Source organism: Podarcis liolepis (assembly GCF_965112155.1).
Source record: "Podarcis liolepis genome assembly, chromosome: 14".
Lineage (NCBI taxonomy): Eukaryota > Metazoa > Chordata > Lepidosauria > Squamata > Lacertidae > Podarcis > Podarcis liolepis.
The window spans coordinates 47,141,236-47,213,122 of record NC_139569.1 but is presented as its reverse complement, the minus strand read 5'-3'; the positions used below and the strand labels follow the sequence as shown (position 1 = coordinate 47,213,122).

Genomic DNA, 71,887 nt, shown 5'->3' with positions numbered 1-71,887 from the left:
CAGGACTCAAAGGGATACTATTGTCTTGCTTGTTTTTCTTGACAGTAGTGGTAATGGTTTTATGTATGATGCCATGTATCATTTCATGTTTTAGAAGTACAATTAGCAAGATGGTTTCAAATGAAACTCTACCTCATATCATGGCCCTATACAGAGCTTTACCTCAGGAATATGATGAAGGTCAAGCTATCAAGGACACTTGGGACGAAGGTCCTTGAGCTTGAAAGGGGGGAATGAGGCATCAGGCATAAGCCTGCATTTTATTAATGTTTGATCAGGACTTGTATATTAGAGAGAGCCTAAAAGATTTTCAAATGTTTCAATGCCAGGCAGAGAAAACCTTGGCCATTCTCCTAAGACAAGGGGCCCCTTTTTTTGATTGATAGCAGAAAACAATTCTCAAAGTCATAAAAGCTGAAATTACAGACTAAAAGCAGGACATTGACCCTACATGTTACAGAAGATAACAAAGGCAGAGATAAATAATTAGGAATGGGCAAATAGTAAAATGATACCATGGGCCTCTCTTAAAACCTTGAGCTGTATTTTCTAAGGCCAGAGGTAAATGGGAGAAAAAACATCTAGCTGGGAAGTCTTTTTAAAGCATCTAGCTGGGAAGTCTTTTTAAAGCATCTAGCTGGGAAGTCTTTTTAAAGCTGTTTCTTCCTTAAACAGATAATGGGAAAAGCAGCTTGCTGAAGGGGAGGAGGCTTCTTCTGAAACTGTTTTAAACTGAGTCCTTTTCTTTCTTTCTCTCTCTACTTTAAAAAGGCCTTATTCCTTTTAAGAGGCTATCTGTGTTGTGTATTAAATATGTTGGCTTAAATGTAATTATGCAAAGGATTTAACAAATGCTAGAAGAGTTGTATTTATCTTGAAATTAAGTCAGCCACCAGTCCAGCCTCTTGCCAGACAAGAAGACGCCATCAAATGCTGTCCTGATATATTAGCTGCCAGACATTTGTTTAGAAACCTTCAAATGAAGGATATCTTTCAATGTTGATGTGAAACTCAAGATCCTTGACATATGTTTAAGATAAAAATTTAAGATTAACCATTTGTTTTAGAAGGCAATAGGGCAGGGAGGGCAAGAGGTGAGCTGGTAATTAAGATTCCTTGTTGAGACACATGTAAGATATATTACTACTTATTTGTCATTTATAGATGTAACAATATATAGCTGTTTGTGTTCCTTATAAGGACAGGAGGATGTGGGTGTATCTTTTAGGATTGGATATAGCAATCAGCCAATAGGAAATCCAACCAGGCTGATTGGACAGAGGCAGCCCAAGGAGGAGCAAAGGGGGCTGGATTAAGGGAATATAAGTGCTGGCCATAATGGCAGGAGGGCAGGCCAGAGCTTGGTAACCATATACCACTGTGCCTCTCATTTATTTGTCTGACAAATAAATAATTATTTTAAATTCTCTATTGCTGCGTTGAATATTTCATTCCAGCTAAGCGTTAACCACAAGCAGGGTGCTACAGGACCACACTGACATTTGAAGCACATGGCTTCCTTCCCACCCAAAGAATTCTGGGAACTGTAGCAGGACCACAATTCCCAGCATCCTTAACTAACTACAGTTCCCAGCCTTCTTTGGGGGAAGTTGTATGCTTTAAATGTAGGGTATGGGTGTGCCTGGTGGGGAGTGTGTGATGCAGGGCCGATTCCAGAGTAACTCTGGTAATATTATGCCCTCCCCCCTGTTGCACATCCTCCTTTTGGGTGGGTCTCCCTTCCCTCCTTGCATGCCACCACATTTGCCATCAGTTACCAGGTACATGAGCAGGCAAGCAGGTGTTGGTGAGAAGGTGATTCGGTAGTGTCTCTGTCCTCTTTTACCTGCCCTGGGTCCAATCCTCATTTCTCCCTGGAGCAAGGAAACAGGTGTGGAAGCAAATGGATGGGCAAGAGAACAAGTGGCTACATCTGTGAGGAGCTGTACCAGGGGGTTCTGGTGGTTACTGGGCCTTCTCAAGGACACTGGGGCCTTGGCAGCTACCTGAGGATGCCAGCCCATTTCCCGTGCCCAAAGCAGGATGAACCAGCCTGTGATTGGGAATAGCTGTCCTTGTTTATTAGAATCATACCCTATCTCACTGCCCATCTCAACACTTCTGGGCCCCCATGAGCACAAGGGGTAGGCTAGGGTTGCAGCAGTGCCACCAGCAGAGGGTCCCAAGTGGCAGTGGGCATGGCAGGTTGAGGGTGGACAAGGCATGAGTCCTAGAATTCTGCCAGGTTCCTTCCAGCAGAGGAAGGGAAGCTTTGGATCCAACCCAATGCTAACAATTCCTATGTAGCTATCATTGATGGATCTGTTTATTGGTTGGTTTACTTTATGGCACAATGGTTCCTTCCAGCACCACCAGCTTCAAGCAGTTTTGCAGCACTGTAAGTAATACAATGTTTTCAGGTAATTGCAGGTGTTCCTTTTGATGATCTTAAGGATGCAGTGTGGGAACTAAGCCGGAAGCCAGGTGGGATTAAGATAAGTGTTATTTTTGTGGTATCATTCCAAATTTTGCCCTGGCTGTTTCAGGCAGTTGCGACAAGTAATAATTCTTAGCTATGTACTGGAGTGCCTCAAGAATCCTGTTCTGCTCCAGCCACATACTAATGTTCCGTGATATTGGGATGGAAGGAATGGAAACCGGGGGGGGGGGTGGAGTGAGTGAGAACGGAATCGAATATCCCAAAAGAAGACATGAGTGGTTGACAAGAGCATTGTGCAGACACATCCTGTGGGAATGTTGTGGATACTAGGAGAGGATATATTGATTTCATATTATGCTTCCTAACTTTATGCTTGCGAGTCAGCAGCAGAATGCATTCCCCAATATATAGCAGGAAGCTAGTTGAATCTCATTTGAATCTCTTTCCTTGGTCTGCCCCGCAGAGGACCTTAAGGTCCATGAATCATAGTTTAGAGGTCCCGGGCCCTAAGGAAGTTAGATTATCCTCCACCAGGGCCAGGGCCTTCTCAGTGATGGCTCCGACCTGGTAGAACACTCTGTCCCATGAGACCAGGGCCCTACAGGATTTAACTTCCTTCCGCAGGGCCTGTAAGACAGAACTATTCCGCCTGGCTTTCAATTTGAACTTAGCCTGATCTTTTATTCCCCTTCCTTCCCTCCCCCTCCCCTTTTTATGAAGATTACCTGCTCTGGGATCCCACAGCTAATTCTCCCCTGGTCTCCTCGCTGGCCCAAATAGGACTAATTTAGCCAGCTAGCCATGGTGATCATCTAATGTTTATTGAATGGATTTTTCCCCTAAATTGATTTTTGATTTTTGATTTTATTGTTATTCACATTTTATACAGTATTTTATGCTGGGGTTTTTTGTAGCATCAATTAAGTGTTTTAAATTTGTTGTTAGCTGGGAAAGGCGGGTTTTCTGAACTGGGAAGGGTGGGGTATAAATAAAAATGTATTATTATTATTATTTATTTACTTAAGCTATCTAATCTGGCTTTGTTCAGATTAGAGTTATTCCTGGTAAGACCCCTTTTATCCCTCCTAAAAAGAATAAAGACACAAGAAGCTTCTTTTAAAAGTAATAGAAGTTTACTCACATTCAGTTCACAGCTGGATCCCTGAAGGCAGGCTTTAGCTTTGAGTTACAGAAGAGGGTTTGAGTTTATCCCATATGCGAATGAGCCCATGTCCTGGTAGCTGAGAGCCAGCAGACAGCAAAATACATCAGTATCAGGAGAGCATGGCATCAAGAGGAAGAAGAGGTGAAAGAAGGAAGATGGCTGCATGACCAGCCCCTCTTACGGGGTCTCCCAGGGTCATGCCCACCTACCTGGTCACACGCAGGGGGAGGAAGCTCCAGACCAGGTGTGACAGGAAGTCCTCTTGGCTGTGTCCACTCTGGGCAAACAGGAAGTGTTGTACTTGACTGCTTATGTTACATCCCATACATCCCATTTAACATAATTGACAACAAAACATCATCTTATGATGTGCATTTGTATTAAAATTGCTGGTTTCATGTACACTTTTCAATCAACCTGCCTGGTCGCTCTTTCTTTCTTTCTTTCTTTCTTTCTTTCTTTCTTTCTTTCTTTCTTTCTAAAATAATCTTTATTAATTTAAATTGCACACTTATACAAAGAATTTGCAAAGAATTTACCATCTCATACTACAAAAAGAAAATGAAAGAAAAAACAATTAAGAAAGAAAAGAAGAAAATACAGAAAGAAGAAAGAAGAAAAAGCAAATTTACATACATAAAAAGCAAATTTATGAATTTATGAAGAAAGAAGAAAGAAGAAAAAGCAAATTTACATACATAAAAAACCCTTAATCTTCCTAATTAATAATTAACCACTTAAATAAAAGAGACTTCTGACAACCTGCACACTTTCTAGCTCACTGGCCCCCCTCCTCAGGTTCTCACATTTCACCTCCCCGCAATCCACTGGAACCATAGGAGCCAACTCAAGCCATATCTCAAGTAATAGCCAGGCAAGACAATGTACAGTGGTGCCTCGCAAGACGAAATTAATTCGTTCCGCAAGTCTCTTCGTCTTGCGAGTTTTTCGTCTTGCGATGCACGGTTTCCCATAGGAATGCATTGAAAATCAATTAATGCGTTCCTAGGGAAACCGCCTTCAGACCAGGTCCGGGGACAGTCTGTCCCCGGACCTCTTCTGAAGGCTGGGGGGGGACAAGGGCTTTTCTTCCCACCCCCAGCATTTTAAAAAAACCCCGGGACAGCGGAGGACTTCTCCGCTGTCCGGGCGATCTTAAAATGCTGGTGGGCGGCATTTTAAAATCGCCCCGGGACAGCGGAGGACTTCTCCGCTGTCCGGGGCGATTTAAAAGCCCCTGGGAAGGCAGGCAGGGGAGACAAAGACTTTTGCCCCCCGCCAGCCTTCAGAAGGTGTTCCCGCCCCCCGCCCCGCTTCGGAGCACCGTTCCGAAGCGGGGCGGTGGGGGAAGGTGTTCCCACCCACCCCCGCCCCGCTTCGGAGCACCGTTCCGAAGCGGGGCGGCGGGGGCAGGTGTTCCCGCCCCCCCTCCCCACTTCGGAGCAGCGTTCCGAAGCGGGGCGGCGGGGGCAGGTGTTCCCTCCCCCCGCCCGGCTTCGGAGCACCGGGAGAAGCGATCTCCCCGCAGCCCCTTGCTTCAAAAGAGGTCCGGGGGCCCTCTTTTGAAGCAAGGGGCGGTGGGGAGAAGCGATCTCCCCGCAGCCCCTTGCTTCAAAAGAGGTCCGGGGGCAGCGGGAAGCGCTTCCCGCTGTCCCCGGACCTCTTTTGAAGCAAGGGGCGGTGGGGAGAGGTCCGGGGGCAGCGGGAAGCGGTTCCCGCTGTCCCCCGACCTGGGGCTGCGGGGAGAAGATCGCTTCTCCCCGCCGCCCCTTGCTTCAAAAGAGAAGACCCGCTGTCCCCGGGGCAAGCTTCGTTTTGCGAAGCAAGCCCATAGGGAACTTCGTCTTGCGAGGCAACTCGAAAACGAAAAAACCTTTCGTTTTGCGAGTTTTTCGTCTTGCGAGGCATTCGTCTTGCGGGGTACCACTGTATTTGGGTCAAATAAGGCCACAACTTTCTTGATTCAAGATGTAAGAGGTTCGGCGTAGGCATTGGGTACAACCAGTGACTTCCAGCCGGCCTGCCTGCCAGAAGTATCACCTGCAGGGTCAATTCAGAGGTGGGAGAGTCCTATGACCCATATCAAATAGGAACCCCACCTGAGGGAATGCTGTCTGGAGGAGTGCTATGGCCCTAGTCCTAGCCTGGGTGTCTGGACAGAAGCAGCTCCCCTGGATTCCTTTAACAGAGGGGCAGGCAGAGGTGACAACCTCCCCTGAAAACCAATACTAAGGCTTGCCCAATCCTAAACCGCCAAAAGTTTGTGACAATTGCTATGAGGTAGGCAAAACCGCAAGGCCTATTGACCATCCGTAGATGGGGGTGGGGTGTGTCAGCAAGCTTAGAGGAACTCCCAAGTTTCACAGAATACAAAAAAAGTTAGAAGAAACAGTTCTGTGATGACCTGGCAGGCTTAATGGGCCAAGGATGCTGACTGAATGTTGGAGGGGATGGAATATCCTGAAAAAGAACATAGTAGGATGACAAAACTGAACAGTAGCGGGTTTTTGTGGCAGATCCCACTCATTTATATGGCTTGTGCTATGGATAAAAGACGAGGAATGTGACATGGGGAAGAAGCAGGTAGCAGAATCATATCCAAATATTGATTATGAATAAGTAAAAGGAAGAGAAATATTTGCTATATATATCATTTTTATTACGAAAAACCCTCTTTCCTTTCAGGAAATGTGAGGATAACATACCTGAAATGTGTTTTGCATGCAACATTTCTTGCAACCAACGTAACACCACAATGAGCAACTTACATAGCATAAATGTGTCATCATGGGCTGTATCCAACTAGGTTCTGCTCGGAATTAGACTCATTGAAATTAATGTACATTAGTTATGTCAATTTATTTCAATGAGTCTACTCTGAATGGGGAGCCTCTGAAACGCAACCTAATATTTATTTTGCTATTAACTAAATAAGACTGATGAATAGAGGGAAAATGTGTTCCTTCCTTATCACACTTTGCTTTTGACGTTTATGGTAAACTACCTGGGTTAGACACCAGTGATTCACCCTATGCAAACAATAAAAATCTTCCTTACTGTTATTCATGCAAATTATGAATGTAATGAGGAAGAGACCTCCGTTTTATCAGCATTTGCTGGTAATATATTTTCTATACTGTACTTTCAAAGGCAAAATCGGGAGGGGATCGAATCTTCTACCCAAGAAGATATTCTAGGCATCTTTTAACTAATGAACAGTGTGTGATATCCAGTGATTCCCCTCTATAACAGCTTTAAATCACAGAGTTCACTGATTGAGGAAGAAGTATGTTTTTGTGACCAACGTAACACACTCAAGCAACGTATGTTTTATTGTCCTGAGCTCATCTGAGTTTGTTACTGAGATTCATTCTCAGTTCACCACATGAGAAAGCAAAAGTATTAATACAAGAAAGGGTCATTAACCTATTGCCTATTTTCTTGGAGAGGCCTTTAACTGAAATTTGGGGGAAACAGAGAAATCCTAGATCATCTTGCATGTCACGCTTCTGCCATTTTGAAAAACTGTTGCCAGATAATGAAACTTTGGGAAATTATCTTCAAAATGATACCGAACAATGTATACGAAAATGAAAACTGGGTTTGCAGGTTGAAGTTTTCATAGAATTCCCTGGGGACAAGTTAATCGCATGGTCCCAGACTGAGCTCTGCAGGTGAAAACAAGAGCAGGGGCTAAGTTCTGGCTGAGCAGGAGTTAAACGCCAGCCTCTTTCGCTGAAAGTGCTTTGCTGCCTCCCTTCCAAGGGCATTTCTCCTTCAAAATCTAGCCCCGCAGGAACCTTTCCTCTTGCCCCGGGCACCGCAGCACAGCGTTCACCCTGGGAAGGGACACACCCAATGTATTCAAGACTCAGGGCTGCTTCAGTCTTAGACACAGATGATTTCTTGTAAAGCAATGACCTCTGTGTTTCCTTTCCGTCCACAATCAAGCGGGAAGAGGGCTATAAAATGTGCCTGGGGAATTCCACCCCTTGTGGAATTGAGTAAGATGGGGTAAAATCACAACTGTGATCTTGGTGGGGCTCATTAATTCTCCCCAGCCATGATTCCCAGGCTATATTTAGCACTGATTTGCTATATACTCTATTTACTCGAATCTAATGGTCACCTCTTTTTTGGCCAAATTACTTTGCGAAAATTAAGGTGCGCTTAGATTCAATGACACATTTACCATATTTTTCACTCTATAAGACGCACCAGACCACAAGACACACCTAGTTTTGGGAGGAGGAAAACAAGAAGAAAAAAATTCTGAATCTCAGAAGCCAGAACAGCAAGAGGGATTGCTGTGCAGTGAAAGCAGCAATCCCTCTTGCTGTTCTGGCTTCTGGGATAGCTGTGCAGCCTGCATTCGCTCCATAAGACGCACACACATTTCCCCTTACTTTTTAGGAGGGGACAAGTGAGTCTTATAGAGCAAAAAATACGGTACATTTGCTAGCAAACCCTAAAAGTCAGGGGTCGGCAAACTAAGGCCCGGGGGCCGAATGCGGCCCCCCAGGCTCATAAATCCGGCCAATGTTACAAAGCCAGAACTTGCCGCGAAACTGAGACTCCTGGCGATGGCGGTAGGAAGAGGCTCAGCGGTGGTGGCTCTACCACTCAAACGCCTGGTTTACTTCAGTGGCGTTTGATTGACAGAGATGCCCCCGCGTAGCACTGAGGTAAACAAGGCACAGCTTTTGATTGGCAGAGCCGCCGCTGCTCGGCCTCTTCCTCCCATTGCCATCGCTGGGAATCTTGGCTTTGCGGTGGGTTCCAGCTTCGCGGTGCAACCTCTTTCTCCCATTGCTGTCACCGCCCTGGTGCTCTTGTGGGCCAGAGAGCAGAGAGGATGACCTCACTCTGGCTACCCATGAGAAGCAGTAGCAGCAATGGTGATGGTAGCAGCGGCAGCCCCTGGGAAGGTAAGTGCAGCGGCTGGGGCTGGAGAGGAGGACTACTTGCCCCCCTCACCTCTTCTTCCAGCTCCCCCCTCCCTCGGCGCCGCTTCTCTGACCTGCCACAAGGTCTGAGGGACAGTGGACAGGCCCGCTGCTAAAAAAATTTGTTGACCCCTGCTATAAGTGGTACAGGGTCATCAGAGCTAGGTGTTGGCAAGACAGTTAGAGGAAATGGAGTGTGTCAGGAACACAAGCCCAACTATACTCATATGGTAGCTTCTACGCCAACCCTCAGCAATAATAATAATAATAATAATAATAATAATAATAATAATAATAATTTATTATTTATACCCCCTCCCACCTGGCTGGGTTTCCATACACACCATACAGTTAGAGCATACAGTGGTACCTCGGGTTAAGAACTTAATTCATTCTGGAGATCCATTCTTAACCTGAAACTGTTCTTAACCTGAAGCACCACTTTAGCTAATGGGTCCTCCCGCTGCTGCCGCCGCACCACCAGAGCACGATTACTGTTCTCATCCTGAAGCAAAGTTCTTAACCCAATGTACTATTTCTGGGTTAGTGGAGTCTGTAACCTGAAGCATCTGTAACCTGAAGCGTCTGTAACCTGAGGTACCACTGTATTTCCCCACCCACCCAAAAAGTCATGGGAACTACAGTTTGCCCTTCATAGAGCCACAATTCTCGGCACCCTTAATAAACTACTGTCCCCAGGATTCTTCAGGAGTCATACTTTGAATGTATGGGGTTGTATTCAGCTAACTGTTACTGAGAGTAGACTCATCAAAATGAATGGATCTTAATCTTGGAATAATAAATTGGCTACATTTCTTTTTCTATCTTATGAGAATATATTATTATGGTCTTCATCACGTTTATTTATTACATTTGTATCCCAGCCTTTCTCCCAAAGCAGCCTAGTGAACTCAAGTACAGTCGTACCTTGGAAGTTAAATGGAATCTGTTCCAGAAGTCCATTCGACTTCCAAAACATTTGAAAACCAAAGCGTGGCTTCTGCAGGAAATTCCTGAAGCCAATCAAAAACTGTGGAAGCCCCGTCAGAAGTTCGGCTTCCAAAAATAGACCGCAAACTGGAACAGTCACTTCTGGGTTTGCGACATTCGGGAGCCAAAACGTTTGGGAACTAAGCTGTTTGACTTCCAAGGTATGACTGTACTCTGAGTTTTGCATGATTTCTGAACCTTTTTGTATTTTTCATTTTCCTAGTTTAATTGTTTTCTTCTACCCTTTTCTGCTTTGATCTTTGATAGCTTTAATACTCAATGGATTACTGTTCTAAATTCACTCGTACTTGTTTTCTTGTTTAACTTTCTTGGCAACTTAAAGGTGTGTGACGCTTTTGTAGCTTGCTTGTGATTGTGTGCGTGTGTGAGAGTGAATAATCTTCACCATGACATTTTTTATAGTTTTTTTATTCAAAATTAAAACAAGACATATTATCCAAAAACATATCATCCTTGTCCCTCCCCCCCATTTCCTCCCCCCAAAACCCCATCCCTGCCCCCACCCCCCGACTTCCCTCAGTTCCAGTCTTTGGTTTCTCTGAGACTGTTGTTTTCTGCATGTTACAAAGTTATATAGATCCTCAAACGATTTAGCTGATTATTATCAATAAAAAATTTGTGAATGTTTATTCAAAAATCTTCATCATGACATTTAGGGCTGTTTCATAAAATATTTTCCGTACGCAGTTATGATCTCCAAATAGAAAATTCACGTACTGTGTATATGATTCAGTGTTGACACACGTACACACACACACACACACAACCTTGACTCCCAGTGTTGATTTTGAACCCTCAGCTGTATTTCTGAGAAGGAAGAAGCTAAAATGTTTAACTAAGCAGCCCTAATCTTTGTTTGATCATGCACACACACAGAAGCCAATACAGTGGTGCCCCGCAAGACGAATGCCTCGCAAGATGGAAAACCCGCTAGACGAAAGAGTTTTCCGTTTTGGAGGTGCTTCGCAAAACAAATTTCCTATGGGCTTGCTTCGCAAGACAACAATGCCTTGCGAGTTCCTGCGGGGGTTTTTTCCTTCCCGCCCCTTTTCCTAAGCCGCTAAGCGGCTTATCAGCTGATCCGATCAGCAGATAAGCCGCTAAAAGCCGGTAATAATGCTAATAGTGCTAATCCGCTAATCTGTCAATGGGCTTGCTTCGCAAGACGAAAAAACCGCTAGACGAAGAGAATCACAGAACGGATTCTTTTCGTCTTGCGAGGCACCACTGTAATCAGTGGTGATGGGTGCTGTAATTGGATTGGGTACCCTAGAATCCCATTCTGGGCCTGATCCAGCACTTACTTCAGAGTGGCTCTGAACTAATGCAGGATGATGTGGGACCAACCTGACCCTGATCTGGGCCCAAAAGCAATGCAGGAAAGGCATGATCACGTGGTCGGGGTGGGGAAGAGATGCACACAGGCTGCTGCCCATCTCCTTTCACCCAGTGCCTCACTTGCCCAGCTTTGGGAAGACAGCGTGAGGGTTTCAAATTTGGGCCTTGTGTGGCTCGCAGGTTCTGTGTTGAAGAACTCTTGTGGCCCACTTGGTATGAAAAGTTGGGCCACCTTGGTCTAGACCACTGGTGGTCGAATCTGAGCTGGGTTGCACCAGGAGCATTTAACATCATTTCAATATATGGTAAAAGATTAAGAAACAACAACAACAACAACAACAACAAAATTTATTTATACCCCACCCTCCCCAGCCAAGACCGGGCTCAGGGCGGCTAACAACCAATAATAAAAACAAGTTGATTAAAATACAACTTAAAAAACAAGATTAAAATACAACATTAAAACATTAAGATGCAGCCTCTTCACAGGAGGAGAAAGGAAAAAAGAAAGAGGGGGAGGGAATCAAATTGATTCCAAGCCAAAGGCCAGGTGGAACAACTCTATTTTACAGGCCTTGTGGAAAGAAATCAGATCCTGCAGGGAGGCAGAGTGTTCCACCAGGCCGGGGCCAGTGTTGAAAAGGCCCTGGCTCTGGTTGAAGCTAATCTAACTTCCTTAGGGCCTGGGACCTCTAGGGTGTTGCTATTTATGGACCTTGAGGCTCTCCGTGGGGCATACCAGGAGAGGCGGTCCCATAGGTACGAGGGCTCCCATATGCCTGTTTGTGTTGAAGGTGGGTCCTGGGTCTGAGAAAGTCAAAGGCTACTGGTCTGGACTGACTGGAAGAAGCTCTCCAGCGTTTCAGGGAAATGCCAGGGATCGAAACTGGGACCATTTGTATGCAAAGCAGATGCCTTATCTCATGTTTTGTGTTAAAGAGTGTCAGGGTGAGCCGATTAGTGCCAACTATAATTATATTTATAATGGTGACAAAGCCTTGGTCATTCATAAAAGTAGTTATATGGCATCCGCTCACAACGCCTCACAGCAACGTCATAAACCTTTTAAAAACAGGACAAAACAATCACTAAAATGAATAGCTACTGGGTAGGCCTGAGGGCACAAAAGGATCTTCAAAAGACACCTGAAAATCCAAAGTGAGGGTATTTCTGAAGGTGCCTAAGGCAGAAACTGAGGCTCACTGACACAGGTTTTCAAATTTTGTTAGGCTACAAACCAGAAATGTGGAGCATGGGTAGCCCAGCATAGCCTTTTTAACAGACAAGTCAATAAGTGAGTCGTCTGTTCTTTTCTCATTAAGGGAGCTGCCATAAAGTGTACAGTGACACCGATAAATGTGTTTTTCGTGTTAATCAGACAAACTGAGATTACCTCACAATAATAGGCCAAAGGGTTATTCTTATGTTACACTGAGTACAGTTACAAGCTGTCTCTGCACCTCTACCAACCTTTTCATCCAGGTGTGGTGCAGGTTAAAAAAAATCTGGCTCTGCTGAAAGGGTGTTTGCAGGCACTGCCAACCTTGGCCTGCAAAGCTGCTTTCAGGTGCCATATGAAACAGCTCTTTGAAAGGAGCTTCCAAAGCTTTTGCTCGGCAGCCAAAAACGTTTTCTTTCAAAAGGTGCCCTGATGTCACTGTGATGTCCAGTGAGGGGCCCATTCCCTTGCCCAGTGCCTGGCAAGAAAAACTTGGACAAGTGTCAGATGTTATATAACCCACCTCTTCAAAACACTTTGCAAACCAGAACAAATTGAGCAACTGGACTCATTTTCCAGTTGAAGAATGTGCATATGCCTCTTCCAGAAATCCTAACGCAAATCCTAACACAAATTGCTCAGATTTTGGTCACCATCCACACCATACATTTAATCCAGGTAACCAGAGCTTTGTTAAGTGTGCTGGGAACTGGAGCTCTGTGAGGGGCAAATGACAGTTCCCAGGATTCTTGGGGGGAAGACATGTGCTTTTAAAGTATGGTATGGATGCGACCTGAGGCAGTGGCTTCACTCTGCCTTATTGGCAGGGCCGGCCCTGTAAACTCATATTGCAGACCCCCGAAGCTACAGGCCAAGAGAGTGGAAGAGAGTCATTTGCCATGCAGAGGAAGCATCTGACAACATGGGCTTTTTGCTTGCATGGCCAACCAGTTGGAGCAGAACAAAACAATTAGGGCAAAATGTTTTAAGCCACATTGGTAAAGGCACCCAGCACCCTCACCTCAACCATCTAAGCCCCATGGATTTGAGGGGATTAGGATGCTCAGCTCTGTGGAAATAGTCACTAAACCCTGAGCTGCTCTGAACTAAGCGGTCAGTGAATCCTGACTAAACTTGCCCAGCTGCCCTTTGGTCTAGAAAATTATAACCCTTCCTTACAGCAGAGAGCCCCAGGGCTTACGAATGTGGCTGCAGCCCAAGAGGAAGCATACACCACTCAACAGCTGTCCCGTGAGCTGGCAAGGATAGCAGCTGCTCCCAGCAAGAATCCATCAATGGAAACAGCTCTGCAGATGGCCTTACCAAGGAAGAGGCCAGCTAACGGCAAGTTGGAGAAGAGCAGCATTTTGGAGCGAGTCTTGCTTGGCATTGCTCTTGCTCGGGCTTCCTCAAACTCGGCCCTCCAGATGTTTTTGGCTTACAACTCCCACGATCCCTAGCTAGCAGGACCAGTGGTCAGGGATGCTGGGAATTGTAGTCTCAAAACATCTGGAGGGCTGAGGTTGAGGAAGCCTGCTCTTGCTCATTGAAATAAAGGATGGGCCACAGAGGTTCCTCAATGGAAGAATCATTGCCAAAGGCTGGGTCTGGGCTCCCAAAGCTGTGTCCACAAGCTCTCACGCAAACTGGAGTTTCAAGAGGATGCAAACTTGAGTTTTAAGGAGGAATTGTAGGTCAGGTACAGAACGAGCTGTTGGTTGTCCTCTTTGGGGGATGGTGTGTTCTCAGGACCATATTCTGCCCATCACACTTGTCTGAATGGCAAGGAGTTCTAGGCCTGCAGGTTGTGTTTATTTTATCCAGGTTGGGTTTATTTTGTAAAGTCACTGGAAGCTTATTGGAGCTGCACCCGGTCATTCCCATGTGTGCCACCCTGAGTTCAATGGAGGAAGGATGGAAATAGAACTACAAACATAAGGTACTATGTAGAGGACACAGCCTGGCATTTCATATGATGTTGCGGCTCCTCATGAATTGTTCATATAGCAGAAAGTAGGACAACCGTGTTTCCCCCCCAGTATTTGTTTAATGTGAAGAACATTAGTGTATTTTAATAGGAAAGGCTAATGTCAGGTTGATTAATGAATACGGCATGCTCTATATTCTAACTAGGGATGGGGTAGAAACTCAGTTCCATTTGACTTTTAATGTGGACCTATGGAATTAGCGCTTACCTAAGCAATATGTGAACCTAAATACAGCTATCCTTCGAAATTTGCACTTCCTTGAATTTTGTGATGCAGTTTTCCAAACAAAAAATGGGTATGAAAAGCTGTATCAGGGGGAAGTGTGCATAGAGATGCACATATTAGTGAAAATAAGTTATGAAAATGCAGTACATTAGGGGAAATTGCTTGCAGAAATATGTATAATCAGGCAAAATTGCAGACAAAAGTGTGTGCGTTGGGAGAAATTTTCATGAGGACTTTAAAAAGAAATTGCAAACCGGTGCAGAAATGTGAACTGAATTTAAGACTGGGGGGGGGGGGAATTGAGAAAAACCAAAACTGGCAGATTCATGCACCTCTAATTATAACCCTTCCACTTTACAACACTGGCAGACACTACAGTGGTACCTTGGTTTGCAACCATTTTGGATTACAACCGTTTTGGATTATAACCATGTCAAACCTGGAAGTGTGTGTTCCTTTTTTTTGGATTACAACTCATTTTGGGGGGATTACAAGCCCCCCCTTTTTGGGAGGCCCCATTGGTGAAAGCGCGCCTTGGGTTACAACCTGTTTTGGTTTACAACCGGATCTCCAGAATGGATTATGGTTGTAAACCAAGGTACCACTGTATTCCTGATCATAACGTTGAACTTTCTGCAGAAAGAAAAAAGAAAAAAGAACTGTAGCAAAGTTGTGCTCCCCCAAGTTCACTCCACTACACCACTGGCTGTTTGACTCCAGCATCTGGTCCTCAGAGCTAAACTGTTTCTGTAGTAGTTATTGACTAAGTTATCCACCATAAGTCTCCTTCTAAAGGTGAAAGCTATCAGCTAAACACAACAAAGGGAAACAAACACAAGCCATAACAAAGAAGTTAGGTGATGTTCAGACACCTAAGCTGGTCAAAGCTATGTAACCATTTCAGTTCTCACCTTAGGAACTGTAGTTGTACGAAGGGAATGGAAAATCCTGGTTGTTGGGGCTGATAGGAGTTGGAGTCCAACAACAACACAGATTCCCCATCCCTGTGAAGAGTTTTCCTAAATAAGTCATCTAACATCCTGACAAAGTTACAATATCTAGGGTTCTTTGCAGAAAGCCTAGTGTGTGTGATTTTATTAATATATATATATGATTTTCTGTTTTACAATTTTGAATACTCATTTAAACATTCTTAAAATATCAATGACTTCCCTTCTTCTCTTTCCATGGTTCATTCTGCATATCATAAATCCCTGCATATTTTAAATTATTATTATTATTATTATTATTATTATTATTATTATTATTTATTATTATTTATACCCCGCCCATCTGGCTGGGCCTCCCCAGCCACTCTGGGCGGCTTCCATAGAAACCAAAAATACAGTAAAATATCACACGTTAAAAACTTCCCTGAACAGGGCTGCCTTAAGATGTCTTCTGAATGTCAGGTAGTTGTTTATCACTTTGACATCTGCTGGAAGGGCGTTCCACAGGGCAGGCACCACTACCGAGAAGGCCCTCTGCCTGGTTCCCTGTAGCTTTGCTTCTCGCAATGAGGGAACCGCCAGAAGGCCCTCGGCGCTGGACCTCAGTGTCCGGGCAGAATGATGGGGGTGGAGACGCTCCTTCAGGTATACTGGACCGAGGCCGTTTAGGGCTTTAAAGGTCAGCACCAACACTTTGAATTGTGCTCGGAAACGTACTGGGAGCCAATGTAGGTCTTTCAAGACCAGTGTTATGTGGTCTCGGCGGCCGCTCCCAGTCACCAGTCTAGCTGCCGCATTCTGGATTAGTTGTAGTTTCCGAGTCACCTTCAAAGGTAGCCCCACGTAGAGTGCATTGCAGTAGTCCAAGCGGGAGATAACCAGAGCATGCACCACTCTGGCGAGACAGTCCGCAGGCAGATAGGGTCTCAGCCTACGTACCAGATGGAGCTGGTAAACAGCTGCCCTGGACACAGATTTGACTTGTGCCTCCATGGACAGCTGTGAGTCCAAAATGACTCCCAGGCTGCGTACCTGGTCCTTCAGGGGCACAGTTACCCCATTCAGGACCAGGGAATCCTCCACACCTGCCCGCCTCCTGTCCCCCAAAAACAGTACTTCTGTCTTGTCAGAATTCAACCTCAATCTGTTAGCCGCTATCCATCCTCCAACCGCCTCCAGGTACTCACACAGGACCTTCACCGCCTTCACTGGTTCTGATTTAAAAGAGAGGTAGAGCTGGGTATCATCCGCATACTGATGAACGAAACCATTCAGTATTCCATTATTACATCCACCATAAAAGGTTATTTATGGATGCCACTGCTGTGGCCCATGTTTTGTTAGCCCCCAAAATGGAAAACGAACGAGGTCCCAACTAAAGAAGAATGGCAACTGAAGCTGATGGAATTATATGCAGCTTGCAGACTTAACATATAGAATAACAGAACAAGAAGAACATACGTTTAGAGAAGATTAGAAAATGTTTATTGAATATACGGGGGAAAATTATGTACACTTAAAAACGTTGGGAGCATTAAGATAAATTCGACCCTTAAACCAATTTCACACTGGTTTACCATTGCACTAATGCTCCATGAATAGGATGTCACATCACTTTCCATCTACACACAAACAAGTGAGTGCTAGAGCTATGTTTCCAGTCCATGAAGCAGTAACTTCTCAGGCATCTACGCAGGGATAAAAAGTACAGCTGTCCTTATGGTGCTAAAAGTAAGAATCCAATGTAAACCACTGTCCAACAATGCACACTGGAAAGAAGATAGCTGGTTGGGGAGATGGGCATTCACCCCCCAGAAGCCCAGCAGTCTGCTAAAGGGCTAAAAGTTCTCATAGTGATGGACAAAATAGGTTTGATCGCGCTTGTTGATCTTCTGACATGCTTTCTCCACATTCTTGGTCATGCCTGGAGGGCCACAGCTGAACACACCAATCTTCCTCACCTGGAAACAACAAACCAAAAGAACTTGGTCACCAGGCATTACCCAACACATTGGGCAGGAGCAGAAGAGAGGAGAGAAAGGAAACAGAAACAGCCGAGGGACCAGCAGCTTCGGGCTCCTTCTTAAACCTTTCCACTCTAGCGGGTCATTAGAAAAGCATTTTATGTATTTATTTCATGAAATTTATACACCACTTGATTGTAATAAGAATAAGAATATTCAAAAGACTTAAAGCTAAAACAAGAAAATCTGACAGCAATAGTTAAAAACATACAAAAAGTTGAAATAGTAAAACAGGTTAAAATTCACATCAACTTTCTAAGCATCTTGGTAGGTTTGTCAAGGCGAGAATGCTTTCAGCAGGTGCCGAAAAGAATATAGGGAAGGCACATGCTTGATCTCAATAGGCATTCTTTAAATAAATGGATGTCTCAAAATAAGTGAACAGCAAAAAAGAGAGCGCCAAGTCCTGCTTTCTTGGGTCAGGCTCTAAGCTCCAGGTGATGCCTAAATACATCCATGGCAGAGGCCTGCTCTAGAAGGAGAAAGAGAAGGAGAAGCAGAAGAAATTGCAGACATGAGCTGGATCATTTGAGGTCACACGTGGGGCACGCCAGTTTGAAATGCTCCCCCATGTTTTAAAACAAAAGAAATCATAGGAAGCCGCCTTATAAGAAGTCGGATTATTTCAATACGTAGCCTGGCATTCTCTGCACATACTGCAGGCCGGCCAGCCGCCAATGTGAATGTCTTTCCTTGTCATCTGTTGCCTGATCCTTTCAAGTTTTAACTGCAGATACCGGAGGATTGAACCTTGCTCCTTTTGCATATAAAACATGGGCTCTACCACTGAGCTACAGCTCTCCCAACATTTGAACAGCAGAGAGGACATTTTTAAACCCAGGGGCCCCTCTTCAGACGAGTGTTTTATTGCGGATGTATCCCGCAGCACGTTCTTGATACAACAACAGTGCATCAGTGGGTGATTTATTCTGCTTTAGTTTCTCCTGCGATCCTTCCCCAACCGTATCCCATTACTGCTGTCCAGAAAGGCCATAACAAAGGACATGCTCCGGAACATTTGTGGTATAAAAAGTTACCAAATCTTTGCAGGAAGTTACAGGATATGCACTGATTGGAAGTGAAGCAGTGTGACGGCCCCAAAACTTCTGCAGGCACAAAAAGTGGAAATGGGATTGTGTGTGGTGGTCCCAATAGCATTGTGAGCACAAATAATCACAAATGTGGAATGAAATGAAAGTCCAGAGGGATCCCTCCTTTTCTACTTCCATGACTTTTTTTTTTAGTTATTCTACCACCTCAAGTTTCTACCATGTCATTCTGAAGCATGTGTAGAGGAAGGCTTTCCTAAATGCAGATTTCTATAAATACCCAACCACCCGCTTGATGTGCATCCGCTACAATTGCAGAGTAAGGGCTGCAACTCCACACACACACACTGCCTGGTTGTCCTGGCCCTGCTTCTGTGCCTTAAGAGCAAATCCCTTCCTCAATCAGGGATACACACACATAAGGGAGGACCCACAATGTTTGCCATCTAGGCAGGCAGCTGATTTATAGATTTCACATGACCGACTTTTCAACCGACGATTGCTACTGTGTGACATACATCGTGCTATAAAACCTCCATTGCATCAGCTGATCTTTCTTTCTTTACAGGACATACAAATGGAGCACTGCAATGAGGAAAGGAACTAACTCATGGCATACTTTTTATGTGATAAAGGTCAATCCGACCTGAGAGTGCTGTTAAAAAAAATAAAAATCCTGGCACAAGTTCAATGGTCTCTCACCCGTCTAGTTATCTTTTCATTTATTTATTTATAAATTACGTAATTCCCTGCTTTAGTTTCAGGCATAGCAGATAGCGAGAAGAATAGCAGGTTTTAGCAGAAGCGGGAGTGTAGTGGAAGGGGGAAATGCTGATTGTGACAAATGTAGGAAAGGATGGAAATTGCTGCCTGCTTACATCCATGTACATGAGGTCAGGTTAGGGGCAAAGAAAGTCGTGGCTGGATCAACAGCACAACTGAATTCCCTACGGGGGCCTTGAAAGAATAAAACAAAGTTAACTTCAGGCAAACTTCAGAGCACAAGCTCACAGGCACCCACTTTGGAGTCATGAGGCTAAAGGAAAGGGGTCCTAACACTAGGACAAAGAAGGAAGACTGGCTGAAGAAGGAGGAAGACGTCAAAGCATGGAAGGAAGTGATCTATATGCCAACAAGAAGGAACCAACAGGAGTAAAAATAGGTTCCCTTTCTGTCTATCGTCAGCCGTCCCTGGTACAGGTAACTGTCTAAAATGCATTGTTGCTTTTTGTCCCAACAGCAGGAGAGATAGGAATCTGACCCAGTGGCTGGATCAAATTCTCTCCCCTGAACCAGAGGGATGCTAAGTGATGAAACATCACAGGCAGCACTGCTAATTCCTCTTTAGGAAGCTTGTTGTGGTAGCTCTCCTCATCCTTTCAGGAAGGGGCCATAGCTCTGTGGCTGCTGGCCTGCTTTGCTTGCAGAAAAGTCCCCAGTTCATTCCCTAGGATCCCAATTTAGAATAATCTCAGGGAGCAGATGATGGGGAAAACATCTCAGTGAGCAAACATCTGAGCTCGGACGCGGCAGCTTCCTGTGTTCCATTTAGCAAGCACGCTTGGCTAGCATAAGATCCCCTCTGTCGCGTGAAGCCTGTTCATATGCAATGCACAAAACTGAATACCACAACTGCCCACAGGAGCCCTCTGCCCATTGCCAGCACTGACCTCAGGGTGGACCTCTTGCAGTGAGCAGAAGAAAGGGACAAATGGTGGTCGACCAAAGTGGGTGACAGAGCGCAGGCCGGTGAACAAGCTCTGGTTGAGGACCTTCTGGAAGTGGCGCTCGCAGATGTACTAGAAAGACAGACGGTGATGGTCAGAGTATGGCTTGTGTCGGGGGAAGGAACCCACTGCTCACAGCCACCATTATCACCACCTTGTCATTCTAGATCCCCCAACGTAGAAGCAGGTCTTGTTAGAACAAGCAATGTTCTGGTCCAGGCATGTAGCCAGAAACATGATGTGGAGATCTACGGGTATACTAGTTTAATTTAATATACAATACGATAATCTTTATTGTCATTGTCCCATACAGAATGAAATTGGGGGGGGGGTCTACATAAGACAATCCAAACCAACAAGCCTGCTATCCCAGCCTGGTTAGCACCCTAAAAACTGTGATACCCCATTTTTAAAATACAATACACTCCCATAGCGACTCCTTACACTGCATTAAAAACCAAAATCGCATTTGGATAGAAACTGTTTCTCAGGAGGCTAGTCCTAGTCTTTATAACCCTGTACCTTCTTCCAGAAGGCAGAACCTGAAAGAGATCATTTCCGGGATGTGCACTATCCTGCACTATCTCTGCAGCTTTCTTATAGCACCTGGAAACATAGATTTGATCCAAGGTGGGAAGATTTGTGTCTAGAATATCTGAAGGACCACCAGCTTCGGCACAACTCTGCCTGCCTGTTAAGAGCTTTGGGGAGGCTCTGCTGCACAATCCCACCAATGTCTCACGTGGGCTTGGTGGAAATGCAGGACAGGGCCTTCTTGGTGGTTGCACCTAGGTTTGGAAACTCCCTTTTCCGGAAGGCTTCTTTAATCCCCTCCTTTCCCATTTTCAGAAAGATCATTAAAACCGTTTTGTTTAGACACACTTTCCATACTTCTTCATGCTCAGAGGCTGATGACACTGCTATTTTTAGTGTTAATTATGGGTTTTAAATTTATTTTCTTCTCACTATTTTATTATCCTTGTGAACTGCTTCAGGGAGGGAAACTATGTGGAAGTGAAAAGTGGTATATAAATTCATGCATAAACTAATGATTTTTTTTAAAAAAAAATGCATGTGGTTGGTGGGACCAACCAATCAGAACAGCTCAGGTAATATGTCTAAAGTTATTAAATATAAATAAAGTAATATTGAATTTTATACATAAAAGAAGGTCCTACTAATTAATAATACTTAACACTGTAGAGTATATCACTTCCACATGTTCAAAGCACTTTGCACACAACTGCAAGCCTTACAACTGAAGAAGTGTGCATGCACACGAAAGCTCATACCAAGAACTAACTTAGTTGGTCTTTAAGGTGCTACTGGAAGGAATTTCTTTATTTTGACTATGGCAGACCAACACGGCTACCTATCTGTAACTGCCTTTTAAGTTAGGCATTATTATTATTCTGCTCCCTTTCTTGCAAATGCGGGGACTGAGGCTGAGATAGCATTCATGCCAAAGGAGAAATTCAAACCAGGGATTTCCTGAATTGTAGCCAGTCTCGTATACACTATGCTACACCAGCTCTAATATTTGTCAATCGTGCACAGCACCTTTTTTCTCGTCTGGCAGAAGAAACAGCAGGAGCAACTGGGAAGGTCACTGGTGTGCTTTTGCTTTTATCTTCATATGTAAAAAACTTAGGGCTTATCCAGACTTAACCTTTTGCCTTGCTCCTTCCAGGCAGATGTCCCCACTTTAACACTTGGTGTCCAAGCATTTTTTTCTATTTTGCCCCGAGCTTTCTCTGAGAAAACCTGCTCTTTAAAGCGGAATCAGAACCAATGTCAATTCAGGTTTTCTGCACATATGGCCTGGCTGCTCTGCAGTTTTTGCATGTAGGGGCTCACCAGCATGGTGGTGCGCAGGTCAAACTTCTCCGCCAGCTGTGTGATGTAGATGTGCACAGAGACCAGATCGCACTGATCATTCTCCTCTACCTCTCGGATGATGTCAGCCATCCACTCAAACTGCCGCTGGGTCCGCGTCACCCAAATGAAATAGATCTGGGAACAAGAGGAAACGACAAGGCCGTTATCAGAAATCCCCTAAAATTACACCTGCGCCTGCTATATGGGCTCCTCCTTCCAAGCTCTTGCATCAAAACCTCTCCGCTCACCTGGACCCCTCTCATCCTTTCAACTCCATGGCTGAATCTAGAGGCCTGTCATTGACCTCCTTTGGTCTTCTAAATTGCACCAGGAAACCACACTGGCCCATGTCAGAACTTCATGCTTTGACCTCCATGTCCATTATCATTTCACCATCACTTGCTGTGATCCTTTTGGATCTTCTCATCCAAGCCCAGTGATTGCTTGTGCATACCAAGCTAAGCTTAGTAGAGTTGCAACTCCTGCAATTTTCAAGGTCTAATTCCAAGTGATTATATACCACAAGTTCTTCATCATGGGAATATTAAACATCCCCGTGTTAGGGGAAAGCATGCTGAAGCTTCTATGGCTGGGGTAGCAAATGTGGTGTCCTCCAAATGTTGCTGGACTACAACTCCCATCATCTCTGACCATTGGTCATGCTGGTTGGAGCTACTGGGAAATGGGGTCCTACAATATCTGGTCGGCACCAGCTTGGGGGAGGTTGGTTTAAGACTTCCAAAGGAGAGACTGTAAAGTCAGGGAAAACTATGAAAGAAATATGATTGCTCATTTTCTGTTACTTATATAGTTCACAAAATCTCCATGGGAACAGGATGGTGGCATATGTTCTTAACACTGACTCAGTGGCTAGCAAGGACAAGAACCCAGCCATTTCTCCATTCCTTCAACCTCACCTTCTTGCACAAGATCCTGGACCCAACTGATGACTTGAAAACGAGATCTTTGAGGATGGAAGCAAAGGGCGTCACGCCGATGCCTCCTCCCACCAGCACAGATACTTCAAACTTGTTCCATTCCTGGTGCCCCTCTCCAAAAGGTCCATCCAGGTAGAGCTGGAGAGGGAGAGAGAGAGAGATGAAAACAAAACTTCACTTGCTCCCAGGCTGGCACCAGAGCTTGGCACTATTGAGACCCTGCTGACGCCACACCCCCAGAAGGGTGCCCGCTGGATCATTTCCTTTTTCTCCCTGGTGTCTCTGCCTGCTGCCCTGCCCTGCCTTAGCATTCAAAGAGTGGCATGGTCAAGAGAGAAAAAACAGCATAGCTGCAGACTGGTCTCTTAAGGCAGCAGTTGCAGAAAGAGAGGGGAACAGAATAAGCATTTCATGAGACATGAGGAAGAGGGAGCCTGAGGGCCAGCACGGCTTGCTCCTTTGCTCAGATGACAAAGTAGGATGACTCCCACTAAGTCTAGTTAGCAAGAGCTGACTTCTGCCTACAACTAATAGTTTGGGGTAGGTATTGGAGGGATGGCTTTTTGCCAGGAATGGGGAACCTGTGGCTCTCCAGGTGTCGCTGAACTCCAACTCCCATCAGCTCCAGTCATGGTGGCCAATGGTCAGGGATGATGGGAGTTGTAGTCTAGCAACGTCTGGTGGGCCACAGATTCCTCTTCCCTGTTTAGTTTTCTGAATTGGTAGCAGAGGAAGCAATTCTGTGGTTGGAACCAGAAAGCACAAGTGCTTTAAAGTATCTATTGAAGACATTTCTGTACCGCGGTTCTTTAAATCTATGCTAGGGTGGGTGAGGTCGAGCGAACGAGACGTTATAGCCTTACCTTGGGATATTTGCCAATTTCTGCTATGCTTTCCGGGGAGTAAAGCTCCCGCAGCCGAGTTGTCCAAGGCCCAGCTGCTCGAATGTGCAGGCTCAATGTGTCCTCATGGGGGGCAGAGGTCAACGTGAAGGGGTGGTACTCAGTGGTCCCCAGAGATAAGCAGGCAATCCGCACCCATTGCCCAGACCTGTAGTCAAAGTCCTGGGGCCTCTGGAACTGGAGGCGAGTGACTCCTGAGCCAAGAAAAAGGAGAGGCCTGAGCATGTTTGCCATTAAGGCACGAATCATAGCATTGGAAGTGACTCCAAGGGTCATCTAGTCATCAGGAATCTCAGCTAAAGATATCCAGTCCCAATACCTTCCACTCAAATCCCAGCTAAGCAGGCTGAGCTGCCCCTGTCTGGGCCCAGTAAGAGCCCTAAGCTGCTCCCGTTGTCAAAGTTGTTCCTGCCCAGAAGGAGCATTTCCTTCCTCCCTGTCCCTCCCCTGAGAAAGCTCTCTTCAAGACAGCTCTGCTGCCTTAAAGAACAGCTCCTGTCACTGACAGATATGGCAGCCTAGCACCAGAGATGGAGGGTTGGGTCATCTTAGATCAGGGGTGAAGAACCTCAGGTCCCATGACCAAATGCAGCTCTCTAGCCCTCCGAAGTTCCGCCAGGCCACGCCCCTCTCCAGGCCACACCCCCTCATTGGCCCTGCTTCAAATCAGGAGTGTTTCTGGCTGGAATGTGTCTGTAAACTCTGACAGGGCTTCTTGCTTGTCCCAATGAAGGACTGTGAGGGGTCTGTGGAAAAACACACCCTACTTTGCATTCCTTGCTCCACCCACTTCTGCATCTGGCCCCACCCACCACTGGCCTGTGACTCTTGGAAGGTTGCCCAGAATGTGGTCCCCGGGCTGGAAATTGTTCCTCGCTTGTCTTAGATGTTACTAGTGATAGATCAAGGGCAGGAAGTTCCTTCCACCGTATTTTAAACATAGAGAGGACCAGCACCAGAAGACTTCTAAGTTGTACCTGATGGAAGAAGTTCAGCCTTCACAACAGCCATTTCCACCTTCTTCCTGCTCAGGCTGATGAGTTTGTCTGCCCCATAGATAAGGGCTGGGACAATGAAATAAATGTGGAAGCGGGGCTGCTGGATCAGAGCATAGCTGCCGTGGATGATAACCTGGAGGACACATCACAACCCAACACTTCAGTTATATTGCATTGAGAAGAAAAGAAAAACCTCTTCTTCCATGACTGTGCTCAAGTGGCCAGGCAGAGCACCAAAGGATCTTGCACAAGCAAAGAGCTATATATTCCTACCCAGAAGCCTCCATGAACATCCAAACCTGCTTCATGCAGAGCCAGAACATTGATCTATCCAGCACAGCAGGATGGAGAATGTGGGCTTCCTCATTGCAGAAACTGCAAATGCCAATCTCCCCCAAATCCTGACACATTGTGTCTTGTTTACATTTGGTCACATCCACACGATGCATTTAAAGCACACAGTTCCCTCCAAAGAATCCTGGGAACTGTGCCAAAGGAGGACAGAACTTTTTTTATGTATGCAACAACAGCAGCAAGAATTTTGATTGCAAAGTATTGGAAGACACAAGATCTACCCACACTGGAAGAATGGCAGATGAAGGTGATGGATTACATGGAATTGGCAGAAATGACTGGCAGAATCCGAGATCAGGGAGAAGAGGTGGTGGAAGAAGACTGGAAGAAATTTAAAGACTACCTGCAGAAATACTGTAAAATTAATGAATGTTGAAGGGATGTTGGACTGAAAATAAGCGGTATTGGTTAAAAGATGAATAAGAATATGTAAATGCGGACTGACAATGGTTGGAAATATATAGTTATAATAGGTTAAGATAATAAGTAAAGATAAATGATAGAGGGTAAGGATTTGCTGAACTAACTATGTGAACTGGAATACAGAAAAGGGGGGTGTGAGGAGGTCAGGAAATAAGTAAATGAAAGATATGACATGAAAATATTGATTGTTTTTCTCCTTTTTTTAAACTTTCTTCTTTATTGTCTATGTACTTGGTTTTCATATCTTTGTATCTTTTTTCTATTTTTTATTATTGTTATGTTTTTGTATTTTTTTATTCACAATTTTGTAATTTTTTATTGTCTGGAAAAGTTTAATAAATATCTTTTTAAAAAAACAACAAAGAATCCTGGGAACTGTAGTTTATTAAGGGTGCTGGGAACTGCAGCTTTGTGCGTGCTTTAAATGGATGGTGTGTGGGTGGGTGTGCCTTTTGTTACAATGGCACTAGGGTAGAGGCAGGGCTCCAGAGTGAATTACCAGGATATAGAGAAGCACATAGAGATGGTGAGTGATCCAGAATCCCTGGAAGCTGATTCGCCGGAAATAGTGAGTTGCAAAGACATACATAATGGCGAGGACAACTAGAAGAAGCACCCCAGTCATGCCTGAGAGAGAAAGGAAAAAAAGAAGAACACGTGTTAAAATAGACAGCCGCCATGTGTGGTCCTGCTTATAGCTGTCAACTTACAGATTTGAAAATAAGGGACTAGCAGCCTCAAAAATAAGGGATCAGCAGCCAAAATAAGGGATTTTCAAGGCACAAGTATGTTCAACTTCTGAGGCCCTCTGAGCCAAAGGCAGAAAGCCCAGCCAGCAGCCAAATGAAGCCTCAAGTGGTGGTTCCCACAGCGCAGCAACCCGGCAAAGGGGATGCAGCAAGGAAAACCACTGTGGCCGATTTGATTGGCACAAGGCATGCAAGCTCCACCCCCCAGTCGTTCTTAGACTCCTTATTGGGTGAGCAATGCAGCCAAGCAACACAGTTGGAGCCTCCCTCCTCCCTGGCCAGCAGGGAGGGAGGGAGAGGAGCTGCTTCCTTTGAAACCCGGGAAATTTAAGGGACAGCAGCAGGACACGGCACTGGGATAAGGGAGTTTCCCGCCAAATAAGGGACGGTTGACAGCTATGGTCCTGCTGCTGCAACCCACCCACCCTCCAAGCGCCCACACCTCCACCTGCCCTTACCTGGGACAGTCTCAAAAAACCACCAGTAATATTTGCGAGGAAACTGTGACCTGGAAAGAAAAGAAATGATGGCACAATGTAAAGCTTTGATAAGCACAAGCAACACAGACTGGAACGAAAGTGGTATTGACAATTAGGATTGCAGCCTAAGTGTTATTTATTTGTCTTAACTGCTGTGTTTGGAAATAAGCAGCTCCACGTGATGGCATTGAAAAGAGGGGAACTGCAGGAGAGAAGGCGAACCCTTGCCTTTGCACTGTGCGGTTTCCCCCCAAAGTCATTGCTTACTATACAGAGGGAAAGTTTTGAAGGTGCAGTGATACAGACTGGGGATACAGAGGAAAGGATGAATACCACTGTCACTCTCTGATCTTGAAAGAAGTCATGTATGAGTCATCATTACAGTGGTACCTCTGGTTAAGTACTTAATTCGTTCCGGAGGTCTGTACTTAACCTGAAGCACCACTTTAGCTAATCGGGCCTCCTGCTTCCGCCGCGCCACAAGGCTGCGCGATTTCTGTTCTCATCCTGAAGCAAAGTTCTTAACCCGAGGTACTATTTCTGGGTTAGCGGAGTCTGTAACCTGAAGCGTATGCAACCCAAGGTACCACTGTACTATTATTTTAAAGCAAGGAATCTTGACCTCTCCTTTGGGCCCAAGTTGAAGAAATCTTGTGAAAATAGGGTATGTGCAGACTGCGATTCAATGCAGCTGGTTTCAATGCCTCTGTTATAGGGGTCAGCAAACTTTTTTCAGCAGGGGGCCGGTCCACTGTCCCTCAGACCTTGTGGGGGGCCAGACTATATTTTTTGGGGGGGAGGGGAATGAATGAATTCCTATGCCCCACAAATAACCCAGAGGTGCATTTTAAATAAAAGCACACATTCTACTCATGTAAAAACATGCTGATTCCCAGACTGTCCAAGGGCCAGATTTAGAATGTGATTGGGCTGGATCCGGCCCCCGGGCCATAGTTTGCCTACCCATGGTTTAGAATGTTGCCTAGACAGGACTTTTGGAGTATTCACAAGACTGGTTCAATATTTCAAAATCCACCAAAGAAGTATTGGGCTTCCCATGCTAAAACAGTGGTAAGAAAAAGCTCTAACTGCACAAAATGCTTAAAGATCATGGCTTCTGTTCTTTCTCCAGCCATCTTGGTTGCCCAGCTCTCCTTTGTGTTCTTCAGTTATTACTGTATTTTTCGCTCTATAAGACACACTTTTCCCCTCCTAAAAAGGGGGAATGTCTGTGCGTCTTATGGAGCAAATGCAGGCTGCGCAGCTATCACTGAAGCCAGAAGAGCAAGAGGGATCGGTGCGCAGTGATCCCTCTTGCTCTCCTGGCTTCAGGGACAGCCACGCAAAGCCTCTTGTGTGCAGCGGGAGCGCTCCTGCCTCTTCGCTCAAGAGGCTTTGCACTGCTTTCTTGTTTCTTGTTTTCCTCCTCTAAAACCTAGGTGTGTCTTATGGTTGGGTGCATCTTATAGAGCGAAAAATACGGTATGTATGAAGGGGGAGAAGGCACTCCCAACTTACCCATCGTTTGTAAAGGTGTTGGAGAAGAGGCAGGACAGGACGCTGAGAGGGGTGACTGAGAAGATGTAGACATTCACAATATGGCCCAGAGTATGCAGAACTGCAGGGGGCAAAAGTAGTGAGAGAATGCATCCACAGCAACAACTATAAAAGCAATTTCAAATCTGTTCCGGGCTGTTTGCATTCTCTCCCCCCCCCCCCTTTTAAAGCAAATTCACAGTCCTTGAACTGAAACACAGCTAACTCTTGGAAAGTTGCACTTCTCTGACTTTCATTGTGCAGTTTTCCCTCCAAACAATGTCTATGAATTAAATGAATATATTAGGGGGAAACATGCATAAAAAATAACCGTGAAAATAACATAAAATGCATTCTATTAATGCAAGTTCCTTCCAAAAATGTGTGCATTGATCAAAACTGCAGGCAAGGTGTGTTCATTAGGAGAAATAAATGAAGAGCTAAATGAAGAATTTTCAGGATATATTTTTTTTTTTAAAAAAAATGAGATTACAGATGGCCGTGGAAATGTGAAAAACTGAATTTTAGACGGGAAAAATGAGAAACTTAAGAAACGGAAATTAACAAATTCACCCATCCCTACATAAACTGCATGCCGTTTGGAACCCGCAACCCTCAGAAGTGGCTTTTCTGGCAGGTGGAAGGGGCTGTAGTAGAAATGAAATGTGGGGAAAGTCCCACTTTGCAAGCATTTGTTTTGTTGCTACAAAACAGCATTGATCATGAGAAAGCTGCTGCCAGCCAGAGTAGACAACACTGACTTACTATAAAGCAGCTTCCCAGGTTCCTCACTTGGCACCTACATCGCTCTCCTATTGGTACCCAGCAAATACATTTCTGTTGCGTGCCAAGGCCCCATGACCCACAGTGATCCGGCGAGGGGCAAGAGAGGGTGATTCCCTGCTGCGCTGTGATTTAAATTCCCCGCAGAGCCGCCCAGCTGAACCTGCTCCCCGAGCGCAGCCCAACGCAGCTCCATCGGTGTGGCCAAGCACCAGCAAGCAGGATCCCAGTCTCTGCCCCCTGGCCAGATCACCGGGGAGGCCTGAGGCCTGACCGCAAAGCCACCCACCAAAGGAGGTAAGTGGACTTCTCTTAGGTCTTTTAAGGTGTCGTTTGTCAGTCTATGTGTTTCGGCTGCTGGTCTTCAGCTCCTGTATTTGATGGTGATCTTAACTCTTGTACTTTTAATTGTATTTTATCATGGCAACAATTTGCCCTTAGGTGGCTAATAATAATAACAAATTTTTATTTATACCCCGCCCTCTCCAGCCACAACTGGGCTCAGGGCTGCTAACACCAGGTATAAAAAAATTGAGTAGAATACAACTTAAAAACAAGATTAAAATACAACATGAAAATGCAGCCTCATTTCAGTAGAAACTCAAATCAAAAACTTTTTGGGGATGAAAAGTCAAGTCTTCACCAAGGCCAACTATCCAGACAGGTCCTACATGGGCCAGAAAAAAGCCAGGGAAGTCCCCAAATAGGAGTTCCATCACAGAAGGAGAAAGAAAAAGGGAAGAGGGGGAGGGAATCAAATTGATTCCAAGCCAAAGGCCAGGCGGAACAGCTCTGTCTTACAGGCCCTGCGGAAAGAAATCAGATCCTGCAGGGCCCTGGTCTCATGAGACAGAGCATTCCACCAGGCCGGAGCCAGTGTTGAAAAGGCCCTGGCCCTGGTTGAGGCTAATCTAACTTCCTTAGGGCCCGGGACCTCTAGGGTGTTGCTATTTATGGACCTTAGGGTCCTCCGCAGGGCATACTGGGAGAGGCGGTCCCATAGATACGCACTTTCCTCATATCATTATTTAATCGTTATAATTTATTTTTCCTGGGAATTTTATTTTACAAGGTGCCTTGCCGACCCAAGCAAGACGTGCATAGGCATTTGAAGACATGTGCAGGACCTCTCAGAATCTACCTGAAAAGATCAGGGCTCCGGTTGCAATCCAACGGTGGAAGTCCACGGCAGAATCAAAAGGGATGTAGCAATTGAAAAAGGTCTCCCGCAGAAAAGTGATGAGGTTTCGACACATGGTGAGCAGGATAAATGAGTACATGAAGGAGATGCTGGCTCCTGCACCCCGAGAGATGAGGATGCCCACAAAGGTGGTATCTGCAATTCCTGTGGGTGGCGATGCAAATCCATAATCTAGAGACAGAGGAGAAATGGTTTGCTGCAGGAACAAGGACCTCACATGCTCCCATTCTCCCCTCTCAGCAGGCTGGGGTTATAAACATGCTGGCATGCTTTACAAGCCCTTTACTACTTCCTGGGGAAAAGCAAGGCAATGCAAAGCCATTCTAAATAATATGTTTTGTTACTATATATGCTCACACCCTGAAAGAACTTCCCTCCTGCTTCTTACTGCGTGCTTAGTGGGGTGGGGTCTGGGTTATAGTGGAGCTATTCAGCTTCATTTTACAGCAACAGCACTGCAACTAAAGTTGTGACCCTATAGGTCTGGATCTCTAAAGCAGCCACTAAAAAGCAGGACTGGGAAGTTTAGCAACAAACTTCTCTTGTTAGCAATTAATGAGCTCTACTTGCAGCAGTCTTAGGTTTCGCTTTTTTTGAGTCTGGCGTTAGTTTGTGCTGCAAGCAGATACGTACGTGGTGGCATCCTTAGCTGGGGCTGCCACTCACTGCCTCCTCTGGAGACAGACATTTCTCCTTCCTCAATGAATGAGGATGTGGAGTTCCGGCCCTGGCTGGCCACGCTAGGTCCTGGGTGCAGCAGTTGGCTTGGTGGAGCTAAATAGGCTGGTAACTCACAGTATGCCCTCTCCACAAAGACCCCAACCGTGATGGCTGAGAATATCACCACGCAGATGATGTGGCGACGGTAATTCTCAATGAAGCGCTTGAACTGCTGGACTTTCTGGTGAATTTTGCTCCTCTGGTACTTCTCCCTCCGTGCCTCCGTGTAGAGATATGGCTGGGGAAAGGACAGCCTGCAACAAGGGAGTGAAAGTCCATATGAGGGTTGGCGAGGCTGCCAAGATATGAATTGACTAGGAGAGCCCCATCCATCCTGGGGCCAGTGCCCTCCAGATGTTGGGGCACAACACCCATCACCTTTGACCACCAACACCACAAAACCCATCTCATTTGGCTCACCATCACACCTGAGATGGCAGGAGGACACAAAGTCGGTCCTCAGAGAAAGAACCAGGCAAGCTGATATATTCATGGGCAATAAGTTTGTTCTTAAAGTACCTTGGAGCTTGTCAAAGATTATGAAGTTTATGTATATAACCAAAAGCTGAAAGAAGATCTACAGAGCAGATGATGGTTTTAGGTATAGCAGACATTATTTACATACATGGACCACTGACCTCAGTAAAAATGAATTGCCTAACTTTAATACACCTTCAGAATGTCTCATAAGAAAATGTAAACCTCCTTCTGAGGAACTGAAAACATATTGACTAATGTGTTGTTTAGAAGGCACTGATTTAAGATATCAGGACAACCTAACCTAACTAGGAATCCCAGAACAGCTAGTCATGCACACAGCATTCCTCAGCAATAAAATCTACGCTAATTATTTGCCAGTGCATTTGACTGTAGTGCCAGAATAATATACTGTACAGAAATCTCAGTGTAAGATGTTTGCAAGAAGGAGCAAATCCAGAAACTGATTATGCCCCATTATTAAATGTTTATTTGCCAACTCAATTACATTGCAGAAATAGTACTTGAGCACAGCTGAAATATATAAACTAATTTTGGTCACAGTAGGGTGAGTCACAGGACTTTGTTGTTGTGTTAGGAACACAGCAAAATGTCAAAGCACCACCGAAAAGGCCCATTCTCATGTTGCCACCTCAGATGGCAAACACCAGGTACAGGTTGGCTCATGTGGGGAGTTGCAGTCCTTTAATTAAGTACACAAAGCCAACCTGAGCACTGATGCAACACGTACATTGGCCCTCAGACCACAACGATATAAAGTCCATTAACTACTTTCCTCTGAGGTTAGTGCCAAGGCTTTGTCACAGACGAGACAATGATATATTTGGATACCTTCCAGGGATTGATTTTGCTCTGTGGCCTAAAAGCTGACCACAAGGCAAACAAGTCATTGATATCAACAAAACTCAACAGTGTATAAAATGAGCATTGTGTGTTTGCCTAAGGGAGAGTCCGTCAGAAATGGACAACAATTCTCATCAAAGCACTGCATCACAGGAGAGGTGATAAGGTGGAAGACTTTTCCAGGAATATGGAAATATTATGACGCTATAGGCACACAAAGGCTGGGCATTTCAGAGAACAATCATAAAATGCAAATCAGCTGTGATGCCATCTGAATGTTTACATCTGCCACCCCCCACCCCTGCCCCAGGGACTGTTTTATTTCCCTTATGTACTATAGCAGAATGAAGTAGCAACTTCAGAAGAAATGATGCCATCTGCATGTATGTTTTATAAGTTTCCTCTCCCACATATAAAAACATAAAAGTGTGTCATAAGGTCCCATAGAAGAAGCCTACGTCTACTCAGAAGTAAGCCCAATGGAGTACAATGGGGTTCACTTCCAGGTAAATGTGTACAGGGCTGCAGTCCTAATCTTAACTTTGGGGCGTCTGGGATAGCATGCAAAATGGATACGTGCCAATGGCAACAGCCATTATTTGACGTTTGGCACTTCTAGGAGCATCCCTTGCCAAACCTCAGACAAAGCAGAGAATTGGCATGGAAGGATGTCCACCCCCTTTAAGAATGGTGCTTCTGCGTTGCCTTCTAATTTAACAATTCCCCCCAAGGAGCTGAGAGCAGTAAACATGGTTCTCTCTCTCTTTAACAATTCCATTTCACCCCAACTTGTTATGAGGAAAGGACAGCAACCAGCTGTTTGTGAAGCATTCACCCCAAACTGTCTGCAAAAGGGTTGAGGGAAAGGTTAGGCAATGCTGGCTATTTGTTGAGCCTTCGTTCCAATTTGATTGCAAGGGGTGGGGTGATGGGATGCTGCGCCAAACAAGTGTTATTCCACCTCTTCCAGTGAATTTTCCACCTGCTTTTCTCGCTGCCTGACTTGAATTTGCCGGTATGCAATTGATTCCATTCAAAAGCAGCAACAGTCTGGAAGTGCCATCACTCAAGGTTATAAAACATGCTTGGTGGAGATTTACCGGTAAATCTGGCTCTTCCTGCCCAACAGTAACCATTACTTTATACTGGCTCTCAGGGTAGCACTGTTTTAAATTAATTAACTACAAGCCTTTATAAACTGCTTAATGATTAAAAATATATGTAAGTGGTGTACAGCAACAACAAAAATAAACAATGGGCTGAAGCTGTAAGATCACCTGACCCAATAGGTGCCCATTTGACCCAAGAGATTCCCATTTGATCAGGCATGCACCTTCAGCGTACCCTTTTCAGTGCCTGTAAAAAACATTTTTATTCAGGGAAGCCTATCCAGATACGGAGAATGATCACATGCGCTTTAATCTGGTTTTTAGCTTAATCATGGACTTTAAAAAAAAAATGTTTTAAATTGTTGTTTTCAACTGTTTTCACTGATAATTTTATTCTTTTTGTAAACTGCTTTGATTTTATTTTATTTTTACACGCAGGTGGTATAGAAATGTTGATAAAATAAGTAAATAAACCCAACTAAGTTCTAAGGATGCGGGTGGCACTGTGGTCTAAACCACTGAGCCTAGGGCTTGCCGATCGGAAGGTCGGCGGTTCGAATACCCACGACGGGGTGAGCTCCCGTTGCTCGGTCCCTGCTCCTGGCAACCTAGCAGCTCAAAAGCACGTCAAAGTGCAAGTAGATAAATAGGTACCGCTCCAGTGGGAAGGTAAACGGCGTTTCCATGCACTGCTCTGGCTTCTCCAGAAGCGGCTTAGTCTTGCTGGCCACATGACCCGAAAAAACTGCGGACAAACGTCGGCTCCCTCGGCCTATAGAGCGAGATGAGCACCGCAACCCCAGAGTCATTCGCGACTGGACTTAACTGTCAGGGGTCCTTTACCTTTACCTTTACTTTTTAATTTCTAAGGAATAGATCTATTGAAATGAATGGGCTATATGCAATACTACTCCTAGTCAGATTAGACCCATTGAAATTGATGGATATGACCAATTTAGGTCAATTTGTGCCCTTGGGCCTACTCAGAGTACAACTTGGCTACAACTCAATGTTATTAAAACAAAAATCCAGAATAAAACAGCACTTCAAAGGCATATGGAGAGCAGGAATTCAGAAAATGAAGAGAAACAAAAATAGGGCCCTGGACAAAAATATGACTCTACATGAGATCTGATGTAACTGATGGTTTCTGCTTCACATATGGCAGAGGGACGGGAGTTCCATAATGCAGTTACAGCAGCAGAAAATGCCTGTTTTGGGATCACCATGATAAATTCTAATCTAAATAGATGTCACATTGGAAGGCTATTAAGAAATACAATCAGACACTTACTTTTTTCCTGGCCTCCTCCTCAGGTTTTGCCCTGGCATTCCCCCAGAGGTTGCATCTCCTTCCAGAATCAGGGGCTGTTCCCGATTTAGGATGATGCTTAAGGAAGCAGATAATAGCCTTTCAGAGGTCAGTCTTATCTATTACACGACTTGGAACCAAGAAAGCTGACCCAGGCCCTTTGATTTTATGGTTGCTTAGAAGGAAAAAGTTTGCCCACTGCAAGTGAATAACACCAGCCTCCCTAAATATTTCCCACACCCAGCTTATTTGTTCTGCCACATTTCTGGCAGAAGAAACAACTCATATTCGTTAGCATTTTGTTTTCTGAATAACAGCTGTAGCTCTTCTAGAGAAAGTGGGTTTGATAATCGGAAAATGCTGAAAATCTAGTTGCATGGAAAACAAAACAGGCATTCCTCTGAGGGTGTTTCTAGGGATGTTTCTTATGACATCTGTTTTGCAGCCATAAGGTTGTGTTTAACATAGCAGCACCTACACTGGGGAATCAATTATTAGACAGGGGTCTGTGTTTTGTTCTATATGCTGCCTTAAAATGATTTTATTTACCCTGTCATGTGAGCGAGTTTTATGCCATTTTTTCCACTCTTGAGCATATTTTTTTCCTTGATTCCTCAGCATGCAATTTTATGTGTAAATATAATAAAACAAATAGAGACATAGGACGGCTGCCTTATACCAAGCCAGACCACGTTGGTTCGACACTGACCGCCAGCAGCTCTCCAGGGTTTCAGCAAGGAGATGCTAGCGAGTGGAGCCAAGTCATTTTGCATGCATGACCTATGGATCAGGTTGTTTTTCTACGTGACTGGTAGTCTGGGCTGGCTGCTGCTAGCACCACAATAACATCGCTTGCTGGGTGACACCCTTTTTAAAGGAGTGACAATAACATCACATGCTGGGTGACACCCTTTTACAGCACCCGGTACTTTCATTGGCATTGTGTCTGGAAGTGCCCTTAGGCCTAGCGTCGTTTACTCTTTGGAAACAAAGATCTCTGGTTAACTGCTGCATAGCCCATGCAATAATACTGGGGGTGGGGCACACTGTTCAGAGGAATGAGCAGGTTGCAGTTAGACATACAGTGGTGCCCTGCAAGACGAATGCCTCGCAAGACGGAAAACTCGCTAGATGAAAGAGTTTTCCGTTTTGGAGGTGCTTCGCAAAACGAATCTCCTATGGGCTTGCTTCGCAAGACGAAAATGTCTTGCGAGTTCCTGCGGGTTTTTTTTCCTTTCCCCCCTTTTTTCTAAGCCGCTAAGCTGCTTATCAGCTGATCCGATAAGCTGATAAGCCGCTAAAAGCCGCTAATAGCGCTAATCCGCTAATCCGTCAATGGGCTTGCTTCGCAAGACGAAAAAACCGCTAGACGAAGAGAATCACAGAACGGATTCTTTTCGTCTTGCGAGGCACCACTGTATCTTTGGCACAGTGGTAGCCCAGAGGGCATAATGGCCTCAGCACTCTCTCTCCAGCAAACACACATTGGAAATTCACTCAGTGGCGTCTAAAGAACCTTAACTTGGCTCTTCCTCCTATCTCTCTGCGCTACCTTAAATATGCGGAAACAAGTCCATCTCACAACCTTTCATTCCTCCTCCAAACCAATTTAAACACCTTACATAGCAACCATTTAAAAACCAGGGGAAGTGGCAGGGTATTTTTGTTTTTTTGTTTTGGCAGGGCAAGGATTTCAGCTGGAAAATGGAGAGTGAGGAAATGGTTAAAAGACCCTCCGGAGCTATGTTTCATGAACAAGAATAAATATGTGACCCTATAAACAACGCTAAGTTTCACTGTCAAGCAGCAATGTGTGGGAATTTCTTTCAAAACCAGTAGGTGAATTTACTCTTTCACTTAACTGTAAGGAATGGGCTGATTAACGGAACTATAACCACAGCGAAAAGCTTAGCAGAGAAACGGAATACACATCATACTTTTAAAACACATTTAGGGCACATCCCTGACACACACACCACAAAACAGAATCCTTGTAACTGTAGTTTGTTGAGGATGGTGGTAATTGTCCCTGGGATACTTTAGAGGAGGAAATGTGCTTTAAATGTATGCTGTGTATCTGTGGAGTGAGTGCCGGATGCGCTTGAGATGAGCCCAGCTCACAGAGAATCAGTGGCTGAGCAGAGAGCTTACTTGTTGCTTCTATCCCTGTCGATGACGGAGGCTCGATTGCTCACATTTTGTCTGAATCTGTCAGGAATTCCTTTGAGAGACAGAATAAGGAAAGTCATGTCTGTTCATACGAAGGATTTTGCAGAATAAGGGGAAGAGAAAGAGCTCACTAGCTTCTTAGGGTTGCGTCTCAGATCAAAGGTCCATATAGTCTGTTTCTGACAATGGCATTGTAAATATAGATGGATGAACACATACACAGAGGCATTTCTAGCAGGAAATTGGTGATGGAAAGAGATGCTTAACCCAAGTGCCAGACAGCCAGAGCCATGGCTTGGTGATCTTACACCCCTGGCAGAACTGTCCAGATTGTGCCCCCTCAGCCACTGACAAATTAGCTCTTCTTTCCACCTCTCCTCCAAACCCCTCCCCCATTCAATTCACCCTCTATTTAAAACCTTTATTATAAGGCAATAATCAATATTTATATTTATGGACATATTTTAAAGCCGATTTTGTGCCCCCCTCGCCTACGCCCCTGGAGGGGGCCCACCTCACCACTCCCTAGCTACAGCCCTGCAGACAGCCACCTACCTGGCTGTTGGGTGCTTGGAAATCCCACACAAGGTCGTTATGATTGATGCCATGGGATCGGAAGGTGGTTTGTCCTGCCCACCTGTCAAAGTTGGCTTCAGGAAGAGATGTGGAGCCAAAAAGATTCCCCATCGGTGGAGTAGAAGGAAGGCCGATTCTCCATTGCAAGTCCAACCACGCTCCCCCAGTATTGTGAGGGTTGGAAATTCCAATTTACCTAACAAGTCAGCTGCTTAATTTTGCCTTTCCATGCCCCCCACCCCCCAGCTCAGGCCTGAGCTCTCTCTTTTTCATTACCTTTAACGCAGAGGTGAGTGAAGCGGAACTCCTGGTCGTGGTCCCGCAGCATGTAGTTAAAATCTTCCCAGGTGAGCTCCTCTTTGTCTTCGAACCCTGACTCCTTGAACAAGGACTCTATGACCTTCTCAGTCTGATCTCGCGAGAGGCAGTTGTTGTAGATCTCAATGAAAGACCTAAAAGGCAACAGAAGACACAATGCAGTCAGCAAACAAGAAGCCTGTTGCAAAAGCTGCCATGAATCAAAGGGCTGTGGGCAAAGTGGCATGGGTACATGCGAAATGTACTGAGTCAAATTATGTTCAGAAAAGGGGTCCAGAACATCTGAGTCTTCACTAAGACCTTTGCAGTCAGATGTCCACCCTAACCTCTACCTGCTTAATTTTTCCTTACATTATGCATTCTGTTCTCAATTGCAAGAGTTTATTATATTAGATGTCATATGTGTACTGGGAATTGATTATTATTTTTTTTTAAAAAGAATACAGTGGTGCCCCGCAAGACGAATGCCTCACAAGACGAAAAACTCGCTAGACGAAAGGGTTTTGCGGTTTTTGAGCTGCTTCGCAAGACGAATTTCCCTATGGGCTTGCTTCGCAAGACGAAAACATCTTGCGTTTTTTGCAAGTTTGTTTCCTTTTTCTTAACACCGTTAATACAGTTGCGACTTGACTTCGAGGAGCAACTCATAGAATGCGGTGTGGTAGCCTTTTTTGAGGTTTTTGGCGATTTTTGAAGCTTTTCCAAAACTTTTCCGACACCGTGCTTCGCAAGACGAAAAATTCGCTAGACAAAAAAACTCGCGGAACGAATTAATTTCGTCTTGTGAGGCACCACTGTATCAGAATCCACTAGGGAGAAACTGTTGCCTCGTGTGAATTTCAATTTCAAAACTGGGGCTGGAGAATCCACTCTCTGTCACTGGCCTTGTTCTTCACCCTGTAGGGCTTTTGCCTAGAAGGAATGTGTCCTTGCATTCGGATAACACACTTTGCTTGGCTGGATGGAGGGTAAAGAGAAACTGGCCTGTTTACATTACTGTTTACATTTCTTGACCTGTCTGCCCTGCTCACCACTGATATGCGGCCCTTGGGAGAATAAAATGTGGCCCTCTAGCTGAAAAAGACTTCCTTCCCCGGCACTATCCAGTACCTCAACATCCTGAAGAATTCTTCCTTTGAAAGAAAGCCATTTCCATCTATATCATACATGGTGAACATCAGTTTTGACTTCTCTTGGGGAGATCCTGGTGGAGGAAGAGTAAGATAAGTAACATCAAAAATACTTACCATAAAAATGCTTATCATAAAGCCCATTTGATAAGGATTTTTTATGAGACCCCAATTCTCCAGCCCCACAATAACTTCAGAGGAACTGATAACTGAAGGGAGGGGATTTGTGTTCCAGGAAACTGGTGGGTGAGAGGATGTGGGAGAGACTATTGTTGCAGCCTGACACATGAGGATGACGCAGATCTCTCAGTTTTCCTTGTTTTCACTCTTTAGATTCAGTTCTTCACATCCCAACATCAGTTGCCAATTTTATTTAAAATCCTCATAAAAATCTATCTGCACTTTAGTGCAGAATACAATTTTGAAATGCAATTTCACCTAATGTATACATTCCTAGAAAGCAATTTCCTCTGATACAATGCATTTTTGTATGTTATTTTCACTAAAATATGCATTTCTAGGCATACTTTTACCCTGTTGGTTTTTCCACACATTTTTTGGTTGTAGGACAAAATTGCAAATTTTGGGTAGGTGTGAATTTTGAAGAAATGGCTATGTTTTGGTTGGCATACTGTTTGGAACTGGTTATTAAATGTGAACTGAATCAAATTTCTCTCCCACCTTTATTGGGAATGGCCTTCCCATAATTATCCTGATCAGTAGCTTCTCAGGTTGGCTGAGCAGGACTCACTTCCTGCTGAACCAACATGATTCCCCATTGACCATCCGGCCGCTGGTCTCTCCTACTAGAGATGTTCCTTGATGTACACATGATGAACACCTGGAATGTTTTCCCGTGTGGAATTCTGGATGCCCTGATTAGGCTCCATTCCCTCCCATACTTTTTCGCTGATATCCAATTTCACCTTTCATAAAGACCACGAAGATGTCTAGGAACTCCCGGAAGGAGAGATATCCATTGCCGTCTTTGTCAGCGAGTGAGAACATGGAGTCCACAAACACAGACTGGGGCTTGAGCCCCAGCGCATCTGCAAACTCCTCCCTGCTCAGCTCACACTTCAACGCTTCCTTGGCTTTCTGGGAAGTTTCCAAGCTGAGCTCCCCAGCGTCTAATCTGTCAATGTCTAGAACCTGGAAAGGACAAGACACATGGTGAGGTTCCTGGAATAACACTTCTCAGGCTTCCCAGGAATAACAGAACTGCAACAAACCCGGGACACCTTTCTCTCTGCTCTGCAAATATTAGTTTAAAATAACTTATCAACCAAGCTTTGATTTCTATCTCCATAGTTCAGAACATTGATCGGCTCATCTAAGCATTATGTAAGTGCCTCTATTTGATGTTTAACAAAAAAGAATGCAGGAAATCCCCAACAATTAAAAGGACACAGTTCCACGTTGGGGGACAAGCTGCTGTAAGGAAGAATGAGCAATGACTTATTCATGCCATGCTTGGGCAAAGGTTTCTGGCAAGAAGTGAAAGGGAACGTTCTTTCACATGTGGTGGACTTGTAAAAGGGTAAAAGAGTATTGGGAAATGATCCATAATGAATTGAAAAAAATGTTTAAAAGTACTTTCCAAAAAACCCAGAGTCCTTCCTGTTGGAGGTAATTCAAACTCAAATACCCAGGTGTCAAAAAAGGTTATTTATGTATGCTACTACTGCGGCCTGTGTTTTGTTAGCCCTGAAAGGGAAAACGAGTGAGGTCCCAACCAAAGAAGAATGGCAACTTAAGTTGACAGAATATGCACAACTGGCAGACTTAACATTATAGAATAAAAGAACAAGAAGAACCTACGTTTAAAAAATATTGGAAAGCGTTTATTGAATATATGGGAAATAATTGTGTGCAGCTGAAAACGCTGGCAGCATTAAGATAAATTCAACAGTGTAAATAAGTTTTGATGGACACAATAATGGAATACTGAATGGTATAGTTTTTGTAAAGTATGCAGAAGAAGAAGAAGAAGAGTTTGGATTTGATATCCCGCTTTATCACTACCCGAAGGAGTCTCAAAGCAGCTAACATTCTCCTTTCCCTTCCTCCCCCACAACAAACACTCTGTGAGGTGAGTGGGGCTGAGAGACTTCAGAGAAGTATGACTAGCCCAAAGTCACCCAGCAGCTGCAGGTGGAGGAGCGGAGACTCGAACCCGGTTCCCCAGATTACGAGTCTACAGCTCTTAACCACTACACCACACTGGCTCATAGAGATATAAGATGTGTAAAATGAACCATGGAAAGGGAAGAAGGGAAGTCACTGATATCTTAAGGATGTAAAATGAGTATTTAAAATTGTAAAACAGAAAATTTAATAAAAGTTATCTATGTGAAAAAGAAGTGCGGGCCTTAGCCGTCTTTCCCCCACCCTTTTGCTGACTGCAATATTTGAGGGGCAGTATTTGGAGGTGGGGTTAAAATGCTGGGAATAGACAAAGGACAGCAGGTTCGAATTTCACTGGGGAGATCTGAGGCCTGCCACTGTCTCCAGCTCTCACTGAGCACCCAAGGTATATCTGTGAGGATAAAAATGGAGGATGTACATAATTCTGAACTCCTTGGAGGAATTGTGGGATTAAAAAAAATATGAATGTAATGAAATGAAAGAAACTACCATGCTCTTTCTTGCCATGCTCATCAGGCTCTGCATTTTTGAGCGGGGCTTAAAAAAAAAAATCACGCCAAATTTGCATAGGATTGTACCCAGTGCTAGCCCTACACAGAATAGACCCATTGAAGTGAGTGGACACGAGTCCTTCATTAATTTCAGTGAATCTACTCTAAGTAGGACTAGCATTGAATACCACCAACAGCGTCACTGACATGCACTCCTCTTGGTGGGATGAGCATTTTTCAAGGAGGACGAGGAGGAAGTCATGATGGGAACACATCCCCTGTGGGACTCTGAAAGTGGTTGTCCTGTACTGAAAGGTTTTTGTCAAATAGGTAGGCACATGCACAGATCCCTGGGAAGGGCTATTTAAGGAAAGAGTTGGAAACATTTGCCTGAGCAACGCAGTGCAACATTGAGGCTCTTTTTCACGTACACATGGCAAATTACCTTGATTATACACAATAACATCATCACTATGTATGTGCTGTCCGCTTATCTTGTTTGCCCTCTACATGTTCTCAGAGACAGATGTTTACATTTGCAGCTATTTATATCTTAGTAGGGAAGAAGAGCCAAAAAACAAAGTTTGGATGTGGTTATTCGATGCATGGCTTTCTTTGAAACAAGTCCCATTGTGTTCAGAGGGCCTTGCTGCCAGGTTTGTGAACACTGTGGGTGGTATTCAATGCTAGTCCTACTCTGAGTAGACCTATTGCAGTTAATGGCCGTGGCTAACTTAGGTTCATTCCTTTTAGTGGGTTTACTCTGAATAGGATTTAGTTGAATACAACCCAAGGCACCAGATTCAATTAACCTGGTACGCCAGCTGAAGTCAGTGTTCTTTTGTCTGTCCTGAGTTCTAGTGTTATGAGAGTACCTGGGCAAATATGTGCCTGAAGAAAATATCTAGGATGTTCTTTCTCTGCTCCTTGGTAACAGCCTTCTTCAGCAGCTGCTGTTCCTTCATGTCGGATATGTGGAGAGAGAGTCCGTTTCTTTCAAGGTAGACCTTCAGACGATTAAGAAACTCCTTTCGCTCTGCCTCTCCATCAAACTGCAACACCTATGAATAAATGAGATGGAGAAGTTCTGATCGTGGAAATCCTTTCTCAGGAATATCTCCTTTTTTAATCTTTCTACATAGCAACTAAAAACAATGGATGGACAATGTTGCTTCAGCTGCTGTTAATTGATTTGTTTAAAACTGAGGCTTAATAAGGTATTTTGGCTGATAGGAAGTCAGGATTTCAACAGACATTACATTCAATGAGTGTTCGGTGTTTGTACACAAATATCTGAGCTGCACGTTCAGTGCTGGATTGAAGCTGAAGCTTAAATATTTCAAAGGACCTGTAAATACATCTTTAAACTATATTTAAAGTTTAGCATAATTGTCTTTCTGTATGTCAACGTTTTCATATATGCTAAGTAAGAAATCAGAAGGCATTTCTGTTTGAAAGCATTTCAGATGCAGATATGCTTACTGGAAGACAAATGTTTTAGTTTTTTAGCTACATCCTCATCTATGTATCAGTATACAAAGGCAAATATAAATTTTAATTATTTCTATTCCATTTCTGTTAGAATGATGCATATTTTTGGTAATGCAATTAAATAGGGCCTCTTAAAACTGACACAGCTTAGAGCAGGTGCTGGGAACCTTTGACCCTCCAGATGCTGCGGAACTACAACTCCCATAATCCCTGGGGCCGTTGGCATGCTTGTTGGGCCTGATGGAAGTGGCAATTAAGCACTATCTGGAGGGCCAAAGGTTCCCCACACCTGGCTCAGGGCTTCAGCATGTCTTAATCTGGGCCTGTGCGCACTCTTAAAGTTATTCACATACAATGTCCAAGGAGCATACAGTCTGTGTACACAACATTTGAGCTGTACAACACTTGTCCATGGGTACAGATAGCAGCATGTGAACAAGTCTAATCTTTTCAATATAGTTAATGAATGAGTAAACAAGCAGACAGACACCGTACAAGTTGCATACCAGGTCATATTCTTTGGGGATCTTCAACAGCAAGGTTTTGTTGCCCCTGTTGTTGGAAAGGACGGTCTCCACCTTTTGCTGGCTTTTCAGAAAGATGCTCCGAAGCACGGCCAACTTGCTGTCAAGAACTCTGATCCCCTTGTCTTCCTGCAGCTGAAGGTAGACTAGAGAGCTGTCTGTCTTGGGGTCTTGCCATTCAAATGCTAGGAAAAATGAAAAGATTTATTGATATCTTGCCTTAGGTGCAGGACCCGAGGAGGCAAGTGGGATAAATTAAAACAGATACAACCAAAAATGCACAATAATTTTAATAATAATTTTAGCATTTCCTTCTTCTAGATGGGCCACCTTCCCAAGTTGGCAAGCTCCATCTGCCCCTCACTTCCCTCTGAAGCAGGTGCAGAAACTGCCTTCTTGACCGTTGGACCAACTATTGCATGGGCAGGCAAACTAAGGCTCAGGGGCCGGATCTGGCCCAATCGCCTTCTAAATCCGACCCGCGGACAGTCAATCAGCATGTTTTTACATGAGTAGAATGTGTGCTTTTATTTAAAATGCATCTCTGGGTTATTGTGAGACACAGGAATTCGTTCCTTTTTTCCCCAAAATATAGTCTGGCCCCCCACAAGGTCTGAGGGACAGTGGACTGGCCCCCTGCTGAAAAAGTTTGCTGACCCCTGAATTATTGGTTTTATCCACTCAATCCTCCAGAGCCTGTCTTCGTATGCAGAGAAAGTCCCTAACTCACATTGGTGGAGATCCATCAGCTCTCCTCACCTGGTTTAGCTGGCCAGTCAAAGTCATTCCCAGGGTGTAGCCTCTGCCACATGCTGACAGGAGCCACAGGTGAGGGTTAAGTGCAGGAGACCAAAGGTGGGGGACCACAGGTGGACAAACTACCCCAGAAGGAGCATGGCATGTCCTTCACCAGAAGTACCACCCCATATACCCCTAGCACAGATGTAGAGAGGAAGTAATAATATTGTTTGCTGAACAAAAGATATTCAAGGAGACTTTCCCCACTATTCCTGCATCTGCAGGAGCATTTGGTTCCAGATGCTTTGGGAAATGCCTCACCGTGAATTGAATCTGCAGATATTTCTGCCTGCACCGAGGGGCTTTGCTTCTTCTTCTGCAGCTTCTTGAACGCTCTCCTCCGAAAGGCAGCAACGATCCAGGCGACAAACAGACTCACTGCAGAGACACCAATGGGACAGGCCTTGATGCGAAGCTAAGCCCTAGCTGCTAGGGTTGCTTGCCACTAATGACTGTGCTGGGGGTTGGCTTTGTTGGGCACCTGCCACAGCCCACACCCTGCAGGGGACCCACTGACAACTCCTGAAGCAACCTTCTCCAATTTTGGGCTGCAACTCTCATCAGCCGCAGACAGCAGGGAGGATGAGAGTTGCGGTCCAGTAACATCTGGAGACACATATTCCCCATTCCTGATCAAACCATACATTTTATGAAATAAATAATAAATAAACAAACCATGGGTTGTTTTTTTAAAGTGGTGGTTGCTCCTAGACAGGCTTCCTCAAACTCAGCCCTCCAGATGTTTTGGGACTACAATTCCCATCATCCCTGACCACTGGTCCTGCTAGCTAGGGATCATGGGAGTTGTAGGCCAAAAACATCTGGAGGGCTGAGTTTGAGGAAGCCTGGTCCTAGAGATAGGTGAATATGTCAATTTCAGTTTCTCTCAGTTTTCCAATCTTAAAATTGGTTCTCCAAGTTTGCAATTAATTTATATTTTTTAAGAAAAAGCTCTCGTGAATATTCATCAGCATTTTAGTGTGAATTTCTCCAAATATACACATTTTGAGAGGAAGCTTTTCCTAAGATCCTACATTTTTGCAAAGCAATTTTCCCCAATATAAGGAACTTCTATAGGTTATGTTCAGCAATATCTGCATTTATTATATGCACTTTTCATCCTAGCATGTTCATGTTTGCACATGTTACTTGGTTGGAAAAACCACACAGCAAAATTTGGAGAAGTGTGAATTTCAGAGGATGCCTCAGTTCAAATATTGTTTTGGAAATTGTGAATTTGGTAAATTTGCCTTTTGAGGCCTAATGAACTGAATGAAAACCCCAATGGCTGTTTGCTCCAATTCAGCTTCAAAGAGTGGGTTTTCATGGGGAACGCTCCAGAGCAAAAGGGGGGGAGCGCTTTAAAGTGGGGACTTGTGCTTGGAAGGAGCAACACAAAAGGTGTGGCAACAGTTTCCGCAAAAACACATGTCTCTCCTCAAAATAGTACAGGTTAACAGCTGCATCATCTGGAAGCTGCAGAACCAACAGCAGTGTTTGGGGTCGCCCACTGCTTAGACTCAGTACCAATGACTCATGGAAGGCTCATCATATAAACATGGTCATACTTTGCAGAAACTTTTGATAGCAATGCGGCACCCCTAAGGACATGGCGCCAATCCAACCCCTCCTTGGGATGTAAAGTCAGCAAAACCTGGTCTGAAACAAACCCAGAGGGAAGCAACAGAGAGCAATGATGGTGATCACAAATCCAGGTACACTCCCTGCGAAGTAATCCAGTACGGTTAGCTTGACACAGACAGGCAGCTGTTGTGAAGTCACTTGCTGGGGCTGAGAACATGGCGCACCTGGGAAGACAGACAAAGTGGCCGGGGCATTAGACCAAACTGATCACTTGTGCCCTCAGCCACCCAAGAGTTCCTGAAGATTGCATAAATGCAGCAAGTATTTCCCTCCCCCATAGTTGCAATTCGTACGCAGACCCACCCCACTCCAGCAACGCTTTGATCTGATGTCAACTCCCATCCAGGCCAAGTGCCAAATTGCTCCAAGTTCTCTGGCCAAAAGGGATGGAGCTTGCTTTGGCAATGGCATTTTCACTGCTTCTCTATCTCTCTAGCAGACAGAAAGCATCTCAGGTGATCTGGGTTTACAGGTGTGGGTAAACTGAGTGGGTTGTGTGTTGAAATTCTGGAAATTACTCCATACTGCAACAATGGACTGAAGAGATTGTGGCACCTAACATCAAAATAAATAAAGCCGCTCTTGCAGCAAGATGGAAGGAATGTCATAAAAATGTTCCCACTGTAAATATCACAAGGTGCAAAAAAACCCAAAACCCCCACCCTACCATGGCTTCCATCCAAAATCTCCTCCTGGAACATTATTCCTTTTTTCAAATGAAATTTTGATATATTTCAATTGCTTCAAGCCTTTTGAATGGGAGCGGATCGTTTTCAATCTGGATCATGTTCAATCATATTTAGTCTGGTTAAAAACTCTAGCTGCATCCAGACATAACCCTAACAACCATAGCTTAATGTAATTTTTAAAATAAATAAAAAACCCTTGAGCTTATATGCTCCCATCTCCCCTTCTCTAACACAGCTGCAGGGAACAGAATAGAAACATTCACTTTTCGTTTCAACACAGTTTGCTGTTTTGTTTCCAAACCGTGACAAACTGAAGTTAGTTTTAATTCCAAATTAACTGAACAAGCAACACCAAACCATGGTTTCTGGTCCTGGTCTATTTGGAGAAGTGGACAAGGGTTATGGAACAGATCCTATGGGGTTGCTCTACTGACTGGTCAACAGCCCAGAACAGAAAACCCACCATCATGCAAGAAAAACACTTCTGCCTGGATGTCTTTTGACTCTGCATCGGTGACAGCTTCCAGGATGTCGTGGAATGTGGTATTTTTAACTTCTTTAATCTCGTCAGAGGAGAATAACCTGAGAAAGGGAGTCAGCAAAAGGGTTAAGTGAAGCGCCAGCCTGTTGCCGTCTGTGGGGTCTTGGGCAGAAGCCCACTTGATACATGATCCCTTTTAACTGGTGACCCATTTTCCCCTTCCCTACGGCCCCAAGCTTCAGATCCAATTTCTGTGCCAACAGATATGAATTATGCAATGTATGTACACTGTGTAAATTAAACATGTTTGTGCATGCATGGAATTTTTGTGAAGCTCTGCAATATGTAGGGGGCATCACGATATTATGCAGGACATGGAAGCCCTGGTCTGAACCAATGGAGATCCTATTAAGGAATCTTATGGCTTTGGAGATTTCAGTCAGCACTGCTCTGCATTTTCAAGTGTGCCTTTATACCCATAAGGTCTAGAACCTTGGGCAACTTTCGAGGGTTAAATGTTCAGACGTCTGCATTTTACATCTAATATTCAAAATGTTGAGCTTGTACAGATTTGCAACATGCACACAATCTTGCCATGCCCCATTGAACTAATCCTTGTACCAGCACAGAAGCTGGAGAATTTATCATGCAATGTGCACCTCCTGGGTATATATGACTTTTAAGAAAATTAGCTTATCGATGTTGGCTTCTTTTTTAAAAAAAGATATTGCACAGGGACGGTGCAGTTATGTAGTCAGGAGAGTTCAATCTTTCCACAAGCTAGTGCCTCACTTTCAAGAGAAATACATTTTCCCATCACTCAGCCTGCAATTTGCTGCTGCTGTGAAAATGTGATTCTTCCCAAACAGCAATTAGCACTGAACTTCCAACACTCTCATATCTACAGCCCCAGTGTCTTTTTCCCCTTTCCTTTTAGAGTAGCTTGCCCCACTGCCCCCTCTGCACTGAGAAGATTTATCATTGTTTAACAACAACTTCTAGGGCTGCCCATTCCTTTAGACCAGGGTTGGGAACCTCAGTGCCGGAGGACCAATATTGGTCCTACAGCCCTGTCTGTCTCCACAGACCACACCCACTTCCAAAAGCCACACCCTCCAGGAGTGCTTTTGCCTGGCTGGTCTGTGTCTTTGAACTGTGATAATGCCTCATTTGCCTGGATATGTCAAAGTGTGTCTGTGGGTACAGAAACCTCTGATCTCTGCATGGCAGGAATGTAACTTACTGTATAAAGCTCCACCCACTTTTGCACCTGGCCCCGCCCACCACTGGTACATGGCCCCCAGAAGGTTGCCCGTGAGGCAATGTGGCCCTCAGGCTGAACAAAGTTCCCCATCCCTGACTTAGACAGGTACAGCTTCGGGGCTTGGCATTTTCAAGCATTTCCAAAAGCTCATATCCTACTAAGAGGCCCACTGCCAATCCCTGGAGCCTCCTGGCCCTGCTGCTGCTGAAGGAGCAAGGAGGAGGAGGAACAGCAGTAACCGCAACACATTTTGTTTGCACTCATCCTGTGTGGGGGGCGCAGGTTTGGCCCAGACAGAAGGCAAGTGAATTTGCAGAATGAGGCAAGAATAGGAGGGAAAGGAGGACAGAGAAGTGGCTGTACTCAATCTGAAAGCCAGGGATGGGGAATCTGTGGCACTCCTGGGGGCGCTGTATTTGAGACATTATAGAGCAGGGTGGGGAGAGAAACTGTGGTCCTCCAGATTGCTGGACTTCAACTCCCATCATCCCAGACTTTTGGTCTTGCTGGCAGAGGATGGTGAGAGTTCAAGTCCAATGGCACCTGGGAGTGGCGGCCACATCTTTCCAACCTCTGTCACAGAGTATGGATACACATGATATGGTTAAAGCATATTAAATGCACATGACTTCCCCTGAAGAGCCCTGGGAAACTGTGGTTTGTTATAAAGGTGCTGCACACTGTGGCTCCGTGAGGAGGAAACTACAGCTCCCAGGAGTCACGAATATGATGTAAAATTGTAGTGCAAATCTGTCTAGAGTTTCTGGTACTTGGTGGCAACGGCAAGAAATTTCCTCCCTCTTTCTGCAAGCTGGCCTTCCCGTTGTTCATGCGCCTCATGCTTATGAATGTTTTCAAAAAGTTGGTTAGCTGTTACCCATTCTTGGTGTTTTCAAACCAGAACCGGTCTCCATCCCGTAAGCGAAGAAACTGGTCCTGAATGATGCTGCGAAAGAGCTTTCTATCAGCTTCCAACAGGCCCCCAAGCAGCAGTTCCAGGCGGCCTGTGTCATTGCTGTACATCTCTGCAAGTTCTCTGCAAAGCTGGGAACAAGCCAAAAGGTTAGGTTGCTGCATCAAGACGAGTGGGAGGCTTTCCAGGCTGCTTGGTTAGTTAGAGGGGTAGGCTGCATCGACATCGCACATTTAAAGCACATGACTTCCCTCAAAAAATCCTGGGGACTTTATGAAGGCTAAATTACAGTCCCCAGGATCCTTTGGTGGAAGCAATTGTGTATATATATGGCATATACACATATGTATATGTGTATATGCATATGGCATATGGTGCTGGAGGAGACTCTTGAGAGTCCCATGGACTGCAAGAAGATAAAACATATCCATTCTTAAGGAAATCAGCCCTGAGTGCTCACTGGAAGGACAGATCCTGAAGCTGAGGCTCTAATACTTTGGCCACCTCATGAGAAGAGAAGACTCCCTGGAAAATACCCTGATGTTGGGAAAGATGGAGGGCAGAAGGAGAAGGGGACGACAGAGGACAAGATGGTTGGACAGTGTTCTTGAAGCTACCAGCATGAGTCTGACCAAACTGCGGGAGGCAGTGGAAGACAGGAATGCCTGGTGTGCTCTGGTCCATGGGGTCACGAAGAGGCGGACACGACTAAACAACTAAACAACAAATGGCATATACACAGAAAGAGAGAGGCTGCTTTGAATCTGTCAACCAAAGCCGTTTCACTCTGATCATACAGTAAAAGAACAAAAGCCTTCAAAACATTTTTCTCCAGAGCGGCAGCGGGAGAGAAAGTGCTCTGTGGCTTTTTTGAGCTTGCACATCTCCCAAAGACCTTAATGCTGCCTTTCTTAACTTTGGGCCCTCAGATGCTGGACTACAGCAGGGCTAATGGTCACGGATAGGAATTGTAGTTCAACAGCACCTGGGGACTGGAGACTAGGGAAGGCTGTTTTAAAGAGGGCAATGGGCAGGTCTGAAAGCTGTGGAGCAGTGATGTGACAAAAGGACCATGGAAGCTGACTTACAGTAGGTCAGATGATTTATATCTAGCAATGTCTGCTCTGACTAGCAACAGATCCCCAGGGACTCAAGGAGGCAACTTTCCTCTCATCTGATACATGTTTCTTCAAATATATCATGTCAAGGATTGAACCCGGGAGCGGATGTGTGCAAAACAGGTGCTCCTCTTCTACCAGGTTGAAGGGCTGCAAAATGTGAGGCTTTGCCTCTCCTGCAATGTTTCAGCTGTCTCGATTTTCTCAGGTAATGTCTGATTTTCTATGGGATGCAGCACAGAAATGTAGGGTTGCTCTTATAGGCACTTGGGAAAATGCTCCATCTCCACGGATGGTCCGGCTTACATGAGACAAAATGCACCCTGTTTAATGCCTGGCTTATCTATGCCCCCACCCCCTGCAAGACCTCTGACAGAGTACCGTTTCATTTGGGTGGATGTCCTGCCATTTAGTAGCAATGGAGTGGTTGAAGAACTCCCTGGCTCTGTTATAGGTAGTTAATCCAAGGTCCCGCCCACGATGAATCCAGTTGGCTACGAAGTCCATGCGGGAGTACTTCAGGGTCCCATACCAGTAATCTGGAGAACAAGTACAACACAGGACCATCAGGGCACTGCAACACAGAGGAATCCCTGCAGAGAGCAGAATGGCGGCCTTGGCAAGGCACCTCTGAGCACTCAGACGGGCATCTGTTCTAGAAGGAACCCGGAAGGACCTGGCCTGCTTCCACATTAGGACTCCTTAGTGTTAATGCTAAGGCATCCCTGTTCAGCTTTAAGCTGTAAGTGGAAATGTGAAAGTGGTTCCATGGTTAATGTTGAGTTTCCTCTCCATTCTCAGCCAGAAATACCGATCCACATGGTACAGAAGGAGGATACAGGTCTGGTGTATGTATCATTTGAACCTAAGTAGGGCCCTGATGGATCACAGAATCATAGAAACATAGAATTTAAGAGTCAGAAGGGACCCTGAGGACTATCTGGGATTATCATTTTTTATGCTCGCTACCCCAGTATATGCACTTTTAAGCACATTACTTGGCTGGAGAATGACATTGCAAAACTCAGAGCAGAGCAAATTTTAGAGAATGGCTAAATTTCAGTTTTTTTCCCTAAGGGGGGGGGGGCAAATCAAGTTCGCTTGCCTTTAAATGTGAACTGAATCAAGTTTCTCTGCCATCCTTACTCATAATAGGCCCACTGAAACTAATGGACCTAAGTTCATGGTGAATTAATGGACCTGGCCAGGTTCCAGTTGGTTTTTTGTTTTGCAATGTGAAAATTAGGTAAATTCAACTTTACATTTTAATTTAATCAAATTCCTCTCCCATCCCTATCTGATAGTAAGGGACACCTGATCTGAGGGGACATTTGAGGAGAACAACAGCAGAAAGAGTTAAACTGTTCCTCCACCCCACTTCCCTGTTGTACCAAAACTTTGCAAAAAGGGTGAAATGTCTCAATATTTTGCAAAGCAATCTAAGGCTCACTGCAAGGAAGAAGGATTCCCACCTCCCTTCTGTGACTTGCAGTGAGCTCAGTCCTGTGGTTTTCCAAGCCAACCCAATTTAAGGAGGCCCGGGCACCGGGTCCTGCCCCACATTGTGGGTGCCTAGAGAGGGCCTCTGACATCACGTGCCTGGCACACATGTGACATCATGCGGCTAGAGGCCTGTTGCGGCCTACAGAAGGCCTAACAGGGTTCAACGGGGCCTGTTGCGGCCTCTGGAAGGCCTGATGGGAAGGTCTGACAGGCCTTGTTGGGCCTTCCCGTGGCTACAAGGGCCTTATCGGGTCTTCCACAGGCCCCGGCAGGCCTTCCCATAGCCATGATGGGCCTTCCCGCAGCTGGGGGGAGGTTGGGTCTTCTGGAGGCCACAATGGGCCTCCAGAAGGTAAAGAGGCATTTGACAGATGGGCATAGGAGCGGCACATGGAGCCACTCCAGGGCCCCCTGGAGTTGGCCGCCCCTCTCATCAGCTGGCCAGCATGCCTGGCTGGGCTTCCTCAGGGGTGAACTCGGCGAGGGCATACGCTCTGCCACTGGGCACGGTGACATCGGGCCCAAACGCTCCCGGTCCAAAAAAATTGTAGTTGCCCTGCCCCTTCATGGGGAATGTTGTGGGGGCTGGAGCACCCACAGCCCCACACACTTGGCGCCTAAGTAAGGAGGGAGAAGTCAAAGCTGCATATGTTTTCAGAGAAGTTTGCGTGTGGAAAAATCCCTTCACTTTCATTGAGCCTCAGAGAGATTTGCAACACACTGTTTTGCAAATCCCTCGCAGTTCAGCGCAATACCAAGTCCCCACGCTCTCCAGTTTCAGCCTAAGGATGTAGAGAGAATTGATTACATGCATTGCTTGCATTTCAGTGCAACAAGGAAGCAGAGAGAGGCAAAACCTGGGCTGTAAATGTAAGGGAGGAATGGACAGGAGTGCAAAGGGATGGTAATCTACACCAGTTTGGATTGTCCTGGTCTTCCATTCTTTATATTTTCTTTTTTTAAAAAAAGTTGGAATAAATGAGCCCTGGCAGCATCTGGACAGCACTAGGAAGACAACCCACGTTTGCTGAGCCCACAAAGTAACTCTTCCTAGACTGATTCTGGGCAAAAGATTCCTTATTTTTTATTGCCTTTCTTGGTTTGTAGACGGGATCAAATTCTTTTGCAATTAAATCAGAGAGAGAGAGAGAGAGAGAGAGAGAGAGAGAGAGAGAGAGGAGAGGAAGAAGGATTAAAAACTGGCAGGAATAAAGGAAGAAGGAAAAATCTACCTTGGAGATCTTCAACCACTATGTTGTCTTCCTTCTCAGCAATTTGAGAAGCCATCCCCAGCAGCAGGTCAGACACATCTTTACCCGTTTTGATATTGGGATTCTGAACAGGATAGATAAAAAGACTCAGCATCAGCACACCACAAAGCTACACCCATTGCCAGTTCTGAGCTAGGATTAGCAGCATGGCAGGGAAGCCGCCAGTTCAGATGTTTAGATCAGTAGCCTGGCCCACAGCTAATAGAGACCAACACAACCTTACTGAAAATATTATTTGGGCCCAGAGTTGCTACATGCCTTGCCGAGGTTACCTGCTTAACCCGTGATATAGGAAGCTGCCAGGCACCAAGGCAGACAATTGGTCCACCTAGTTGAGTATTGTCTGCACCAGAGATGAGGGAATTGTGGTCCTGCAAATGCTGTTGGACTCCCATCAACCCTAGCCAACATGGACAGTTGTCAGGAATGATGGGAGTTGTAGTCTATTAACCGCAGGAGGGCCACAGGTTCTCCATCCCTGGTCATTACCGGTCGGCAGTGACACTCCAAGGTTTTAGACAGGAGTCTCACCTCAACTTGGAGGTGCCAGGAATTAAACCTGGAACTTTCTGCATGCAGAGCATGTGCTCTACCAGTGACCAATGGCGTATCTGTACCAACAACAGAAACCAATTTACTCTATTCATTTTCTGTTTAAGTGGTGTAACATGTGCCTTTGGTTAGAAATTTATGCTTAGTTGCAAGCCCCCTACCTCTCTGCTCCAATAACTGTTGCACAACCGGAGTACCGGGGAGCGGGTGCCATCTCTGTTAATCACTTCTCGGAAGTGACAACTTGAGTTCCTGAAAGAAAAGCAAAAGAAGTGAAACGATGCTCTAAGCAGGAAAGGAATGATATCCAAACCCATGAAAATAAGAGCCCCTCCAGGAGTATTCTACAACATGTTATTGGCACAGCTATAGCACATTGGTGCAAACCATATTGAAAGTGGCGTCACATGCAACTCCCCCAATAGCACGATGAGCTCAAAACATTATGAATGCACAACAAAATATATTTGCAGGGGCCCTAGGGAAGCCAGAAGGGGAAGAGGGAAAACCAATAAGGGCTCCATTGAACAGAGTGAGGAAGAGAACACAACAGCCTTAACACGTCAACATCTAAAGTGAGCCCTCTGTAAGACCATTAAGTTGAGTCTAAGATTACCTTACTGCACCGACAAAAGCAGATGGATGGGGGAACTTTTTAATAAGCACATGCTCATTGCATTGCATTGTTTCTTAAGAGCTAAAAGGGTTTCATGCGTAAGTATTGCTTATAACAACCCTGTCAGGCAGGACAGCAAATCCTCTCCTTATTAACCATGGTGTGAGTAGGTCAAGAGACAACAGTAGTGAGAGGTTTGAACCAGGGCTGTCCAGGGTCCTTTCAAAGAGCGTTCAGCAACTGCAGTTTCTTCAGAACGTAGCAAGGCAGATTGCCGTCCAATAAATACCATATTTTTCGCTCTATAGGACACACTTTTTCCCCTCCAAAAATGAAGGGGAAATGTGTGTGCGTCCAATGGAGCGAATGCAGGCTCCTTGGCTTCAGCGATAGCAACGCGAAGCCTCTGAAGCCTGCACTCCGGAGGCTTCACGTTGCTTTTGCTGAAGCCAGGAGAGGCTGGTCTTTGAGGCTGGCGGTGGGGGAAAGCAGCTCTTCCCCCCACCGCCAGACCCACAGGCTCGGTTGAAAAGCCCCCAAGAGCGGTGCACTCTTCAAAGGCTGCACGGCTTTTGTGGGCTTTTCTACAAGGTGGGGGAATTCCCCCACCTCCTAGAAAAGCCCACAGGAGCCGCACAGCCTTTAAAGAGCGCACCACTCTTTGGGGCTTTTCCCCAAGGAGGGAGAAGGGACTGACTGGCCAAGTCAGTCCCTTCTCCCTCCTGTGGGCTTTTGCGGGAGATGGGGGAATTCCCCCACCAGGGGCGCCGACTTATAAAAAATATTGGGGGGGCCCATACCGGGGTCCATACTGGCGGCAGGATGGCAGTGGTGCTTTTGCATGCAAGAACCGGCCTGCCCTCCCCAGGCTTCGCGCCGGGAGGCGGCCACCCCCTCCTACCAACGTCACCTTAGCCAAACCCAGAAAAAAAGCCCCGCTCCGGCGGCGGGAACTCCCGTCCCCTGCATTCTCCCCTCACCCCGGTCCCTCGCCGGCGACGAATACGCCGTTCCTCGGCCCCGCGGCTCCATTCCTTTCTAAAGTCCCGCCGCTGGGGGTCTTCCTCTGACTGACCGACCTGCCCGCCCCTTCTCAGGAGCTCCCGGTCACTTTGGGAGGCGCGCGCCGGAGTCCCCTGCGCGGTTTTTGGCAAGGTGCCTAATAATTTTCTTAAATTATTGGGGGGGCAGAGCCCCCAAAACGAATTTTTGAGGGGGCTCGGGCCCCCTCAGGCCCCATGGAGTCGGCGCCTATGTCCCCCACCTCCCGCAATAGCAGGGAGAAGGTCTGGGAGAAGCGCACAGGCTGCGTGCAGCCTGTCCGCTGCTCCCAGAGCTGGGGGGTGGGGTCATATTTTTTTCCTTGATTTCCCCCTCTGAAAACTAGGTGCGCCCTATGGTCAGGTGCGCCCTATAGAGTGAAAAATACGGTACTACTTGGAGCACGTAACTCCGGCATCATTCCATCTGCATTGACTACCTATTTGTATATAGAATTCGGGGCTTTTTTCAGTGACAGTTGTCTCCTATTTTACCCTTGCCCATGCCAATACTTTTGCTGGCACCCATGACATTTTTATAAATATATGAGCTCTGGTAGCTCATTTTTGGTATTAAAAGGTACAGTACTATTTTATTTATTTATTTATTTATTTATTTATTTATTTACTTATTTACTTACTTACTTACTTACTTACTTACTTACTTACTTACCTACCTTTGAAGGCCCCACATGACCTGGCAGCAGAATATCTCAAGGACCTCATCCTCTCATGCAAACCTATACATGCACTGACATCAATATCAGAGGACTTACAATGTCCCTCCACTGTCAGAGATAAGGCAGGTGGTTGGGACATGAGAGGGCCTTGCAGATATAAAGCTGCCTTATACAGAGTCTATCTGGATCAGAGCTGTCTATTATGATTGGCAGTGGTTCTCCAGAGTCTACTCAAATTGGTGGTGACCCTATAGAATCTCTCCCACCACCTGCTGCTAGATCCTTTGAGATGGAGGTGGTCAGGAACTGAACTTAGGACCTTGCACATGTGAGATGTGTCTTCTGGCAAGGCTACCATTCTCCAATTGACATGCGTGGTCCAAGCCTCAGAGGTTTGCTCATCCAACTGATGTATCAGCCAATCCATAAGAAGGCTAGAAGTAAGGCAGATTCCTACCTCATGTACACGCCAGGAGGGACCATGGTGCCCAGAAAGAGCGCTGTAGTCACAACAAATTCAGGTGAGATCCTAGCATCCACATGTTGCTTGTAACCTGAAACAGAGATGACTGCTCTGAATAACAAGACTCAATGAAGGGCAGGGATGGCAACTACAGCAGGATGAGGCCCCATTGCTGCATGGATGATCAGTCAAGTGCAGACACACTTTTTGGACAGAGTGTGCATGTTTGGTTAATGAAATCTATAGTTTATAGTGCAAAGGTATGCAGAATCCCCAAATACAATTCAGGCCCCGCCTGCACTATAGATTTAAGACACTGTTCTACCACTTTAAATACTCATGACTTCCCCTCTAAGAACTGTAGCTCTGTGAGGTGGTCTTCTAACCATTCTCAGTCTAGGTTAGAATGCATAGGATTGTAGCTTCAGATTCTCTCGCTAATTACCAAGATATTATTTGTCACTGGATTATTGTGGCCTAAACCACTGAGCCTCTTGGGCTTGCCGATCAGCGGTTCAAATCCCTGTGACAGGGTGAGCTCCTGTTGCTCTGTCCCAGCTCCTGCCAACCTAGCAGTTCGAAAGCACACCAGTGCAAGTAGATAAATAGGTACCACTGTAGCGGGAAGATAAGTGGCATTTCCATGTGCTCTGGTTTCCGTCACAGTGTTTCATTGCACCAGAAGCAGTTTAGTCATGCTGGCCACATGACTGGAAAGCTGTCTGTGGACAAATGGCGCATCCCTCAGCCTGAAAGCAAGATGAGCGCCGCAACCCTATAGTAGCCTTTGACTGGACTTAAGCATTAAGGGGTCCTTTACCTTTTTACCTATTTTGTACATGCAAGCAAGCTCTTCTTATACCTTTTATTATTCCTGATATTACAATCCCTTTCCACGATATTTATTCATTAATGTACATACCCTATTATTCTAAACTGCACCCCACACAAAAGGGGGTGTATTATTAATTTTAAAATGGAAATGTGTAACATGAAAAATAAAGAGAAGGTGTTTATTAACATGCTTGCTTACTGATTGATTGATTGATTGATTGATTGATTGATGGATGGATGGATTGGATTGGATTGGATTTGGTTTGACCTGTCAGCTCTTTGCTACCAAGGTCTCCAAGGGGAAACTGGTGGTTCAAAACAACAGCCAAAGTTTGAGTAAAGGTGAAAAATGAAAGGAATTGTGGTTTTAAATAACGGGAGAGGCTCAGGTAAACCTCTAGTGCATTTATATTTATTTAAACGCATATGCATGCCCCAAACCCCGCACACTAACAGCAGAACAAAATCAGCTCAGTCTACTGGCCCCCATTGAACGATACCCACTTGCACACGCCATGATTCCTTCTCCTCACCTGTGTAAGGTTCAGCAGGGCCATTCCCAACGAAGGCTGGCAGCCATTCGTAGAGCACAATGTTCTAGGGAAACAAGGAGGAAGAGGCAGCTGTGACACACAGGAAGTTGCTCCACACCCAGTCAGACTACCTGCTGGGTGCCCATTGGGAGAGGTAGGGCAGAAGACAGGAAGACCAACAGCAGGTGGAGCCAGAGCCAATGGCAGGAAGAGCCACCCCCTGATTGGTTGTAAATAGAAGGGCACTCAGATGGGGATTGGGTGAGATCGATGGGACAGTACCCCATTTGCCCTAATGGACCACAATCCACTGACTGGTTACTTTATTTTCCCGTGTATAAGATGATGCTTTTTGCTTTTAAAAAATAGGCAAAAATTGGGTGTCGTCTTATACATGGATAGTGGATGCAGAGGGGACATTAATGGCAGCAGCAAGCAGGAGATGGGCAGTGGCAATTGGGCGGGTGATTGGTGGCTGCGGCAAGGCCTGCTGGTGATTGGCTGTGGTTGTGGCAATGGGGCAGGCAATTGGCGGCTGTGGTGAGGCAGGCAGGTGATTGGCAGCTACGGCAAGTGGGCGGGTGGGCTGTTGGTGGCGGTGAGCGGGCAGACAATTGGCGGCTGCGGCGTGGTGTGTGATTGGCAGTGGCAAGCGATTGGCAGTGGAGGGCAGTTGGGTGAGTGATTGGCGGAAGTGACCTCCTCCACCCTCCAAAAAAGCTAAACAACTTAATTTCCTAATTTTGGGTTAAAAAAAATAGGGGGTTGTCTTGTACACAGAAAAATACGGTATCTACCCAGCCCTGGTCTGTTCAAGCCTTATTTATTAGATCACTTGCTGCTAAAATAGGCTTCCAATAGGAGGCAGAGATCTTTCCTGGTATATGGGTCCTAGATCTTCGGGAAGGGTCATGGCTTTCCATGCAGAAGGTCTTGAGTTCAATTCCAGGCACCTCTAGGTAGGGTTCAGGGAGACTTCCTGTCTGAAACCTGGAGAACCGCTACCAGTCAGTGTGAACAAAACTGTGCTGGCTGTACCAATGGTCTGGCATCATTCTTTCTTTAGAAAAAATAGGAACTTGGAGATGTCATGGACTAGAAAGACCTTCCGCATGAAAATCATAAGAGCTACCACTGAGGTGTGGACTCTTCCATAAAGCTTAATAGGCAGAGGTGTTGAGTGAGGAAAATGTATGGGAACTCAGCTCTAAGAGTTTTGTTTCTCCCCCCGCCCCCCAAACCTGGAGTCATTTTTTTCATCTGCCAGAGCATCAAAGTAATGGAGAGGCCCTCTTTGCTCTGGCCAAATGAATGAGGTGATAACAAGGTTTCCAAGTTTTGCTATTGCTTGTGACGTATGAGCATGAATTATGTCAGAGACTGAGACCAGCTTCCAATTCTATGACTAGCAGCTGGTGGACCATATATCATAAAATGGGCCAGCATAACTGCCTGCATTTTTGTATTTTCTTTAGGTGTTGGGAGGCTGCCATGATAAACTATTATATTATACCATTTCCCACATCTCTCTACTTAGGAAGCTGCCATACACCAAGTTTTTCTAGTTCTCTGCTGAGCCCAGTTTTGTCTACCGTAATTGGCTTCTCTCTCTAGGGCAAGATTGAAAAAGCTCATCTTTTATTTCCCTTCTCTTCCCTCCCCCTCCACTTTTTATGAAGATTACCCACTCTGAGACCCCACAGCTAATTCTCCCCTGGCCTCCTAACTGGCCCAAGTAGGACTAATTCAGCCAGCTAGCCCTGGTGACTATCTAATGCTTATTAGATGGATTTCCCCTAAATTGGTTTCTGAACTTAGAATTTTATTGCTATTCATGTTTTTATACCGTATTTTATGCTGCTTTTACAATTAAGTGTTTTAAATTTGTTGCTAGCCACCCTGAGCCCGGTTTTTGAACCGGGAAGGGCAGGGTATAAATAAATTATTATTATTATTATTATTATTATTATTATTATTATTATTATTATTATTAAACACATGCTCTGCCACTGAGCTATGGTCCCTTGCTTAGAGACAACGAGGAAACAAAACACAGTCTAGGGGTTTATGTGCCCAGAGAGGTTTGCTGGATGCCTCCCCCTGCTGCCCGGCCACACACAGTCTTTCTTCCATGCCTCGCTCACCTGGTAAGTGGCAATAACCCGCTTGCGCACGTGCTGAAACACATCTTCATCAGACCAATCAGGGTGCTGTTGGGCAAGCTTTGCTGCCAGGACGTTGTGGTAGCGGAACCAGACGATGCCCATTGCTTGCAGGAACAGGTCTGCATTACCTTTGGCATTTCCAAAGTCTAGAAGAAGGGATTGGGTGGGAGGTAGAGAGAGAAAAGAGCCAATTCTAAACTTCCAGATCCTGAGAACAGGTACAGATTTGCTGGTATGATCTCATGAGAGGAGCATACCATCTCATAGTAAATATAGGAATGATGTCAAACAAACATCAGACACGGACATTTTATGACCCAGCCTTCTTTCAAATGGTTTATATCATATATCATATATCATTTGTTGTCACAGACGTATATTTCAAATGGGGGAAGGGGAGGACTTGGAGGAAGAAAGAACAAGCCCCTCTCTTGCCACTAGTATGCTATTAATTGACCCTTCTCAAACTGGTTCCTAAAAAAACAAGCAAATGTGCTATCAGACATCACTTACGGTAAATACATTTGCCTTTGCAGATGATGTGCCGTTTTGACCTTCAGAATTTGCCATGCTGGCACTTTCAAACTAGTGATTCGCCAATGCCCATTTAAAAGATACAGGACCCTAAGAGCTGTGCAACATTTTCTACCTGTCTGTGCTCTTTGCTATTGACATTCTGGAACCCTTATAGGGAGGTTTTTATTTTTATGTTTAATGTTTTATTGTGTTTTTATATATTGCTGGAAGCCGCCCAGAGTGGCTGGGGCAAACCAGTCAGATGGGCAGGGTACAAATAATAATATAATAAGTGCTATTGTTCTAGAAAAAGAGGGCCTGAAGAGATGAACCCTCTCCCCTCCCTATTTCTGTTTTCTCACAGGCTCTCAACTTCAGACTGTATCCAAAATTACTCATTAGAGCAAACGGGGCTCTGGACCACCAACCTCCATCTGTTCTCATTGCCTCTGGCGCCCCCTACTGTTGTCCTCCTGGCCTTCCACCCTACCAGTCCCAAAGGGGCACCAGGCACCACCAACCTTCCTTACCATAGAGTCCCTGTGGTCCACTTTGTCCTGTGGACGGATCCAGAGCCTTCCACATTAAGCTGTTTGCCTTTGTCTGCCTTGGGAAACCATCTTCTCCGGAGAGCAGCTTCCCTCGTGAGAAACTTCTCAGAGAATCACTCCAGGAATGGGATGAGCCATAGATGGCACTCCCATCAAGCCATCCTGTCACCCCATTTAGCTGGTGAAAGAGTGGGGGAGAGGAGGTGGAAGCAGGTGGGTTAGGTTCCTTCTAAATTTTTGGCCAGGGGGCCATTAAGCATTCTGTACCGCAGAGGCAATGAAGAAAGCAGCTTTGTGCAGGGTGGTGAACGAACAGAAGATTTAGCTTATCATACCCTTGCCAGAATGACTGCACTGTAGATATACTGCCAGGTTATTCCATAGGCAATGAGTCAATGGAGTCAAAAGGGGATGAGAGATCATCAAATGCAACCTATGTTTTTTTGATGGACTGCTTAATAAAATTTTAAATAAGGTAATTTAAGCAAACGGGGGAAAGGTCACAGCTCAGTGGTGGACATCAGCTTTGCATGCAGAAGATCCCTGGCTCCATTCTTATGTTCAGTATTCCAAATTTCCATATCAATTTGTGTTGGTCCTTGTGAACACACACCAGCAATTTAGAGTGAATTTCTCCTAATATAAGCGTTTTCATGCAATTTTGCCTGACATACATATTTTTGGAGAGCAACTTACCCTGATATAATGCATTTGCGCATGGTGTTCTCACTAGTCTATGCGTTTTTATTCACACTTTACCCCCCCCCCCAGTGCGTCTCTTTGCTTTCCTTTGAACTACATCAGTGAGACCAAGAGGGGGTGGGGTTGTGTCTGGGCAGCGCAGAACCTCCACACACACTGCTCAGGCTTGTGTCCCGGGGAGGTGCTGCTAACACAGCGGTTTGACTTCACCCCCCGGAGGTGCACTTCATTGTCTCTCAAGACAGATGGTTGCCAATCAACCATCGCCCCCATACAAGCATTTCTGAACACATTATTTAGCTGGGGAGCTGCAAAATTCGGATGAGGGCAAATTTTGAAGGATGGCTGGAATTTCAGTTCTCATGTAGTTTAGGAAAGCCAGGCAGGTTCACCTTTAAATGGTACTAAATTTACCGTATCTTTCGCTCTATAAGACGCACCAGACCATAAGACGCACCTAGTTTTTGGAGGAGGAAAACAAGAAAAAAAAATATTCTGAATCTCACAAGCCAGAACAGCAAGAAGGATCGCTGCGCAGCGAAAGCAGCGATCCCTCTTGCTGTTCTTGCTTCTGTGATAGCTGCGCAGCCTGCATTCGCTCCATAAGACGCACACACATTTCCCCTTACTTTTTAGGAGGGAAAAAGTGAGTCTTATAGAGCAAAAAATACGGTAATTTCTCCCCCATCCTTCCTCACTAGCACTGCTGATAGCCTTTCAAACAGAGGACTGCTCTCTGCAAAGATGGACATCTTAAACCCATCCCCTAATTTGCCCATTCTGTTTATTCATTTTAGTACATTTTCCTTTTCAAAGGCACACTGTTTTATTTTTAAAACGTCCCGGGCAGAAAACTGAGCGAACCATTGCAGAGCATTCCATTCTGCATCTAGACACCACCCTTAGAGACTGAATCTGACTGCTCTCCCAGCAATGCTGCCACTACATGAATCCTCTGATACACGCCCTGTATTTGCCCTTTTCCCCTGCAAAATGTACTGTGCAAACACGTGCAAAGGGATAAACACTGATTTGCAGCCAGCTGGATCTTACCTGCTCCCGGGGCCTGTTGGGGCTTTGTCCTGTACCTGGAGCCCACTGCATTCGCTGGAATGGCAGGACAACATCACCTGAGCCAGCAGGGTCAAACACAGGATCTCCTTCAGGGATCTGTATGTTTAGGAATTCGGCAGGGCAGCCGGGCTTGTCGGCTTCCAGAATCTCCGAGAGCACATGGAAACCTGGCAAACACCAAAAGGGACAGAACTAGCAGAGGGTGGATGAAACAGGACATCTAGTGAACCATGACACCTACGAAATTCAATTCCGTGAACTCACAGGGCCTGAAACCACACTCCACGAAAAACCTGCTGCAACTTCTCTTAAGAGTGTTGCATCTAGAGAAGCTTCAGTATTTGCCAGTTTCGATGCACGCTGACCTGATCTGCACCTCTCAGACTAAGCTGCAGACCAGAACTTCAGTTACCCACCAGAGTGTGCAGTTCCCCAAATGTGCCAATCTAGTTCTCCCCTACTGACCTCAAAAAAGTATCAAAATATATTTTAGAATGCATATTTGGATGGAAAGTATGTTCCTGAAAGACCTACGTTGGTTCCCAGTACGTTTCCAAGCACAATTCAAAGTGTTGGTGCTGACCTTTAAAGCCCTAAGCGGCCTCAGTCCTGTATATCTGAAGGAGCATCTCCACCCCCATCATTCAGCCTGGACACTGAGGTCCAGCACCGAGGGCCTTTTGGCAGTTCCCTCCCTGCAAGAAGTGAGGTTACAGGGAACCAGGCAGAGGGCCTTCTCGGTAGTGGCGCCCGCCTTGTGGAACGCCCTCCCATCAGATGTCAAGGAAATAAACAACTATCTGACTTCTAGTAGACACCTGGAGTCAACTCTGTATTGGGAAAAAATTAATGTCTAATGTTTTACACTTTTTTATGTGCTGTAAACAACCCAGAGTGGCTGTGGAAATCCAGCCAGATGTGTGAGGTATAAATAATAATAAAATCATCATCATCTTGTCTTTCTTGCCTCAGGCAGCAAAAAGTCTTGAGCCAGCCCTGCTCACAGAGTGTAATCCAGCCAGATGCCATCATATCTCATTGCCTCCTGAGGAATCTCTTCTCCTCAGACAATGATTCCATAGACTATCCCAGGGGTCTGCAACCTTTAAGAGCCACTTGGACCCGTTTCCGAAGGGGAAAAAACCTGGGAGCCGCAAAACCCTTGCGACATTTAAAACAAATATATCTCCGGAGCCGCGATCTGACAGTGGGCGGGAAGGTGACGTTGGGACGGTGCGTGACTAACGCACGCACCGCCCCCATGCGACGTCACAGCCAGTACAGCGCCTGCTACAGTGGGGAGTGTCGGGGGCGCACAATGCGCCTCCTCCCCTCGCTAGTATCCGCCCCGGAGCCGCGGCAAAGGTGTAAAAGAGCCACATGCGGCTCCGGAGCCGCGGGTTGCAGACCCCTGGACTATCCAATAGTAACAAGGGATACTATTCTGTGGATCAATTTCAGTGAGGTTGAATAATGTGTGCACAAACTTTTTGAGTCTCTTTTAAGCCCAGTTTTTAAGGCTTGGCAATTTCCCCCAAATGGGAGCAGGCAGAAAGTACTACAAACCCGGGAAAGAGCTCTCAGCCAGTGCCAATTATGAAGGAAATAACTGGTGGCGGCAGCAACAACGACTACTACCACTACAATAATAATAATATAACAAATTTGACAAAGGAAAACCAAAAGAGATGCTTAGAAGAAATGTGTTCAAATGTGGTAAGAACATGTTAAATTATTATTAATCATTACTAATGTTATTATTACAAACTAGGTTTCTTATCCACCTTTCACAATAAGTGAAGTGACAGCAATTTAAAAATACAATATTAAAATTGGTTTAAAACAAATTAGTCAAAAGAATAGGGTGGGTCCTATGATATATATGTCAGAAATGTCAAAAGTCCAGATATATAGGTGTTTCTCTTCAGCACATGACAGGAACTACATAAAGGAAGGTAACAACACCTCTCTGAGGAGATGGAATTCTACAACTTAGGGGTTTGCCGGAAAGAATGCTTTCTCCTGGGTTCCCACACCCCTGAACCGCTAAGGGGCTCAGAAGTGCCAAAGAACCCATTTCTTCTTCTTCCTACTCTCTCATCATGGCTTCTGAGAAATCCACAGTCTTGTTTGAACATATTCCAAGGGATTAAGCTCCAAGCATTACTCAGCCTTCAGCAGAAATGCCTAGCAACAGCCAGGCTCCCAAACATGCCCGGATCACACTGGCAAACGCTAACCCAGGGGGAAGTAGGTTTAAGTGACCAAATAGTTCTGAGGTTTGGAGCAGAAATCCGCAAGGAGGGGCAAACATGACCATTGCTAAAATAAGACATAAAACCAGTCATGCAAGAGCCTAGTAATCCTCTTGGAGGTAATCCTATGATCTAAGGGTTTGAGCCAGAGGAAGAGAAAAAGGGGCACACTGTGGTTTGAATTACAGTCTCTGCGTTGCTGTCACAAGGCCTGGAAACCTTGGCAAATCCCTCACCCCCAATACTATAATTCTGTGACCAGAACCTCCCCAAATCCCGTAATTGAAAGAATTAGGCACATTACTCCATTAGTTACAGGCATTGATTTGAGGCCTGATTTGTGGTAGAAAGTGGGCCTTGACTATATCAAGCGCCTCGTTTCTCCAAGATGTCAGTGCTGTGAAAAGCAGAGTAGGCCAGCCTTTCCCAACTAGATGCCTTCCAGGTGCCTTGGACTACATATCCCATCAGCTCCAGCCACTATGCTGCATGGGGCTGATGGGAGTCATAGTCCAAAACATCTGGAGGGCATCAGGTTGGTAAATGTCTGGAGCAGACACTGCCAGAGTGGACGCGAAGGAATTTGGGGGCAGTTGTGAAATCAGGAATCCATTTTGTTTTTCCCATGATTGAAAGGTGCTCTATGTTGGAGAGGGGCCAAACCAGATAAATCAGTCCTGTTCCCTGTAATGATGCCGATTCCTTTGTAAGACGTTTGCTGGAGATTTGCTGAAAGGGCCAAAAACGTTTATTTGCTGCATCTTATACCATCCCGGCAGTTTGAGTTTTATGATTGCTGTTTAGAATCTTAAGAAACACGGCACAAAAGGAGGAGGAAGAAAGAAGACGCACACAAACTCAGGAACCCGCTCTTGGAAGCCTCTACATCATCAATGGTCATGAAAGCAGCAACACTGGGAGGGGTTAGGGTTGCAGGTTCGATCCCCGTATGGGACAGTTGTGTATTCCTGCATTATATAATAATAATTTATTATTTATACCCTGCCCATCTAGTTGTGTTTCCCAGCTACTCTGGGCTGCTCCCAATCGAATATTAAAAACACAATACAGCATTAAACATTAAAAACGTCCCTAAACAGGGCTGCCTTCAGATGTCCTTTAAAAGTAGGATAGTTGCTTATTTCCTTGACATCTGATGGGAGGGTGTTCCACAGGGCGGGTGCCACTACCAAGAAGGCCCTCTGCCTGGTTCCCTGTAACCTCACTTCTCGCAGGGAGGGAACCACCAGAAGGCCCTCAGAGCTGGACCTCTGAACGATGGTGGTGGAGACGCTCCTTCAGGTATACAGGACCAAGGCCATTGTAGGGCGAGTTGCACTCGATTGGAAGAGTCCCTTCCAACTGTACAATTCTAGGATTCTACGATATCAGGGAGGAGCCAAAGGGTCATTGGACACATGGACCCCTCCCTCAGACGCAGCCCAGTGGCATGGATGCTGATGGAAGCCATGACTCAAGAGTTCTCAGCTTACCAAAGAAGACGCCCAGCACAGTTCTGTTCTTCTGAGAGGGTGATCCAGAGTCCCCTCGTGCCACCACATGGCTGAGTCTCCGTGCACTGGGGACATTTGGTTCCTGGGGGGCCTGGTACACGCCGTCCGCATAGCTCGCAGGAAGGAGCCGCGACAACCACGATCCTAGTGGTGAGAAATCAGCATGTCAGCTTGACGTAGCCAGCCGTGGGCAAGACTTAATTTTTGCAAATTTCTTCAGTGATGGGGTCTTAAAAATATGTCTCTGAGGGTGAGGAATCTGCAATTATCTTTGTGACTGGAGAACATTTAGCTTGGTAAGTCTACCTTAGATGAAGAAGTTCATACAGTGCTTTCGGAAAACTGAAGAATTTAAATTTTACCTTACGAAAACGTCAGTAATGGTAAATAATATTAGTAATAATAAATAATTATAATATAACTGCAAGTACTTGGGGCAAAGCATTTCTAATTATTTCTATGGAATTTACAGACATTTTACTTACCAAGCATAACTAAATTATATTAATTTGACCAAAATATCTTTTGAATTCCCCAAGTGATGTTATACCCTTTTAGTACCCGTCATTTTTGGAAGCTAAAAGCTGAAAAATTCAACACACCCTATTGAGGTCATGTGGCCAGCATGACTAAGCCGCTTCTGGCGAACCAGAGCAGAGCATGGAAACGCCATTTACCTTCCCGCTGGAGCGGTACCTATTTATCTACTTGCACTTTGACGTGCTTTTGAACTGCTAGGTTGGCAGGAGCAGGGACTGAGCAACGGGAGCTCACCCCATCGTGGGATTTGAACCGCCGACCTTCTGATCGATCGGCAAGCCTTAGGCTCTGTGGTTTAACCCACAGAGCCACCCGCGTCCCTAGGGTGTGTCTTAGGTGCTGTGCAAAGTATGTCCTAAGAAACAAGGAAGGAGATGGGCGGTTGGACCTTTAAGGACCTCTGCTCCTTTAAGACATGCTTGGATGCAGTGGTGAGCCTGCTGTGGAAGCAGGCTCCCCAAGATCTGATGCGCATATGTGCTGCTGTGAACAGCTGGGAGGAAAAAAGTTGTGAAATGCACAAGGTGGAGGAACACAACTTCCCTGCTCTTTAAGGCAGCATTGTGAACCCTAACCCAGGGATCGCCTGGGCTCTTATATATCCCACCTCAACCCATTGCATGCAGGGCTGTTTCCAGTCCACCCAAAACAACGCTGTTTGACTCGCTGTTTGCTGTAGCCAAATTTAATGATATGATTAATTCTGTTATTGGTGTGCGGCTATTCTACACCATTTATTTCAATAGGAGTGTGGTGGAAACGTCATCAATAAGCGTGGTGCCGGTGGAGGGGAACAAGTGTGAATTTAGGACTGGGGGGGGGGGGGGAGAGAAATCGAATGCCAATTGCCTGCCTGATTTTCCATTCATTTGCAGAAAGATGTGTGAACTGGCAGACCATTTCGCAGAATTTGCCAATATTCCCCGTACACATGGACCCAATGCTTGGCATCAGAAATGGCATTTGCAACAGCATTGGAGGCCTGAAAACCTCAGGGACGCTCTCACCTGCTGAGTTGTGCCTGTGGTACATGAGGTTGTTGTACCAGCCGTCGTAACGCTGAATTTCCCAATGGATATTCTTTTGGGCGCCTGAGAGTAAACCACACATGAAGTTATTGGAAGCAGAGATGGTTTTTCATGAAAAATCAGGGCCAGTTAGGGTGTCGGCATGTTGGAAGATGCTCAAATTTTCGTATGTGGTGAACTGGCAATGTGTCTTCATGGTGGGCATACCTGGCAGGACTCGGTAACAGCCCCTTCTGGTTCAAAGATATGTATGATAACCATGGGAGAAGCTATGGAACTGGGATTTGAAGTTTACAGCATGTTATACATTGAAAGAAAATGATGTATCGTTGGTATTTAAGTCCTAGTAAACTAGCTAAAATGTACAAAACCAGGTCAAATACATGCTGGAATTGTAAGGAAAAAGAAGGCAACTTTTATCATATGTGGTGGACATGTAAGGTAGTACAAGAATTCTGGGAGATGACATATAATGAACTGAAAAATATGTTCAAAATAACCTTTTCTAAAAAATACCCGAAGGAATTCTAGGTGCCAAAATTCCAACGGATCAGAAAATACTATTTATGTACACCACTGCTGCTATTTATGTTATACCACTGCTGCTCGGATGTTACTAGCCCACAGATGGAAAGAAGACATTGTCCCTACCACAGAAGAATGGCAGATTCAGTTGATGGACTATGACGAATTGGCAAAAATAGAATAAGAAATCAGGAAGACCAAAATTTTAATAAGGAATGGGGAGAATATATAAGTTACCTTACAAAACATTGTAAACAATTAAAATTATTAGTAGGATTGAAATGACACTTGTAGTCTAATGTTGAATTTTGGGTATGATGGAGATTTAAAAGATTTGGCTTAATAGACAAGATGCAGGAGGAAAAGGTTAATAGAAGGACCCACAAAGGGGGAAAGTCCAGGAGATTCTTTGGAATTCTCTTTTTATGTTGGTTGTGTGATGACTGTACATTTTTAAAACCTGAAAAACTAAGTAATTTTTTTAAAAAGAAGAGAAAATATATGTATGGCTTAACTAAGCTCACCATACATTTAAACTACAGTGGTACCTCAGGTTACATACGCTTCAGGTTACATACACTTCAGGTTACAGACTCTGCTAACCCAGAAATAGTGCTTCAGGTTAAGAACTTTGCTTCAGGATGAGAACAGAAATTGTGTGGCAGCGGCACGGTGGCAGCAGGAGGCCCCATTAGCTAAAGTGGTGCTTCAGGTTAAGAACAGTTTCAGGTTAAGAACGGACCTCCGGAACAAATTAAGTACTTAACCTGAGGTACCACTGTACTTTTATGCTACTATAGGCTGCTGGATTAGTTTGGTGGTCGATGTGGTTCAGCATCCGGTTCTCACAGTGACTAACCAGATGTCCATGGGACATGGCACCATCTCCTCCTGTGGTTTCCAGCAGCTGGTTTTCAGAAGCATTCTAGAACATAGCCTTCTCCTCCATGAACTGGCCTAGGCTGTCCAAGTTGGTGACCATCATTGCCAATTGTGGGAGTCAATTCCACAGCTTTATATTATGCCATGTGAAGAAGTCCTTTCTTTTGCCTCTCCTGAGCCTTCCAGCATTCTGCTTCACTGGATATCACATGGATTCTCATATGATGAAAGAGGGAGTAAAACTTATCTATCGGCTCCCTCTTCACCATGCTTAATTTTATAGACTTCTGTCATGTCACTTCTAACCTGCCATTCCTCTCTAAACTGAAAAGGCCAAAATGTTGTAAGCTTTTCTCATGGGGTTAGAATCATGACTTCCCAAGAATTCTGGGAGCTGTACTTTGTTAATGATCTCCTTACAACTTTTGGCATACCTGACATGCTCCATTTCCCAGGATTCTTTGGGGGAAGCCATGACTCTTAAGTGCACATCTTATATTCCAGTGGAATGGAAATCATTTGATAGCTATGGGCACCTGTTAATGACCAGGAAAATGGAAGACTTGGCCACACTGTCTGTTTGAGAAAGCACCAAAAACAAGATCACTGTTTGGATCTAGTCTGCAGCAAAGTCTACATGGAACCACAAGACTCACAATACCATCCTAACAAGAGTTAGTAAAAAGGTAAAGCTAAAAGACCCCTGACAGTTAAGTTGTCGTGAACAACTCTGGGGTTCTGGCGCTCATCTCGCTTTACTGGCTGAGGGAGCCGGCGTTTGTCCGCAGTCAGTTTTTCTGGGTCATGTGGCCAGCATGACTAAGCCACTACTGGCGAAACCAGAGCAACACATGGAAACACTGTTTACCTTTCCTCCAGAGCGGTACCTTTTATCTACTTGCACTTTAATGTGCTTTCAAACTGCTAGGTGGGCAGGAGCAGGGACCCAGCAACAGGAGCTCACCCCGTCATGGGGATTCGAACCGCCAACCTTCCGATCGGCAAGCCCTAGGCTCAGTGGTTTAGACCACAGCGCCACCCGCGTTACTCTAACAAGAGTTATACCCTGTGAAATCAACAAAAAAAACCTAAGCAGTTTCCATAAAACAATGTGAAATACACTTAAGAAAATATAGATAAAATCAAACATTAAAAACAAGTAGACATGAAATGCCTCACAATAGAGACAAATTTCTGAAACAAAATAGACATAATAAAATTGCACGTCTGGGTAGGCTTGCCTCAAACAAAAAAAGTTTTTATCAGTCAAGTAACAGCTCTAAGAGGAAATCCATTTTAGGAAAACCAATTGTTAACTGGACAGGGAAAAGTTGGACAGACTTACCAGTCGAGTGCCATAAACTTGCCAGGACAAACCAAAGCAAAATAAAAGTTTTAGTTCCCGTCATGAGATCAGTCCACATTTCTTTGCGGGACTTTTTCCCTGAAAGACAAAAAAAAAAAAAAGTAGTTGCATCTTACAGTCCTGGGAAGCCTGAAAACACGTATTTCCATTTTGTGGTGCAGCGGTTAAAGCGTTGGACTAGGACCTTGGAGATCAGGGTTCAAATTCCCCCTTAGCCCTGAAGCTCATTGGGAGCCCTGCCTCTAGGCTAACCTACCTCACAGGGCTGTTGTGGGGACTAAACAAGGAGAGGGAAAACCTTTAGTTCCTTATAGAAAAAAGTGGGATATAAATGCAACATATAAAATGACTCAGGTGGAACCTCATCAGGGGATGGCTTGGTAGTATTGCCCACCCACAAAGTGAGCAGTGCTTCCCTCTGGAAACAAACGATGCCAGAGACAGAGACATTAATTTTAGATCTAGACATTTCAACTAAGCCCTTTTCTTTTCAGACTGATTTTTGCACTGGTCTCCTGCAATGCAGATACACTGCAAATAGCTAAAATCTGCCCCTCAGAAGGAAACCAATTCCTTTAGCTGGTTTAAATTCAGAAAAATTCTATAAAACTTCTAATTTGCACATTGATTTGGGTGGAACCATCAGCACTTGTTGAAGAATTTGGAATATTTTGGCAATAATTGTTGGGAAGAAAGGAAGCACGGGTCATTCAAGATG

The 71,887-nt window shown here is 45.2% G+C and overlaps 1 protein-coding gene across 2 annotated transcripts; it reads right to left on the bottom strand.

The window, feature by feature from the left end:
• Positions 1-16,744: 16,744 nt before the first annotated feature.
• On the bottom strand, positions 16,745-71,241 carry LOC310693448 (dual oxidase 2-like). 2 transcript variants are annotated; one of them, XM_083475563.1, is made up of 33 exons: positions 71,149-71,241; positions 68,376-68,459; positions 66,808-66,972; positions 63,039-63,226; positions 61,263-61,461; positions 60,196-60,362; positions 58,052-58,115; positions 56,679-56,775; positions 54,047-54,137; positions 53,295-53,397; positions 50,941-51,098; positions 49,406-49,572; positions 47,247-47,365; positions 46,121-46,258; positions 44,712-44,828; positions 43,635-43,837; positions 42,513-42,698; positions 39,925-40,150; positions 38,979-39,072; positions 37,827-38,002; positions 36,957-37,026; positions 34,788-34,883; positions 31,119-31,297; positions 30,264-30,494; positions 28,322-28,421; positions 26,783-26,832; positions 26,075-26,202; positions 24,778-24,931; positions 23,762-23,994; positions 22,878-23,036; positions 21,940-22,095; positions 20,026-20,154; positions 16,745-17,243 (listed from the first exon to the last, which is right to left on the bottom strand). In XM_083475563.1, exons 1-33 carry the CDS (start codon positions 71,225-71,227, stop codon positions 17,121-17,123), a joined length of 4,629 nt encoding a protein of 1,542 aa, XP_083331689.1. In that variant the 5' UTR covers positions 71,228-71,241; the 3' UTR covers positions 16,745-17,120. The 2 variants fall into 2 exon arrangements, with proteins under 2 accessions (XP_083331689.1, XP_083331690.1); XM_083475564.1 differs by lacking the exons at positions 66,808-66,972; positions 68,376-68,459; positions 71,149-71,241 and adding an exon at positions 65,619-66,574.
• Between the last annotated feature and the right edge of the window lie 646 nt (positions 71,242-71,887).

Coding starts and splice junctions, on each gene's coding strand:
- LOC310693448 (XM_083475563.1), bottom strand. CDS start 71,227: ATGTGGACTGATCTCATGACGGGAACTAAAACTTTTATTTTGCTTTGG. Junction 53,398..54,046: donor ACAGTTATTGGAGCAGAGAG/GTAGGGGGCTTG, acceptor TATCCTGTTCAG/AATCCCAATATCAAAACGGG. Junction 34,884..36,956: donor GACAGGGATAGAAGCAACAA/GTAAGCTCTCTG, acceptor TGCTTCCTTAAG/CATCATCCTAAATCGGGAAC.